A 69,719-nucleotide genomic window follows, 5' to 3' on the forward strand; every position below is an offset into this window, starting at 1 on the left:
TTGACATTGAAGGTGTCTGCCACATCAGCATTGGATCCGGTCTTCAGCCTCTTGATGATCAACACTTTAGTCTCAGGGTGAATCTTAGGCATGTTTGCAGAGGTCTAGTTGCAGTTGATGTGAAGGTCTAGTGTAGTGGGGTTCTTTTTATACACACCTGAGACCTAACTGATCCATTATTAGTCACAGGTGAAGCTCATATGACAAGGCGACAACACTTATGTCTTTGAAAAAATTGACTCAGTGGGCTTTACCAAGCTTTGAATATTAGAATACTTTTTGACAGTTTCGTTTTGCACTGAAACATTACTACAAAAGCTGTTGGGAATAAAATGAGCCATTTCTTGTAAAAAAATCTTGATTAGAAATATATTTCAGCGGCACTTGAGGTCAATTTGTACACAAGCGACAAGACTTTTGTCAGGGAATGTAAATGAGGTTCATTTGACATTCCCTGGGGACCCTCCATCTGGTATGGAGTTACAGATAAGTTCATTAGTTGGGGTACAACTTCTGATTACACTGCGCATATTACTAAGGCACTGGAGGATGTGAGTGATACTTATGCTGCTTTTCATGAAAGAAAAAATCTAGACATCCAAAAGGAAGTTAAATCCAAGCTGAAGAACACAATTTCTGACCGGGTGGCTGTTAATCACTGTGTCAGGACACAACTGGAGCAGGATTTTGATATTCAGTTATTAGAACTCAAATGTAATGTCCACCCCTTGGACGGTATTGTTCATGCAGTGAATGGGCTCAAAGGCCAGTTTCGTGGCTATGAGTCTTGTGCTGTCATTTTGATTCACAATCTGTCAAAAATGCGCTTCAAACAGGGGAAGGGTGACCCTACATCCTTCAAGGCATTTCTTAAAAGGGTGGAGATTCCATCAAAAATGATAGTTCGTTATGTTTGAAATAGAATTCACGTTCTGTTTCACTTGAGTGGTGTTTTCTTCACATATAAAGGGAAACTGTTGATTTAACTGGAGGACTACTGCAACAAAAAAAAAAAAAATATCGTATGGCAATTATCAAGGATTATTCTAACCTGGTTATCAGTGAGCAGCTGAGGGCCTTGGGTTTACTGGGAAAAACTGTCACTGGTCCATGGATGACCATGTTATACGGACATAAATCTATCAATCGATATATAAATATATCCAATTTTTACAATATATTCCGATATGGCCGCCAGTAAATCCAATATGGCCGCCAAAATGCTAAGGTGAGCACTTGATTTTGACATTGGATTACTTAATATTTCCCTATGACAGCAACCTCTAACACATGGTGTTAAATTACCTTACTCAATGAGTACACGACTTAAATGAAGTCTTGGTTACTTCATTTGGTTACTTTTCAGTTATAATTTGTTAAATTTTGACCTTGACCTGAAGGTCAAGGTCATGCCAGCTAATGTAGGTACCCCCAATAAATTTTCGTTTCAACATTCAACAACACGTTGCAAAAAAATCATTAAGATTGGTTAGATATTGGCAAAGTTATGGTTGTTTACGTGCACCATGCGCTATTTACAATTTTATATTTTTAGTCTCAGTTTTTTCTACAGCTCTAACTGAAATTACATTAGAACAAAAAACCGATTTTGGGCATATTAAATCTTCAATATCTCTGGTTCTATTAAAGCTATATTGACAAATGAGGAATAATTGTTTATGGTTTTTCAATCTCTTTCCATTAAAGTAGGTGTGAAGTTAATCAAGACACCTTAGTGAAAAATTTCCAAGTCCCTAATGAGAGTGCACAAGAAACAGTTGTAGTCATCAGGGCAATGCAGCAAGATGCCTTTCTGAAGGAGAACAGTGTCTCGCCAAACAGGATCAAATCCTAAGACAAAGTCCGCTTGTGAAGTTCTCTCTATTTCTGGATGGGGACGTATTATTGAGAGTTAGTGGTCGCACGTCCTCAGCAAAAATCCTCTAATTGTTCCAAAGACACACCCTGCTACACTGTTGGTTAGGCATTATCATGAACAAGTTGCACATCAAGGATTTTTTTTCACCATTGCCACAGGTTTCCCAGCAGTGATGAGTATGCGTGTATACAAGGCACTGATTTTGAAGTACTCTTTCAGGACAGAGAGGGCAATGGTTATGCGAGTTTTGCTTTGGTAACTTATTTTGACAAAAGGATTGTACTAAAATTACAATGTTAAATATAAATTCTGGTCCCTGCATAATATTTTGGTTGCCCACTGCATATTTATCTACTAAGACATTCTGTCACTTGGTGTCTGAAATAGTGCTTAAATTATATCCGAGTATTACGTCTTACTTTTTTGCAGCATACGTGGCACATGTCACTCAGACGAAAGTTTAAATATGAACGCAAACCACTAATTCATGCGGAAGAGTTACAAAAAATGAAGAGGAAGTTTGGACATGCCAAGTCCCAGCAACATGAAGAAAATGCTTGCAAGCAAAGAAAGAAATCGGTGATAAGGAGAAGACAGTTCTTAGACAATGGTTTAGATGGATTTTTCCCCTAATCTTAACAGTAGAGCATAAATTTAAGCTTTTTGCAATCTGTTGACAATGTTTTACTTAGCAACGGCACCAGACTTCTGCATAATATTTCTTGCCCTCTGCATGACAGGAGATATTATTGGGGAGGATGCTACCTCAGTAGAGAAACATGTAAAGGTCCTGCAGGATCAATATTGAAAGACGCATCCAGATGTACACATTGTGGAGGACCGTATGCATAGGACATTCACCTGGAGGAGGCAGGAGATTGCCAATGGGATGACGCTCAATGATACCATCAACAAATATCCATTCCTACAGAATCCATCTGGGGTTTGTATACCCTGCTTTCTTGAAATTTAACTTAAGGGTCAATCTATCATTTCTATACCAGTTTAAATTTATCATAGATTTTGTGTAAAATAAACTATTTGTGGTTGTCCTATTGCAGCTTTTTCAAAAAATGGGTTGGCTGCATAATGGCATGAATATCTGTTGCAGATTTCAAGATTCCATTAGAAGCCTCATACCTGCAGTGCGGAGAGTGGCTAAAAAGAAATCTTCCTTTGCAACTTTATTAAGTGAAGAGAGTGTTGGCCCTTGCTGAAGATGTACCTCGTAAGTGTACAAAGTTGCTAGTATGAATTACCACTGAAGAAACAAAACAACATGCCCTGCAGGTTTCCTTTTTATCTGTAACAGTGAATCAAATGTTTTGTTCCATCTGTTAATCATTCTGTTGACCTAAAGTGTCCTGAAACTAGCCATTGGCTCATATGGATATGTCTAGTTTTGTAATCAGTTTAACCCATACTATTTTGGGTGGTTTCGGTTTGTTAATCCAACCCAATCAAAGCACACTATAAATACACTTAAGTTATTCTTTCTTCTGTTTTACATGAACTTTCAGTGATTGATTTAAATTCTGCTATCCTACTGTTGCCGATCCTGTTCAGGGAGAAACTTGAGAATTACGTCATTCTTGGGGAGATAAGCATGTATCTTATTTTCTGTAATTTATTTGTTTAATGTCACAGTTTCACAGTACATGTGTTATTGCTGTAAAACTGATTTATTACCTTTTTAGGCTGAGCTAACATCACCATATCCAACTATCCAGGTGGAGGATGTCACAGTCTGGAGGTCTCTGTTCACAGGAAGTCTCTGCAGTTATCAAGGTGGATGGGTTGTCAGTTTGCAGAGCACAAAGTCTTGAGGAGGGTGTCCTCGCAGCATTGTGTTCCTACTTTGTCTTTAATTTAGCCTATCCAACCCAACTAAAGAATACATTGGTCTTCCTTCAGCGCCTTGTCCTCAAAATATCATTGGACAGTGACAAGGCTTTATCAACAACAGTGATCAGAATTATTAACCTTTTAAATTTAAGGAACTTAATGCCTCGTACATTTTCTTGTCCAAAATGATCTCGAAGGGCCTTCACTCTTGTAAAGTTACTGCAGCATATCGGGCTTATACATGCACATGAGCCAAATTTTACTATAACTTGTGGTCTCAACTCCTGTCAGTGTACATTTTCAAAATATAAGTCTTTAAAACGTCATATATACAGGAAGCATCGAGACATTATATTGCCTGTGGACACTTAACACACTCAAGGAACAGAGTTGGAAGAGGAGCAGTGGCCTTGTGGTATTGCTGAATCTTTTTTCCACCCCTACTCCTCTTATGAAAGATGAACTCTTGCTGCAATTAAGAGAAAACAACCACCTTCTACAAACTGTGCAACAAGAAATACTTGTCACTTTTCTGTTTGACTTTTTCAAGGAGAACTATGATGCACTTCTAACATACCATCTGGAAAGAACCGGTTTAAGTGTTGACAATTGTCCGGAACTTCAGTCAGTTTTAAAGTCTCCTGACTTTTTTTTAAGAGGCTGCAAAACTTATAAGAGCGCCTCAAATGTTCAAACAGCATTGTAAATCTAAACTTAAAATGACTGAGCCAGTAGATTATGCACTGAGACACAAGTGGACGCAAGGTAGGCAGCTACTCTTATGTCCCTATTTGTGATGTGCTTAAAAATTACTGCTCTCATGAGGAGGTATGGGATTGTATGCAGGCTGAGCAAAATTGCAAGAGAGATTCACATGTACTTACTGATTTTAAAGATGGCTGTTAGGAATGGCTGAGAGGCCAGAGGCTTCAGGAACCAGAGAAGGCCATGTAGTTCCAAAAGGTGCAAAAATTTATTATCCTCTCGCACAAGAGGGCAAAAAAAAAAACAAAAAAAATTACCCCAAACAGGCTATATCCTGGCAGCCTCTGGATCCATAACAACTTCTTCCCTCTAGCACCTTCTGCGGGGTTTATATAGATTCCAACCCCTCCCCTTGGGACAATTAATCTAACAATTATCTTTCTCGATACCATACATCCCACATACACAGTTCTAAAACATACCATCCAAAACCACAATTTTATTCAGATTTATTCATAATACCAAATAGGACTAAAATATCAGTTTTATTGTAATATGTAAAAATTCTCTCCCCCACTCCCCACTTGGTTTTACCCAACAAATTGTGAACACCCTTCCCCTCCCAAATCACACAATCCATGCACAATCTTGGTCCAAATCATTAGTGGAAGGGAAATACCCAAGATATCCGCATCCTCACCATCACTATACTTAACGTTATAAAATGTTGGCCAATTAATATTAACAAACAGTAACATAACATAATATTGTCAGGTTCCAATCCGTGACAATGGCCTTAATTTCCGGAACCACGCATTTTTTGCAGACCATTCAGATGCGTTAAGGCTACACTTACATCGGGACAAATTTGAAGTCTGCAATGCTTTGGCTTCAAAGCGTAACAAGCACAAGCACAAATTGTTTGCACTTTACTACACTGTTGGAAATGTAGGAGCAAAACATTTCAAACATATAGATCTAGCGTTGCTTGTACAATACTGTTTTGTTAAACAGTTTGGTTTAGAAGTGATTTTGAAATGGTTACTAGAAGACCTTGAGAAATTATCCACAGAAGGAGTTTTATTGTAAATGGAATTCAAGAAAATGTTCATGGAGCTGTAGCTGTCATATCAGCAGATAACTTGGCATCTCACATGACTGGTGGATTTAATATGTCCTTTAATATTGGTAGAATCTGACGATATTGCATGGCTACTCATTCTGACATGAAAAAACAATTCAGTGAATCAGATTTTGTTTTAAGAACAACTGATATGAATAAATATCACTTGGAATGTGTACAGCAGAACCCAGAAAATAAAGGACAGTATGGAGTTTGTGATAGATGTGTGTTTGATTAGTTATCGTACTTTGATGTCACTACACCTTTGCCTCCAGATGTTATGCATGATTTTTTAAAGGGTGTAGTACCACTTGTATTGCGGCTTTTCATAAGTAGAGCTGACATAGGAAAAACATATAACTATACAAGACCTAAATGATGAACTGGAAAATATGCCTTTCGGACAAAATGATAAAACAAATAGCCCTGTGCCTCTGACAGAAAAACTTTTACAAGACTTTGGTTTTGCAAGATCAGCCTCACAAAAGTAGTATTTATTCCACCTGCTTCCAATTTTAATGTCTCATAGGGTACCTGAAGGTTGTGGCTACTGGCAAATTTATTTATAATGCGAGAAATTGGTGATACAATAACTGCACCAGTTGTTAAAAAGGAGTCTCTCTTACATCTTAATTAAATAATATTTGTGTTTTGAGTGCTATGGAAAAAGAGTTTGGGAATGTCATTAAGCCTAAATGCCACTACTTAATCCATTATGCATGTTTGATGTTGCACTATGGGGCCTTTCTGAAGCCAGGTACAGAAAACACAGGGCTGCCATTAGAAGGAATGCAGATTTTGACAGTGTAACACCCTACCATAGTTCACTAAAAAGTATCGGCTCAAAGAGCCGTCTCGTTCGCCAACGACATCACTAGTAATGAGGCGCGAACTCTTGTGTCAGTGAGCTCTTTGCACGTCAGCTTCTGCGTTCATGGAAATGCGGCTCGCTCATTTCCGGTCTGTGAAAAATGGCATTGGTTTATACATGCCGTTTACAGGACTTGCCCAAACTTACAGCATTCTCCACAATTATTGGCACACCTTGTAAAGATTTGTAAAAAAAAAAACAAAAAAAGGGCTAAAAAAAATCTACTTTTCAGTGAAGTAGTTTCATCTCACACTGAAAAAGAGAAATTCCACCTTTCTTTGAAATAAATTTATTCAAAGAAAAACAAATCCTTCGTCAAGTAATTATTTTCAATAAAAACACATGTATTTATTGAAAAAATTACTGGCACTTGTGCATTTAATATTCTGTACAACATCCCTTTGCCAATATTAGAGCACTGAGTCTTCTCCTATAACATTTTATAAGGTTGAAGAATACCTAGCAGGGCATCTGAGACCATTCCTCCATACAGAATCTCTAAAGATCATCCAGGTCCTAGGCTCTCTCTCGTGCACTCTTCTCTTTAGCTCCGCCCAGAGGTTTTCAGTGGGGTTCAGGTGAGGGGACTGAGTTGGCCATGGCAGAAGCTTGGTTCTGTGATCACCTAACCATTGTTTTTTATTTGGACATGTTCTTAGGATAATTGTCCTGCTGGAAGATCCAGTGAAGGCCCAGTTTTAGTTTCCTGGCGCAGGCAGCAAAACTGATTTCAAATATCCTGGCATTTCATGGAGCCCATAATGCTATGTACCATAAGGTTTCCAGGGTTTTTGGAGGAAAAACAGCTTCACATCATCACAGAACCTCCACCATATTTTAGTAGGGATAAGGTTCTTTTTACTACAGCCATCCTTCTTTTTACACCAAACCCACCCTGAATGTTTATTACCAAAAAACTCCATTTTTGTTTCATCAGACCATTGAATTTTGGTTCCAGTCAAAGTTGTGAAAGTCTTTCACAAACTCCAGGTGTTTACGTTTGTGGTTAACTGACAAAAAAGCTTTTTTTTCTGGCATGCCATCCAAATAATACGTTAAAATGAATGTAGTGTCTGATGGTTTTTTCGGAGATGTGGAAACCCCAAGATTTTACATTGTCTTGTAATTCACCACCAGTGATCCTTGGGGCATTTTTGCCTCTGTTACAATCTTCCTTACTGTATGTAGAGGAAAAATAAACTTGGGTCCCCGTCCAGGCAGGTTTGTAACAGTTCCAGTTGTTGTCCACGTTTTCATTTCCCTAACAGTAGAAATGGGCATTTTCAGGTGAGTAGCTATTTTTCATACCCATTCCCTGACTTACGAAAGTCAACACACTTCTCCCTCATTAGTTTCGTATGATCTCTTTTCTTTGTCATGTTGAAGGATGACTAAAGGAATTTGGGATATATGTCACCTCATGTTTATACCCCAGTTAATCAGGAAGTCATGGATGACAGCTTGAAGGTTCCTTGTCACTCCAATCAACTCAAAGATGTCAAATTAACGGGGGAAACTTGCTTCAGTTTCATTGTGTTCACTATAATTCCCAGGGGTGCCAATAATTGTGGCAAATGAATTTTTGTTAAAAATAATAATTTCTTGATGAATTTGTTTCTCTTTGTCGTGGGGTTTCCTCTGGGTACTCCGGTTTCCCCTCACAGTCCAAAAACATGCCGAGGCTAATTGGAGTTACTAAATTGCCCATAGGTGTGTATGTGTGAGTGAATGGTGTGTGAGTGTGCCCTGCAATGGGCTGGCGTCCCATCCTGGGTTGTTCCCTGCCTCATGCACATTGCTTCGGGGATAGGCTCCAGACCCCCCGCAACACAGTAGGATAAGCGGTTTGGAAAATGGATGGATGGATTATATGCAATAAAATTTATTTCTTGCTTGGAATTTGCCAGACTAAAGTAGCTACAGATTTGCATAGGGCCTGTTGAGGCACCTGCTTTCATTCATATGGAGTGTTTTGTTAGCACTTTTTGTTTGCAAAGTTCCTAACTGGCAGTTTTGCCCGTTTTCCCTGTCTGAGCCTAATGTTTAACATTTTAAGGGCGATTTTGTGTACAGAGAATTCATAATCTATTTTATTTGTTTTTGGTTGTGTTTAGTTTTTATTCAAGTGCATTTTTTGTTAAAGTCTGAGAGTCCATTTCATTTATTGTTTTTGGTTGATTTGTTTATTTTGGATATAAAAAATGTCTTTCAGTCCCAGTGTTAAACTTTAATTTCTAAAGAACGTTTATTAATAGTCGAAAGGGTTTTCTTGCATTAATATGCCATTATCATTACATCAGTTGAAAATGGTCTCGCAACGACAATATTATTGTTTATCGCAATAATTCCTGGGACAATTCATCGGCCAGCAAAATTTGTTATGGTGACAGGCCTAAGTCTGTCTGACTTAAATACTTTGCTGTCAGGTCTTCAGAAGCATGTGGCACTTTATATATTGAACCTCCAAGAGAAACACCTTCTCTCCAAAGTTACATCTTCAATTTCTACAACAATTTTTTTCAACAGCATTATGCTGACATCATTAAGTATCACTTGGATCAGTCAGGATTCAGACTGAGAGACCATGAGGAATTGGATAGGATCTCCTTTCAAATGAAATTCTTTTTGACTGTGCATTTGAGTATGTTAAATCTGAATACAGATTAATACAATTTAGAAGGGAGAATCGATATGTTCTTGGTGTTAATAGCAAGGGGAAGGAAGACACTTTGCCGTATGTGCCACTGAATGATGTTTCTTTGAATGAAGGTTTTTTTTTTTGGAGAAACAGGCTGTGAGAAGGTTGCAAATGATCTTTTGGAAGACAGATGGCAGTATTTTCCAAGCTCCGCCAATTTTTGGTGATCCAAGTAATCTTCGCTTCCACTTGTACACAGACGAATTTGAAATTGTGAATCTATTAAGCGCCAAAAAAGCATTTCCACCAGACCTAATGCATGATTTCTTAGAGGGTATCATACCAATTGTTGTTTGTAAAGTTCACACTTCACTTCATCAGCTGAAAATTGTGACACTGAATGACAAAACTCAGAGCTGGAAGCATTCACGATCGGAAAAAAATGATCGAAGAAATATCCCACAAGCACTAGTGAAAGAAAACAAGTCACCTGGATCAGCAGCACAAAACTTGCGCTTATTTAGGATTACACCACTCCTTATTGGATATTACATTCCAGAAGGTGAGATACACCAGGATATTTATCTCAGGTGCAGAGAAATAGGTGATATGACGGTGCGTTCGTTTTTCTCTCGGAACTCGGAAATTCCGAGCTGAGTGACATCACGTCCGACAATCTCCCATTCGAGCTACCGCAACTCGGAACTAACATGGCTGCCTCCATGAACACGCTGCTGTGTTGTTGCTTTATATTTTAGCAGTTTTGGAGTAAGATTATTTTTCCGAGAGACAAACAAACAAGAGAAACAAACTAGTCAAAGCACATTAAAAGCTTTATAAATATTTTAGTAGATTCATAACGACATTCTTTTTTTTCCGAGAGGCAAACTACAAACAAACCAAAGACACTAACAAGTCTGGTAAATATCTGATATTGCATGCTAGAATACCGTTTACGGTTACAATATGGTATTCTCTAAATCGAACATGTGCAATTACATTTATAACAATTAATACATTTGACAAAATAAACATGGTTAAAGATTTATAAAATAGAATTACTGCTGAGTGTGTAAGCCGCCATGTTGAAATTACGTCACAGGGGCAACTCGGACAAGAAAATTCTGTCCGACATCAATGTCATAAGAGGCATGTTTCTGACGGGAAGTGACATTTTTCGTGACGTTTTCGTCCGAGTTCCGAGTCGGAGAGAAATAATCGAACGCGCCATGATCCTCGCTCCCTGCATCAGGAAGAGCATCATTCCTGTCCTCAGCTTCCAAAGTGGTGAATTTCTCGCCTCTTTCAAGACTGTGTTCCCAGAGACCTTCACACCCATATTGCACTCTCATTCACTGTCCTCGTCTGATGTTAGACTTTGGCTCCCCCTGTGGTGCATGCGATTTGAGGGTAAACACCAGGGGCCTCATGTATAAACGGTGCGTACGTACGAAAATGTTGCGTACATCCGTTTCCACGCTCACGTCGAGATGTATAAACACGAAACTTGGCGTACCGCTACGCACACTCTCACGGCAGCTCCGCACATGGCGTACGCACGTTTCTCCTTGGTTTTGTACACAGATGGCTCCCAGTGGTAAATCATTGCTACTGTGGTTTCCCTTTTTTAACTCACAATCATGACGCTGACTTTATCCAATACATCAACATTAATTGTATGTTGTTTACAAATGGACGGAACCTGATTTTTATCCAATTTGTAACAAAATACGGTGCAGAAAATGACCAAATTATTACAACTGCCATAGCAGCTCTTGCGTTATTGGAAGACGTAGCTTATGGAAGAATTGGAAGAGAGCGTGTATTCAGCGATCATAGTCAGGTGATTTACTCAACACCAAGTCGCGCCATGCCTGCTGTATGGGACGGCACAATCCGCTTGTCACTCAGATATATATAAAAATTTCTTACACTGCGGTCGAACAGGCAAACATTAAAATGTAATTTGCAGCGATGTCCGGTTTTCCCAGTGTAAATCGGAGCCATCGACTGCACTCACATTGCTATGAAAGAACCTTCAGAGAACGAACTTGCTTATGTAAATAGAAAGCACTTTCACCCTATTAATTGCAAATTATGTGCGATTCGAACATGCGTCTCAATGTAATAGCAAGAATGTAAAACGGGTAATCAAACACCGCATTTATTTTTTAACCAATTCTTTTGATGTGTTGTTAATATCACACAGCGTATCATTTAGATGTTTTAATTCATTGGCAACATCTCTTACAGCATGTGCTATTGCATTCTGTGCCTGCAGCACAGCTTCAGTCAGCACACAGCCGGACGGTCGCTCCCCGGTTTCCGAGGCACGGGAATGTGTGCAGCCAGCACCCAAAGATGTGCTCGGCACAGCAGCACCATCGACGCCTGTGTCATCCTCGGCACTGGGGGCACCTCTTATACTATTGTCTGTAAGAATAAACAAACAGAATAAACAAAAGTAACACTGCATCTGCGCCCTACTTGTTATTCATAAACATGCAAGTAATTCAAAAAAGTATGCTACGAGAAAAACTTACCCGCGCTGACATCGGCGTCCCCCTCACCCGATAAAGTGAGAGACCGGGGATTCCGCTCCCTCCGCCTGTGCTGTTAAGACTCTTACGGTGAGCAGCCACTCGTTTTGTCACATCGACTTTAATGTCGGACCACTTCTTTTTAATTTCGGCCACCGTGCGAATACATAAAAACACTTTAAAACTGACTCCACCACGTTCCGCCGCTCCGTCAACTTTAGTGCTGATGCCACTAATTAAACCACCAAATAATAGCACTCTCCTTTTCTCGATTTCTGTTACCATGACCTCCACTTCAAACTCACTAAAATACTTATTTTCCCCACGTGGTTTATCCATTGTTGTTTAAGAAAAACAGAACAAAAACGGGTATTTATACAGATTTACATATTCAAATATGCATAATCATGGGCGGGTCGGAGGGGTGGCTGTGGGCTCGTTCACGTACGTAAAATTTCGCGCTCATTGGGATTTATAAAGGGAATGTGCGTCGATCTGTGCTTACGCAGTTTTTTGCATCTGGATTTTTTCTTGCTTACGCACATTCCTAGTTTTGTCCGGACGTCATGTTTTAGTGCGAATTCTACGCACGTCGTTATACATGAGGCCCCTGAACTTTAAGACTGTCTCACAACACGAGCAACTTCAAAAATCTTTGTTACACCCACTCCAAAAGACACCAGTTGCGGCACTGTTGGAAATTAACATCCCTGGATATCCGCCGTCAGCGGTCATACACTGAAGGTGAATGCCAAATCCCCTTGACATTCAGGAAGGCATTGTGCTAAAGAGTGGGGTTGAAGACATACCAGAGGGCGAGAAAGCATGAGGAGTTAGCTCTCTACTGACCAATAACTGTACATATAAAAGAAGGTGACACCATCATAACGACTGTAATTCAACACAAGAGGTTTGCAATATATTATTGATTCATTTTCTGAAGTATTTCTGTCTTGGAACATTTATTGCTCATTGTTCACATGCTTAATTCCTGTATCATCTGTATATTTTTTTCTAGACTGTGCTGGACCTTGAAGGTGTGGAGGATGATGACCTGAGTTTGAGAGCACATAAATACCATGGATAATGAGCTGTGACGGCGACAGCCAGACTTCCCCGACACGATGGACAGAATGAAGTCCACACTCTATAAGAGGATGAAGGAGCTGCTGTCCAGCCTGCTAAGGACAGAGGCCAACACAGATAGTATGTCACCAGCTGACATCTTTTCTTTTTCCTTCGCACCCTTCAATTGTCTCTATAAAATTATGCTTTTACGAAAACATTGTTTCTTTTCAAATTTTAGACCTTCAAAAAGAGTGTTTCCATCCTTGTCCTGCCAGCGCTTTTCAAGGAGAACGCAAAGTTTCTTTATTGTTTAGATGAGGTATGTGCCGTCTCTATGATTGTAATTTACATGTTTTCGTTTTGTGAACTACATCATAAATTCAACCAGGAAGTCACTAAAACACTTCTCATTCACACAGGAACCACCCAGCCCATTTCCAACCATCATCCATCATGATAGAGACTTCCCTCCTTGCCAGCAGAGCATCTATAAAGATGGATGAAGTCAACATCACAAGTGGTGGTATGTCCATCTCTCATGCTCTCCAATGCCTGCTGGAAGTTTACGTCATCTTTGGTGTGCAGTACCCCAAGCCGATAAAGCACACCTTGAGTTTTGCAGAGCATTATTTGTTTCAAATGGCAAATGGACAAAAACCTGTGTCTATTCCTATAATAAAATTGCAAATCAGATTTGCTCATGATTGAAAGGTGAATTGTTCTCCTTTTCTAATGGATTTTATTTCTAATTTATTTGAATGCCATTTTTGAAACCACATCTCAGCTCATAGCTGATTGAGCTTATAGCTTGTAAACAAAGGTTTGCCTAGTTATTGCCTATTTTATTTAAAATACCTGCAGCTAATTAAATTATTAATGTACCATTAACATAATTAGTATAACTGCAAGTATTACTACTATTGCAGTATCACCCATTATTATTTATCATTATTAACGATTAAGTATTAAAAACAAATACAAGTACAAATTAACCTTTGATCCCTCTGGGGACGACGGCATTGTTGGGGATGCCGTGTATCTTTGTCACGTATTTCAGTTTATTTCTCGCTGAAATCTTTATGTAGAAACATGAAAAAAAGCAGACTAAATCCATAATCTGTCTTCTTTTCAAAACATCCATTGTCGGAAGTATTAAAGTTAGGTTAAATCGGCAAAAAAGCAAACCATGTCACCTTTCTTTGTTTTACCTGCATCGGGGGCGCGTAGTACTGCTTTCACCTGAAGATTGTTATTCGTTTTCTAAATAGCCGCATTTCCGCGTCTTCAAACCGCATTCGCATGGTAATTAGATGAACGGTGCAACGGTGAAATGCGATCCAGATACACCCCCATCAGCGCCATAAAAGGGGTGGGGGTGCCCAGGTTTGAATGGCTCGTGCATACACATGAAAGTTGCTAAATATTCAATGAAAGGAGCCCAAAAGTACTGACGTGAGTTTTTCTTCTTTATTTATCCAACTGAATGTTGCAACTACACCATTTAGTCATCTTCATGTAGCCATCAGATATCTGGGATCACAAAAAACTGCCACCTTTGCTAACTATGTACTTTTACAATGTTTCTGTAAGTGTGTTCCAAACTGCATTTTGCAATGTCTATACTTTGAAGTCAAATTACAAGCTTCACATAAATCTGACTTCAGCATGGCAGTGTGAACATAGCCTAAGTGACTCAAATCGGATTTTTTGCCTTAATGTGACACAGATATGATATTTTCAAATCGGATGCGTGTCACTTTCATATGAGGCACTAAATCGGATACGTATCCGATTCGCGGCCATGCGATCTGAATGTGAACCCTCAGATTGGAATTCATGTGGCTTTTTGCTTATACGCATGTGCTGACATCAGCCTGCACCGGCAGGCTCGTACCCATAGGTCTCTTGATGCGGCAGTTCCAGCAATAACTGCGAAAACCAGACTTATTTTCTCCTTTTCGACCTGCTCATGTACAGCTGATTCACTGTTTGTCGTCCTCCAGAGCAAAGTGCGATGCATGGGTGAGCTACTAACGCCTCCATTTTTAATGCCGCGAGTCATCCCACAAGACATGACATTTTTTGTTGTTGGTGACGCAGTTGACCCGTGTAAAAACGTATCAATGTGCGCATGCGTGACATTTGGGAGGACTGATGCGGTCGCATTGTAGTCAGATACAGGTCACTTGTAGTTATGAATGTGAACCGTCAAGACAGACAAATGCAATCTGAGCAAAAAATCAGAATTGAATGATGTGGCTGGCAGCGTGAACATAATCTTGAAAAGTGTACTTTGTAAAATATGGCTAAGATGAGTTTAATGCCAAAAGAAATAAATAATTTGCCATGAAATAGATATTGAAAGAAATGTATGACTATGCCCCAGTCAGTGAAAGTGCGTTCCCTACCCCCTAGTTGTCAGAGAATTAAAGGTGTCATTTAGAACCCTCTTTTCTCCCAGTCAAAGAAGCTATATGAGGGTGCCATACATGTACCAAGCTATAGAACCCTTAAAAGTGCAGAGGGCCCATATTGAAGAGAAAACTGGGTAAAACAGCACCCCCCCATGTTGTAATACCCCCTTATCTATCTTTGTACCAGTGATCAGGGGAGAGCGCGAACGCAGTCCCCCACTACCAGAAATTATGCAGTCGAGATTCCCACATTTGGGGAATTCGCAGGGGTCAGCACAACCGGAGTGCAATGGCTGAGCCTCACCCTGGGTGAACCACCTTCTTGATCATGGTATCTCCCCTGCCAGGTAAGTATGAGTTGCTCTCCGAGTCAGACGGCATGCCACTCCAGAGTAAGGGTGTTTAGTTCACGGTTTTCCATTCATATGGGCAAATCTCAGCCTACAGTGATTCTGAACAAGTATTCCCCAAAGTACTTTTGCTTTGCTGTATCTGCTGTCATGTGAGCTGTACTGTTTTCATTTTGCATGCCATCGCCCCCTTCAGGATATCCCATAATGCCTTGCGCTTCACCATTTGCAGAACCATGCAAGCAAACAGTAAGAGGACTGTACAACATTACCAGTAACAGAATGCTGAGGGACGTTAGGGCACAGAACATGAAAAAATCAAGTTCAACTCTGGGTTGAAAATGTATTAATATACTTTAAATCATACCTTTATCAAAATATCAGACTATTAAACGCTGAAGACAGTCATGCAAGATCCCCTCAGACAACACATCTGTGGTTAACTGTATACTGTAGTGCAAATGTAGTTTTTGAGATTATCAAGGGGTCAATTTGCTTCTTGAAGTACGCATTCAAACAGCAAATTACTGGAAGCTGCTCTCCAGGGGACTGGGTCTCATTCCCTCCCCTGGCAGTGTGTGCTCTTTGTTCCATCATGCTAGCTCTCCCTTTAAGAGGATGACAGTTTTCCTTTGTATGTGTAAGGTGATCCTTACTCTGGTGGGTGGTGCTGTGGGTAGCAGTGTTATTGCACCCCTCTGGGGTTGAAGGTTCCACTCCCACACTTAGTCTGTGTGTGAGTTAGCGCTAGGAAACTCCCTTTTAAAAAAAACATTGATTAATATTCAGATTTCTTTGAATAATTACACAACTGTACTGCAGATGCAGCCCATCATCACGCAGTAGCCCAAGTCCCTCGTGCACTGCTGACCATCAAAGGTGAAACCCACAGTGTTTGCCTGCTGCCATCTTAAGTGAGGAAAATGATGAGGCGGCAAAAATGTTTAACAATAACATTACTGACGGGACAAACACCGGCTGAAAAAACAAGAAGTTATTTAAATTCCCGCATGAAATTAATGTGTCAAATGATTGACATTAGACAGCTTACACAGCTTTATAGACAACACTTAAATGACATCATGCAATCAAATGTGGCCATTGGTTTGGACTACGTCTAACTAGGCTTGGACATTACTGAATTTCTCATACCATCATATACTGTGGGTACATGATACCGTGGAATACGGTATTTTAATGGAAATTTGAAATGCTGACATTGGGGGATGGGGTCCCCACAATAAAAATTGCTGTTGAAATCCAAGCAGTTTCCAAACTCTGCTTTTCAGGTTTTCCGGAGTTAGTGCATCACCACATTCTTATGATTCCGGTTATCTGTAATTTATGGAAGTCTGCCCCTAGTGGCAAATCCCCTTATCTACAGTGTGACAGAGGCCATTAGGGAAAACATGTTAGATGACATATGATTGTGTTATATTACTTTGTGATGTCACTGGTTATATTACCTCGTGACAGAAATGCCAGCTTGTGTGGCCACCAGTAATCAGCCTGATGATAGTAATGGTAATTAGGAAAGCACCTAGTCCTCACTCCCTATTGAGACCAAAAGGCGAGATGCTATCCTATACAAAATTACCTACCAAAGACTGAGCAGTCAGGCTGTCACAAGGTAGAATGATGAACGAAGAGTTATGGCGCATTCCATTTGCTCTCGGAACTCGGATTCCGAGTTTTGCAGCCGGAAGTGACGACATACGCACTCCCATTTCTCTGAGGTCTGAGAAATATCTCGGAGGATCCTGAGTCCAGAATCCAAGATGGCTATTCAGTGCAAAGACTGCAAGTGGTGCTGTGATATTTTACATTTCTTAAGCACTTTAGTGCTGTTTGAGTCAACTTCGTAAGCTGTGTACACCACACAGTGTTATTGTAGTCTACAGATGTGTTGCTGCGGTCATGTTCTCCGGGAAATACCACAGTATGTGTTGTTATCTACTGGCGATGCTGAAAAATTGTTTGGTCCAAGTTGCAAACAAATTACTAGTCGAACCATAGGTGCGCAGGATCTGCAATTCGAGCCAAAAATTCCGATAAGCGTAGATGCGTTAGGGTATGCCTAGCTTTAGTCTTTTATGCTTTAACGTTTTGTAATGTAACTTGTGTGTTTAACATTGTTTCTCGATGGCAACATAGATCTCTGATCTCCTTTGTACCAGAATGCAGCCAACGCGTTCACATATTTGGACGAGGACCTCACGATGATTGGAAGGCTACTTGAGGTGGCAAACAAAGGTTAGATATTTAGCAGCATTATATCTAAAATTAAACATCAAAGCAGTAAAAATTGCAATAATGATAATCCTGTAATCATGCTGACATGTTATTTTTTTGTGCTTTAGGCACCAATCTGGAGGACAAGAAGCCCAAGAATGAGGGCTTCACCAAGGACCAGACCCTCTACATAATACATATGAGGAGGTAACATATTGAGAGTGAAGGTGACAGTCCCCCGAAGTCCCTCAAGGACCTCAGTGCCCGCTTAAAAATGGGCAAGAATAATAAGAGACCACTGTGGCTGGACATGGCCACAAAGCTTCGAACAGGCTTTCTGCCCTGAGACAGGGTGCAGAAAATGGAACACTTTAGTGGAGGCCTACGAAAAGGCCAAGGACAATAACACCACCACCAGGAGAGAACTCATTTGTTTCATGTTTAATAGAGAAATGGATGAACTCCTTGGAGGCGAGCACGACGTGGGCCCGATATCACGGGGGCTGGTGGTACACAGGCCAGAGGTGCTTGGCCAGTGTAGAGGATTGCTGGAGGAAACACGATCCTGGAACCCCCTCCTCTCCAGCACCCAGTGATGCCTCCAGCAGCAGCACTATTTCCACTGCGACACCAGATTCACCATCACCAACCTCGGCTACCCCAAGAACACGCAAGAGGAACAGGGACTGTGACATATTGGCCTACCTGCGTTAATCGGACACAGCTCACCATCAGCGTCACCAAGACACACTTGCCCTGCTGAAAGCTGCCCAGCAGAGCCACAAGAAATTAATAGCTTGCCTGCTAGACACATTTTAAGTTCTCATTGGGGGTCATAAATAAGCTGCTAAAAATGTGAATACTATAATATGTATAAAAGTTCCACCTTTTTGAAAGGTAAAGTTTATTTAAACCATTTTAAACTTATTTTTAAAAAGTTTGTCTTATTGATATGTTTATATAGTTATACCTTTTAAATTAACGTTCTAGACTTCTACGGGTCACACATTGGTAATTGCATATGGTTCTTTTAAAGTTTTGGATCTGCACTTTTATAGCTGTTCCTTTGCACCTTTAGGTGTTTCCTTATTTAAATAGTTTTTGTTAAAAAATAAGACATGACGCACACCATTTTTTATTGATGATCAATATACGTTGCTGTATCACTCTTATCCTCACACACATATGTAGACAATACACACAAATCATTTACTACAAAATAAGCTCAAAGTAGGGCTGGGCGATATCATATGGATTTTATATGGCGCATACACAATAATCACCAGGGCTTCAGATCAAAGGCGAAGCATTTGGCCGGACGCCAGCTTTTTGATTCTATACGGCCATTTATTTATGCCCAATATTTGGTAAGCAGATTAGTAGTACAACTGAAATATCAATGAGATGTGTTTTGAGACACCTAAAACTTTTTTTCTATTAAATTTGGTTAGCGGATCACACCACATCATGTTGTTTTGGTATACTATTTTTGGTATACCTTAGTGCAATTTGCACTGAAGTGTTAGTGAAGAAACAAACAGCTCAGCAGCCTCCATATCTTTTAAAAGAGGAGATCTTGCGGATAAACAAGGTAAAAAGACGCCGGAGGTGTGGCGGTACTTTTCGCAGTTTTTAGTCTGACACGTTTATTAACCCTCTGGAGTCGACCCCATCGTCCGCGGCGCATCTTCCTGGTGTATTTCAGTTCATGACTCGCTGAAATCTTTATAGAAATGTAGGGGGGAAAAAACGCTGACTAAATCCGTAATTTCTCTTCTTTTCAAAACGTCCATTGTCGGAAGTATTAAAGTTTTTTAAATTTAGTATAAAAAAAAAAATAATAATAAAAAAAAAAAGTAGACCATGTCACCTTTCTTTGTTTTACCGGCATCGTGGGCGTGTAGTGAATGGCTCATGCATACATGTTCAATGAAAGGAGCCCAGAAATAGTGACATGAGTTTCTTGTATATTTATCCAACTGAATGTTGCTACTACACCATTTAGTCATCTTCATGTAGCCAAGACTTCGGTGATCAGATATCTGGGATCAAAACAAACTGCCACCATTGCGTACTATGTACTTTTATAATGTTTCTGTCAGTGTTTCAAACTACATTTTGCAATGTCTATACTCTGTCAAATTACAATCTTCACATAAATCTGAAATATTTACAAAGTACACTAAGATTAAGATGAGTTTAATCTCTTGTGAGGAAATTTAGTGGGTGAATTACACATTCTTTCCATCTTTTCCCCCTTTGAGAGGATCTTTTCTATACCATGGGTACCAAAAAAAGTATGGTCCCTTCTGAGACGCAACTTTCTTTTTCCTATAACAAGAACTCAAAGAATACTTTTATGGTATGGGAAAGAGTACTTTCTTCCCAATGAAGTGAATATATGCCTGTAAGGAGGCTAAAAAAAAACAATGTCTTTAATGCGCTTTTGAGGTGCTAATAAAATAACTTACTACTTATAAACAGTGTGATATATGAATTAAAGGGAAAAAGTAATAAATGAACAGCATATCTGAGTTATGGAAATTAGGTAATTGACATGCCAAATTATATCAAAATTTGAAATGGAGAGGCAAAGAGCATTTGCTGAAATAAAATGGGATAATTTGACATGCAGGAGCGCATTCACAATAATGAAATATGAGTGAGCTTTTTCGGCTTAACAGCATCAATGTATACTCTATTTTATGTGCATTTGCACTGTTACATGTTGCAATTTTTTTGATGTACCCTTTTGAAGGGTGAATGCCTGGCAGTCAAGTCAATACCTTGGAATAATCCACTCGGCAGAGATGGTGTAACTAGTGCCGAGTACAAGACTGTCACATAGCGCCCCCTGTCGTAATACCCCCTTATCTATCTTTGTACCAGTGATCAGGGGAGAGCGCGAACGCAGTCCCCCACTACCAGAAATTATGCAGTCGAGATTCCCACATTTGGGGAATTCGCAGGGGTCAGCACAACCGGAGTGCAATGGCTGAGCCTCGCCCTGGGTGAACCACCTTCTTGATCATGGTATCTCCCCTGCCAGGTAAGTATGAGTTGCTCTCCGAGTCAGACGGCATGTCTCTCCAGAGCAAGTGTGTTTAGTTCATGGTTTTCCATTCATATGGGCAAATCTCAGCCTACAGCGATTCTGAACAAGTATTCCCCAAAGTACTTTTGCTTTGCTGTATCTGCTTTCATGTGAGCTGTACTGTTTTCATTTTGCGTGCCATCGCCCCCTTCAGGATATCCCAGAATGCCTTGCACGTCACCATTTGCAGAACCACCCAACCAGACAGGAAGAGGACTGTACATTACCAGTAACAGAATGCTGAGGGATGTTAGCACACAGAACAAGAGAAAAACACATTCAACTCTGGCTTGAAAATTTGTACGTGAAACAAACCAGTGCATACAACTGGATACCTTTACCATAATATCAAACTGACTATTAAACACTGAGCACAGGGATGCAAGATAGTTTAGAAAATACCTCAGTGGTTAATTGTATACTGCAGTGCAGATTTAGTTTTGACCCCTTGATAATCTCACTTTGCTTCTTGAAGTATGCAAAATTACTGGAAGCTGCTCTCCAGGGGTGTGGGTCCAATTCCCTCCCCTGGATGTGTGAGCCTTTTTAAGCACCATGCTCTTTGTTGCATCTAACAAAATGTTAGATGATGTAGAATTTCACTATATTATTTTGTGATATTACTGGTAATATTACTTCGTGACACAAATCCCAGCTTGTGCGGCCGCCAGTAATGAAGCTGATGATAGTAATGGTAATTAGTGAAAGCACCCAAAATGCACAGGAGCAGCACCTCGGGATCCGATCACACAAACCACATCCGGAGGTGGTCTGAGATGCATATGGGCACATTCTTATAGCAGCGCGAACGCGATTGTGTCCCGGGCCACACTAAAGGGCTGCCTACTCAGCTGATGTCCTAATGGGGGCACAAGTACGTACTCAGACATGTGAATGGTATTTGACATATGATTTATGTCGGAATGTATATCTATGCAGAATGGGCCACTGTGTAGTAAACTGCATTGTGTATAAAAGAAAACATCTTTCTTACTACTGGGAAGTTGGTTTAATAGCAGACTGTCACAGCGCATTTACATGGAAACATTGTCCGTGTGCATCTTTAATGTTCTTTGCAAGCGATTTTGAAATTTGCACAGATCATATATTTTATACATACTTCCTTATTTCTGTCAAAGCTGCGCCACGCTTTAACACTATGTTACTTATATCTGAATAGAAACATAAACAATAGTGTGATTGTTTAGATACTTTATTGGGCTGTCCGGGGGCTCGAACTCCCGATCAGAAATTCAGTCCCACTCGGGTCCTGACTACTTCGTATCTTTAACTTGCCCCAAGTCAGACGCACAACTTGGCGTACAAGACAAAACTATGACTCTGTTGAAATTTTCACAAATTTTGATCTTCATTGATTATATGATTAAAAGCCAAAATATTATCATATGGCAACCACCTTAACGCATTACAGACTGAACCCTTTGCCCTTGAACAGAAAAGTATTACAAAAAACCTTTCAATAATTGGGTTAACACAAACATTTATATTGTGACGCAGTATAAAAATGCATGATTTAATCATGATTAAATTGCATATGTAATATACTTTGTGTTAGGGCTGCATGACACCTCCTTCATGGAGCGTAGTACAGAAAACAGCTTTTTAAAATACCCACCTCCTCTGAAATCACCTTTCAGTTGTCACCTCCCCTTGATTGCCTTAATGGCTGCCTAGCACATCAATGAACTAGTCGGATGGACACCAAGAAAGGGCTGCTGGTTCACCAAATCCTGCATGAACACTGCTGCAATAATCAAGGCACACAACTGTTCCCCAATAGCATTTCCATTAACCCTTCATATCACATCCACCACATTCTTAAACTCCTCCTTCGTGCATACAATGTAAAAAGCAAAAATAAATGTTACCGGGGGAAAAAAAAATAAAATCATACCATTAGGCCTGAACAAGATACCTGATGAACTTACGAGTAAATGAGAATCCCCCCTCCCCCCACATCAGTCCCATTAAGAATCAATTCAGAACCATAAGTTAAACCATTTATTCCCAGTATTACTTCTCTATTGTAAATCCCACATGTCACTAAAAGCAAACTTAAAAAATTCCCAATAAAACAAACGTACACAAATGACTTGTCACTCACTATGGTGGTGGCGAATGACCTCACCCACACCTAGTGTAGGGTCTCGGACGGCTCTTTTCCACTGCACCGGGTACCGTAATTTTGGTACTGTAGTAATGTACTCGAAGGTGTTGGTTTTCCACTGGCGCTAAGAGACATTACAACACGACACCTCAATCTGTTCCTCAGACCAAATCACAATTAAAGTTGGGACCTCTTAATTTATAGTATTAATACATTAATATGTTTCACTTAATTTATCACCATTTTCAGAGTCTGTAACTCATCTTTCAAGACAGCAGTTGTATTGTGTCAGAGGCAGTATATTGGCATAACCAAATCGACAAGGAAAGAATTTGCAAGTCCTGCCTCAAAGCACCCCAGTTGGTTTAGCATTTTAGGCACTGGTACTTGACCAGAAGTAATTGTAAAAGGGAAATTACCAAAAATATGGTATCTGCTGTGATGGAAGAGCACCCCAATATCTGCACTCTGTCCAAAATAGCACAGGTCACAACCCTTAGGGTGCCTCAGGCAGGATACTAGTCCATTACAAGACACACAGACAGCAAGGGAAGAAAACAATACCATTCGCAGGACATGAGGTTCTCGCCCGTAGCTTGGAGACCACTGCTGGATTCCAGCAGTGCTAACTGGCCCTGATGCTTATTTTGCTACACCAGACTATTTCTGTTGCAGGCCCCTGCACACGCTTTTCCGACAACGAGGTCATGCATGCGCATTACACGTCTTTGTTTTCACGAAGATCATGCTGCCATCTTGTGGCTGAATTGTGGAATTGCGTGTAATGTTTGAACAAACCAGCAAACTAACCCTCTCACAGAACTTAAAGACGCAAGTGATACTGTTAAGTAATTACATTAGACATCAGAAAAGGAACAGCACTTTACAAATCTGTTTTATGTGCCTCACAAAACTAAGTAACACTTAAGGAAATTCACACAAATTCTGCAAGATTTTGCAGAAACAAAATCAGAAGAAAACAGAAGTAACAAGAACAATGTAAAAGGTTATACCTTATAAAACATAAAACACTAACAGATACAAAACTCAATGAAAACTCCCAGCCAATTTAAGTATAATATATGTATATATTATAATATATAACGTATATATGTACACGTTCACAATAAACACAAACACAATCAAAACACCAACAGAATTAAACGATGTCCTGCACAAACAAGCAGCACGGCAAACACCCTCTGCTCCATCCACAATCTACTTTTCAACCACAACTTTCCCCGGTAGGGGGTGCACCGTTCCTGGAGATACTGCAATACCAGGTCGATGCGTGGAGTGGACGGAGCAAGCCCCTATTCCATCTCCCTGTTCCAAAAATCAATTTAATATATGGTCCCCAGATAGGGGACGTATCAGATATTAAACTGATAAGAACAGATACTACACTTGATCTTAGCCAAAAGGCCGAGAAGCGATAAAAAAACAGCCCATGCCCAGACTCGGATGAACGTCCGACAAAATAAGCCCCTTGACGGGAGTCTGTGTACCAGCATTACGGAGTGACAGAAACACCAAACCCAGCTTCAAACGCGCTCGTTTACGCACAACTCAAATATTCAAATAGAAAAGCCGGTCTCATCGAGAAGGCACCCCGATCCGGAGCACGCGTATCCCAGAATGCAACGCGGTTTCATAACCACGCTCTCGCTCAAGCCACCAAACGTCATCAGTGAGAATATATTTTGGCAGCTAACTCCGAATACTCCGCAACCTTAGACGTTTGCCCTGACTACGACAAAGACTGGCTGAACACAAGCAACCGGGGCTCTTTTAATAAAGCTTTCATGCGGCGATCCTTGTCCGATGGCTGCCTTCTACGTATACACTATACGGAAGTATCCCTCGGCGTTTTCGTAATACATACAGTTAGCGCCAAGATACTCATACCGGTCAATTTTATGCAGGGTTGCCAACTCTCGCATACGGCAAATCTACCAAGGCTGACAACCCTGTTTATGGGATAGAAAGCTGGCCGCTACCTTGCCTTACACTATTCATACTGCGTCTCTTTGGCGTACAGGGGAACGAGGCTGTGGCTGCAATGTGGCAGATCTCACCGAGGGTGAGGATCAAAGCCTATTCTGCGCGCCGCGAAAGCAATTCTATGACCTTCAGTTCCAGCTGACCCTTCCTATGCCGTTCACTGCAGAGAAAAATACACGCGTGTGCACATCTCCTCCCACAGCGTGGGGATTTCTCCACAGTGCCGGAGGTGGCCGACCTCCGCAGCCAAACTCTCACTACATGCACGCGCAAGACCGCCGACACTTGTGCCTGCGCCGGCACGCGGGCTGCACGAGCGAACCGCGGTGTCACGCTCTCCATGCAGACCCACGTGTCGTAATGCTGATCGATCACGTGAGCCGTTGCACATTTATCATCTCACAGTTCATCTGCTTAGGCAAGGGCGAAGATTTGCTATCAACGTTGGTCGGGACCAAATCAGCCCAGAAACCCCCTGCCTCCCCAAACACACACGATGTTACAACCGTCCATACCTAAATCTACGCACTTCTACTTTGGATAACTACCCGTAAAACAGAGTGAAATGTTCGCTGGTACTTCTTGAAAACACCCATAAAACGTTACACACTTCCACATGTTAACCCACTGACTGAAAACTCACCACAGCCCATTAAGTTACACCCGGGATACCTAACGCGGACCAAGCTTTTGTTTGACCACGCTACAGGTCGGTAGCTGGTTCGGTATATCACCGTCGCTATACCAGCCCCTGCAACCAAACACACCTTAGACGAAGTAGATTCGGTCAATAAACCGCTGTCTGCCCAAATGCATGCGTTTATTTATTTTTTTGCTAGATTACAAATAAACACGCAGCTAGTTGACAGACATATAACCGCTCTAACAATATGGACGAGGGACGGCACGTTTCACTCTCCCGGTATCTAATCGCCACGGGGCCAACGGAAAGATGCCTGCTGTGAAACTCGTATTTTTATTGTTAAAATGCACACTGTGACCAAACAAGTTTAAAACATTTAAAATAAACACAACACCAGCCCAAATGCTCACCTAAGATCTTTGTCAGGAATGTGCATATTTATTGCGAGTCACTTTCGCGGTCGGCGTCGCACGAGGCCCAGAGGCTGCGCTTCGCCGACAAGGCCGCTATCGTTTGTCCGCACGAATTCGGCCCCAATTTAATTCCCAAGCTAAAAGTAAAAAAAAAAAAACTTGCTAATTTTACTTCTTCCAGACAGCTACCATTTCCAGACAAACTTATCTGGCTACCAAACCGTTTCCTTTGAGAAGTTTGTCGTTCTGTGGATCTGAAGTTTGCACCCTATCAACGAACGCAACAATAAACAGTTCGACAGGTCAATTTTATCGCTTCAGAAAAAAAATCCAAAAATCCCAAAAAAAGGCACCTTAACCAGCAAAAAGACTCCAAAAATCCTACCTCTCTCGAAGTGGCCAGACACTGGCGCGCACTCGACAGCGTCCGCGGTCTAGCGTAACCTTCTGGCCCCTGCGGGCGTTTCGCATTTCATCGTGATTGACTGAGGCGATCAGAAGACATGGACTCGTCCACCTGCTGTTCGCCAAATTATTCGAGCTTACAAAAGACACAAACGAGTCTAAAGTAATATATAAAGTAGTATAGCTGTTAAAATTAAGATATGGTGCGGGGCGGGGGGGAGATAAAGGACACCATTGACCAGGCCTTCTGTATCTGTGTTTGGCTTTGTACCGATACGTTTGCCATTGAACTTAGTGTTTCCAACTGCATTTCATTTTGTCTTTCCGTCATTGTTGTTCATCAACATTTTGCGCAATTTTTAAATTACAGATTCCATCTAGATGGCAGGGTACACTATGGGTGTACCACCAAATTATTATCCATTAAAAATATCACTAACGTGCGTATAATATACTATTATACATTTTCCACCCCTTCCCACTTTTTAACCATTTATTTTCATTAGTCTTTATTTAACTGTCTAATGAGTAATCAGATTTACATTTCACTGCCACTTGTATCTCTGTAACTGTACAGGTAACGTAATAATCTTGGGAGGGGTTCCAGTACATTTGGTTTGCGCAGTTTGTCAATCTGTGGGTTTAAAGTTCGCATCCTATCAACGAACGCAACAAGAAACAGCTCGACGGCATAATTATTTTCGCTTGAAGAAAACAGCATCTTAACAAACAAAAAGACTAAAACCTACCTCTCTCGAAGTGGCCAGACACCTGCGCGCACTCGACAGCGTCCGCGGTCCAGCGTAACCTTCCGGCGCCTGTGGGCGTTTCGCATTTCATCGTGATTGACTGAGGCGATCGGAAGACATGGACTCGTCCACCTGCTGTTCGCCAAATTATTCGAGACACAAACGAGTCTGAGGCAACATAAAATGGTGTTAAAAAACGATGAAAAAATATTTGACATAAAGAATTTGGAAACACTGACCAAGCAGTAAACAAGAGAGGTGTAGTCCGGGGGGGGGGGGGGGCGATACAGAAGGTCCTGGTCACTGTTGCCTCTTTTTCAGTTCTATTTTTTGTATCAATACGTTTGCTATTAAACAGAGTTATTCCAACTGCAGCACCTTTAGTCTTTCCATTATTGTTGTTATTCAACATTTTGCGGGATTTTTTAAAGCATGGATTCTATCCAGATGCAGGGGGACACTATGAGTGACATTCCAGTCCATTACAGGGCACAGACTATGGGCAGTTTGGAGATGCCAGTTCCCCTGTCTGCATGTCGGGACTGTAGGAGGAAGCCTGAGTATGCATACAGTACAAACACAGTAGGATTCAAACCCCCAGTCCTAGAGGTATGATGGGACAGTGCTATGCCATCATGTCACTCTGACACACACCATGAAAGTAAAAGAGGCAAAATGGAGGGGTGGGGGGGCACTTGAGATATGACCAAATAATTAGTGTGGTGATGTTTTGCATTCTGCTGGGGAGTCCACAGACAGGCCCCTAACAGTGGACTTCTTCGACGCAACCCAGCACCGTGAAACCATTTTTTGCTAAATATCTTACAGAGCTGATGAATTTCGAGATGAATTTCTCGAGTGATATAACATGTTATTTGACCGATATTATTTTGTTTGCCCAAACCCAGTACTGTCAGACAGCTCTTATGCTAAATAGCCTCAACCCCTTAACAGGGTAGCTAGAAGGCTTGTCACACTGCCTGTGAAAGGTCAAAATCCCCAACACTTATGTTTGCCCCTGTCCTCATTCCCAGAATGATTCTAGAGCAATTTCAACATAACACATTTTAACATGTACGAAACGGGTTGATGGGGCGGCATGGTGGTGCAGTGGTTAGCACTGTTGCTTCACACCTCTGGGAACCCGGGGTTCGAGTCTCCGCCTGGGTTACATGTGTGTAGAGTTTGCATGTTCTCCCCATGTCGTCGTGGGGTTTCCTCCGGGTACTCCGGTTTCCCCCCACAGTCCAAAAAACATGCTGAGGCTAATTGGAGTTGCCAAAATTGCCCCTAGGTGTGCATGTGTGAGTGAATGGTGTATGAGTGTGCCCTGCGATGGGCTGGCCCCCCGTCCTAAAATGTATGAAACCAACATTTAAATCATTTAAAACAAATGAGGCCATTAAAACATTTAAGATGTCGCCTTAAATGCAAGTCATTAAAAATCAAAACCTTTAAAAGTGAAACGCATTATAACCTGCTGGCTCTACACAAGGGTTTCGGCTAAAGCAGGGCTAAGCCAACAGTTACACATAAAATACTACATGAAAACGTTTCTGGAGAAGCCATTTTATGTTCTGTTTAGGGTTCAAAGAGACGAGATGTTTTGCCGTTGGAGGTGCAGAACTAGTAAGTAATTGTTTTTTATTATATCTTATTTTATAATCCAGTCAGTTAATTCAGATATTATCACTCTGCTGAATGCAGCATTTAAGCCAGCAATAATAAATGCGTAATAATGCTGAAAGTGAGTAGTGTGAGTCTGATTTTATACAACTGGAGTGATTTCATTCTGATTGTCAAAAATGAGAAAACAATTGATTTGGAGTTTAATGTCTGATGTCATAATGTGACGTTTCATTAGCCAGTTGAACAGGCTCTTCAGTTTGCCTCATCTCCCTATGAGACACACAGGCACAGGTGAGAGCAAAGTCTGGGGTCAGACTGCAGGGTCAGCCATCTCTCTGGTAGCCCTGGAGCAATGTTCAGGGTTAAGGACCTGCTATATACATTTTAGAGCCCTTTTTGGCTTTTTTGCTTGGCAATTCAATTGAAAGAAAATGCTCAGTGCAAGTCAGGATGCTGTTCAACCAAATAGTTACTTCAGCATTAGTTTAAATACACGAACTCGTGGCCATAGGTGGAAATTTCAAGCTGGATTTAAGGAAGCACTTCTTTACACAGCGTGTAGTCAGAGTATGGAATAGCCTTCCTGATAATGTAGTGCAAGCTGAATCCTTAGGTTCCTTTAAATCAGAGCTAGATAAGATTTTAACGACTCTGAGCTATTAGTTTAGTTCTCCCCAAGCGAGCTTGATGGGCCGAATGGCCTCCTCTCGTTTGTATAGTTCTTATGTTCTAAGTACAGCTGAAAAAAATCAATGTGCATTTCTTACTACAGCACCTGTCACGATCGGGGTGTAGCAGACGGGCGATCGTGCGGGCAAGGAGCAGGCCAGGCAAACAGAGTACGGGGTATACGGGGATTTAATAAAGGCAAGGCAGGACAGGACATGGGCATCGACAACATCAATGACGGACAATGCTAACAGGTAAGACCAGGACTTAAAACCAGACAAGACTAATCAAAGTAATCAGATACAGCAGGGTACAATCAGGGAAATACACGTGGGAAGGCAGGGGGCGTGGCACACACGAGGAGCGGACGAGCCGGGCATGACAGCACCCTTAAAAGGGATCCACTGAAAAGGCACGTATCAGGCATGGCACTCCTAAGTCTATCCAGAGAACCATAAAGCAAGACAAAGAGTCTAACGGTAAGGAGAAGTGGCTTGGAAAAGTTATTTCTGTGCACGTCAGGACTAGCATTTTATGTCATTTGGCATTTTATGCATTCAGTGTTCAGTACTACAGTGTATAATTGATATAATATTGATAGGGGTGTCGTGAGCTCACTCTGTGTCTCAACAGATGAGCTTGCTGGTCAGAGAGGAGCAAAGCCTTTCAACCTCTCAAAGCCTGTGGATGTGCTGGCTGACGGGGGAGGGGCACGAGGGCAGGGGCCAATGCAAAGCTGTGGTTTTAACCTTTCACAGGCAGTTTATCAAGCTTATTCACACCCCACCTGCCCCCCCCCACCAAAGGCCACACAAAAGCAGAGTTCAGTGAACACAGTAAAGGAAGCAAGGGAAAGAATTCATTTTTAGAGAAACATTCATAGCAAAAATTGCTAATTATGTAAATCCAAAGTACAAGTGTGGTAACGGGCTTCTATTTACATTTAAAGAGCACAATCTACATGCCAGGTTTCAAAATAGTATCTTTGTAACGATCAGGGAAGCACACGTGGGTAATCAGGGGGCGTGGCACACACGAGGAGCGGACGACCCGGGCATGACACCACCAAGTGTGGCAGAATTCCTTAATCTCAACTGCCCCCCCAAATTACTGTTTAAAATATACAGGACACTTTCTAAAATGGATGAATCAATATCCCTCCCTATTGCAAAATGGGAGGCAGATCTATCAGTCAGCTGGGACCACAATTTCTGGTCTAAGATATGTTTAAAAACCTTTGAACTGATTAGAAATCCCAATTTACAATTAATACAATACAAAAACCTGCATAGAGTGCACTATACTAGACATCGGATGTTCAGGATGGGTGTTACGTCTTCTAACAACTGCTCACACTGTCAAGGCGATACACCTGACAGTTACATCCATGTTTTTTTGATTCTGTCCACCTGCTCAGAGTTCAGGCGCTTGATTTGTGAGGACTTATCAAAGTGTCTGAAATGTACCATTCCAGCCATTCCTTCAGTCTGCTTGTTGGGCGACCTAGATAGTGTCACTACAGAGATTAACACAACCCACATGGCTTTCACTGCCCTATGCATTGCTAAGAAGACTGTCCTCATGAACTGGAAAAATAAAAATCTTTATATCAACCAATATAGAGACAGTTTGTTGGACCATATTAGTCTTGATACAGCTTCTGTCGCCACATTAGATCAATCTCTCTGGGTTCCTTTGATCAGCTCCATCACCTAGTGGGGGTGGGGGTCACAGTTTTGTCCAGTTTGGTCATTGTCTTTGGCGAGGGGGTGTCTGGGGGATCCCTGGAGATGGGTTTCTGGGGGGGTTCGGTGCTGGGACTGCGGCCCTGGCCTGGATGGGGCTTTGGTGGCTCTTGGGTGGGGTCTTTCTGGCGGCTGCAGGCGGCGCTGCTGGGGGAGCCTGTGCCGGCGGATGTAGGTTACCGGCCTGGTGGGCGCACTGCTCCTGATCTGGGGTGGGCTCGGGATTCTGGGGGTGCTCTGCCTCTGGGCTGGGGTTCCGGCTGGGCCGGGGGGGCTTGAGTCCTGGTGGGTGTGTTGCTGAGGTGTGGGTTGGTGCATGCGCTGGGGCTCGGCCCCAGTGCGGGGGCCTTCAGTGCATCGGTGGAGCTGGGGGCCTCTTTAGCTGGCGGGGAGGTTGTTACCATCTGTCTGCAGGGGGTCCCTGCTTTAGGGGTATCCACTCTGCGGGGGGGGGGGTCCAATAAAGGAGGAGGATGGACTCAATCTGGGTGTCTTTTGTCTTATGTAGTCTGAGAGTTGACTGAATGTTGGGGTGGATGTAGTTTTTCCTCTGTGGTGGGGTCCGGTGGGCCGCTGCCGTGGGCCCCGGTCTTAATGGGCCTGGGCCCCCCCGCCCTGGGTGGATTTCGGGGAACAGGGGTGTCTATGGGGCTCCAGAGGGGGGGTACTTTGACCCCCCCAATCCTTTCCTCCCCATCCCTAAATGCTTCCCTCCTCCCGCTCCATCACACCAACACACGTGTAGGGCTTTGAGATGCAGGTGCGTTGCTGGGATACAGGGGAGGTATTCCTCCGCAACCACCTATATCTCAATCATACATCACAGCTTAGACACTCTCATTACTTACTATCTCATGACACATACATTTAGGGCCTTGGGGGTGGGCACAGGGAATGGTGTCCAGAGGGTGGTCTGTCCATTCAGCCTTACCTTTTAGTGCCAGTGCTCACTTCTCAATTTTAAATCACACATAGACATTGAGGATTCTGGGGAGGGGCCGAGCTAACACCAGCTGTTGGTTGGCATGGGGTAGTTAGCTCCATGCCCTTCCCCTGTTTTAAAAGCACTTTCGAACAACACGCACCAACACCACATCTGAGCGGGCGAAGGGGGGCATGGGGTCTTTTAACACCCCCGTTCTCTGTTCGCAACCTGGAGCTGGGGGCTGAGAGGAAGAGCTGGCCGTCCGGTCGGGGTCTGGGCTGGTGGGCTTCTTGGTTGCTGTGGGTTCCGGGGGTGTCTTCTCGTCTCCACACCAGAGGAAAAATAGGGGTCCATATAGCGTATATATGGGGAGTGAGAGTGTGTGTACGGCGTTCATTTCTGTGTGTCTCTATGTTGGGTGAACGTGTGAATATTTGTTTATGTGTGCATGAGGGTGGGAACGTATGCTTGTGTATGTATGCGGCTGTTTGTCTATATGTATATGTCAGGTTGGGTCCTAGACTCCACCTGAAATAACATCTCGGGTTCTATTCCCCCCCACCGCCGTGGATGAGGCCCCCGGCTGCTGGTGCGTTGGTGGTTCTCGATGTCCGGGGCTGGATGCTCGGGTGGGTACTGGCTCACCCTCAGCGGTTGCCTGGCGGGGTCTGGCCCTCCTGGCTCTGTTGGGCCCCTGCGGGGGGTGGGGGGGCCCTTGGATCTCTGGGCCTGGGGACCGGTCTGCCCTGGTGTGGCCGGCCGCCGGCGGAACTGCGGGCTTGCCGCCACGGCCCCCTGGGGCTCCTGCACTGTGGCTGCCAGATGACCCCCCTCCGGAGCTCTCCTCTGCCCTTTTCTGGGTGGGGGCTGCAATACTCCCTGCGGTGATCCTCTGGGGGCTCCCGTGCCCTGGGGGGCCTCTGGATGTCTGGGGCCCGGGTCTCCTCCGTGTCTGCTTCATGTCCTGGGGGGTGGGGCTGTGGCTTCCCACATACACTTCTAGACATTTACATGGAGAAACCTTATGAACACCAGCACTCTCTCACACACAGGTGTGTACACAGGTACTCACAGACACACACTGTCTTGATCGGCTGTTGCTTCTAAACATATAATGTAATACTAGTTATTTGTACTGTTCAACAACATTTAACATTTAATGTTCATTGTGACTCGTACAGATGTCGGTTATTGTTTTCTCTTTTCAGCAGCTCTCTTTTCTCTCCCCCTCTCTCTATCCCCCTTCTTCTCAGTTTTTTCCTTCTTTCCCTCTCGCCCCCTGTCCTTCTCTTGAAGAAATAAATAAATAAATAGAAATAAAGCAGTCCTCCGCAGAGGGGGGTGGTGGAGGGAAAAAAAAAGAAATAAGTGCAATAATGATTAAATGGACATAAGTGGAACCAATCATCATTATGAAAACTATTAAAATGTCACTGTTAACTAATGAAACATCTTGTGTTACACTGATAATAGTCCACTGCAGTTCAAGCCTCCAAAGTATAATCATTGTCGTGGCCTTCACATTATTTAACACATGCTTATATGGGCCTAATAATTTTTGCTATGAATGTTTCTCTAAAAATGAATTCTTTCCCTTGCTTCCTTTACTGTGTTCACTGAACTCTGCTTTTGTGTGGCCTTTGGTGGGGGGGGGGCAGGTGGGGTGTGAATAAGCTTGATAAACTGCCTGTGAAAGGTTAAAACCACAGCTTTGCATTGGCCCCTGCCCTCGTGCCCCTCCCCCGTCAGCCAGCACATCCACAGGCTTTGAGAGGTTGAAAGGCTTTGCTCCTCTCTGACCAGCAAGCTCATCTGTTGAGACACAGAGTGAGCTCACGACACCCCTATCAATATTATATCAATTATACACTGTAGTACTGAACACTGAATGCATAAAATGCCAAATGACATAAAATGCTAGTCCTGACGTGCACAGAAATAACTTTTCCAAGCCACTTCTCCTTACCGTTAGACTCTTTGTCTTGCTTTATGGTTCTCTGGATAGACTTAGGAGTGCCATGCCTGATACGTGCCTTTTCAGTGGATCCCTTTTAAGGGTGCTGTCATGCCCGGCTCGTCCGCTCCTCGTGTGTGCCACGCCCCCTGCCTTCCCACGTGTATTTCCCTGATTGTACCCTGCTGTATCTGATTACTTTGATTAGTCTTGTCTGGTTTTAAGTCCTGGTCTTACCTGTTAGCATTGTCCGTCATTGATGTTGTCGATGCCCATGTCCTGTCCTGCCTTGCCTTTATTAAATCCCCGTATACCCCGTACTCTGTTTGCCTGGCCTGCTCCTTGCCCGCACGATCGCCCGTCTGCTACACCCCGATCGTGACAGGTGCTGTAGTAAGAAATGCACATTGATTTTTTTCAGCTGTACTTAGAACATAAGAACTATACAAACGAGAGGAGGCCATTCGGCCCATCAAGCTCGCTTGGGGAGAACTAAACTAATAGCTCAGAGTCGTTAAAATCTTATCTAGCTCTGATTTAAAGGAACCTAAGGATTCAGCTTGCACTACATTATCAGGAAGGCTATTCCATACTCTGACTACACGCTGTGTAAAGAAGTGCTTCCTTAAATCCAGCTTGAAATTTCCACCTATGGCCACGAGTTCGTGTATTTAAACTAATGCTGAAGTAACTATTTGGTTGAACAGCATCCTGACTTGCACTGAGCATTTTCTTTCAATTGAATTGCCAAGCAAAAAAGCCAAAAAGGGCTCTAAAATGTATATAGCAGGTCCTTAACCCTGAACATTGCTCCAGGGCTACCAGAGAGATGGCTGACCCTGCAGTCTGACCCCAGACTTTGCTCTCACCTGTGCCTGTGTGTCTCATAGGGAGATGAGGCAAACTGAAGAGCCTGTTCAACTGGCTAATGAAACGTCACATTATGACATCAGACATTAAACTCCAAATCAATTGTTTTCTCATTTTTGACAATCAGAATGAAATCACTCCAGTTGTATAAAATCAGACTCACACTACTCACTTTCAGCATTATTACGCATTTATTATTGCTGGCTTAAATGCTGCATTCAGCAGAGTGATAATATCTGAATTAACTGACTGGATTATAAAATAAGATATAATAAAAAACAATTACTTACTAGTTCTGCACCTCCAACGGCAAAACATCTCGTCTCTTTGAACCCTAAACAGAACATAAAATGGCTTCTCCAGAAACGTTTTCATGTAGTATTTTATGTGTAACTGTTGGCTTAGCCCTGCTTTAGCCGAAACCCTTGTGTAGAGCCAGCAGGTTATAATGCGTTTCACTTTTAAAGGTTTTGATTTTTAATGACTTGCATTTAAGGCGACATCTTAAATGTTTTAATGGCCTCATTTGTTTTAAATGATTTAAATGTTGGTTTCATACATTTTAGGACGGGGGGCCAGCCCATCGCAGGGCACACTCATACACCATTCACTCACACATGCACACCTAGGGGCAATTTGGCAACTCCAATTAGCCTCAGCATGTTTTTGGACTGTGGGGGGAAACCGGAGTACCCGGAGGAAACCCCACGACGACATGGGGAGAACATGCAAACTCTACACACATGTAACCCAGGCGGAGACTCGAACCCGGGTCCCAGAGGTGTGAAGCAACAGTGCTAACCACTGCACCACCATGCCGCCCCATCATACCCGTTTCGTACATGTTAAAATGTGTATGTTGAAATTGCTCTAGAATCATTCTGGGAATGAGGACAGGGGCTAACATAAGTGTTGGGGATTTTGACCTTTCACAGGCAGTGTGACAAGCCTTCTAGCTACCCTGTTAAGGGGTTGAGGCTATTTAGCATAAGAGCTGTCTGACAGTACTGGGTTTGGGCAAACAAAATAATATCGGTCAAATAACATGTTATATCACTCGAGAAATTCATCTCGAAATTCATCAGCTCGTAAGATATTTAGCAAAAAATGGTTTCACGGTGCTGGGTTGCGTCGAAGAAGTCCACTGTTAGGGGCCTGTCTGTGGACTCCCCAGCAGAATGCAAAACATCACCACACTAATTATTTGGTCATATCTCAAGTGCCCCCCCACCCCTCCATTTTGCCTCTTTTACTTTCATGGTGTGTGTCAGAGTGACATGATGGCATAGCACTGTCCCATCATACCTCTAGGACTGGGGGTTTGAATCCTACTGTGTTTGTACTGTATGCATACTCAGGCTTCCTCCTACAGTCCCGACATGCAGACAGGGGAACTGGCATCTCCAAACTGCCCATAGTCTGTGCCCTGTAATGGACTGGAATGTCACTCATAGTGTCCCCCTGCCATCTGGATAGAATCCATGCTTTAAAAAAATCCCGCAAAATGTTGATTAACAACAATAATGGAAAGACTAAAGGTGCTGCAGTTGGAATAACTCTGTTTAATAGCAAACGTATTGATACAAAAATAGAACTGAAAAAGAGGCAACAGTGACCAGACCTTCTGTATCGCCCCCCCCCCCCCCCCGGACTACACCTCTCTTGTTTCTGCTTGGTCAGTGTTTCCAAATTCTTTATGTCAAATATTTTTTCATCGTTTTTTAACACCATTTTATGTTGCCTCAGACTCGTTTGTGTCTCGAATAATTTGGCGAACAGCAGGTGGACGAGTCCATGTCTTCCGATCGCCTCAGTCAATCACGATGAAATGCGAAACGCCCACAGGCGCCGGAAGGTTACGCTGGACCGCGGACGCTGTCGAGTGCGCGCAGGTGTCTGGCCACTTCGAGAGAGGTAAGGTTTTAGTCTTTTTGTTTGTTAAGATGCTGTTTTCTTCAAGCGAAAATAATTATGCCGTCGAGCTGTTTCTTGTTGCGTTCGTTGATAGGATGCGAACTTTAAACCCACAGAATGACAAACTGCGCAAACCAAATGTACTGGAACCCCTCCCAAGATTATTACGTTACCTGTACAGTTACAGAGATACAAGTGGCAGTGAAATGTAAATCTGATTACTCATTAGACAGTTAAATAAAGACTAATGAAAATAAATGGTTAAAAAGTGGGAAGGGGTGGAAAATGTATAATAGTATATTATACGCACGTTAGTGATATTTTTAATGGATAATAATTTGGTGGTACACCCATAGTGTACCCTGCCATCTAGATGGAATCTGTAATTTAAAAATTGCGCAAAATGTTGATGAACAACAATGACGGAAAGACAAAATGAAATGCAGTTGGAAACACTAAGTTCAATGGCAAACGTATCGGTACAAAGCCAAACACAGATACAGAAGGCCTGGTCAATGGTGTCCTTTATCTCCCCCCCGCCCCGCACCATATCTTAATTTTAACAGCTATACTACTTTATATATTACTTTAGACTCGTTTGTGTCTTTTGTAAGCTCGAATAATTTGGCGAACAGCAGGTGGACGAGTCCATGTCTTCTGATCGCCTCAGTCAATCACGATGAAATGCGAAACGCCCGCAGGGGCCAGAAGGTTACGCTAGACCGCGGACGCTGTCGAGTGCGCGCCAGTGTCTGGCCACTTCGAGAGAGGTAGGATTTTTGGAGTCTTTTTGCTGGTTAAGGTGCCTTTTTTTGGGATTTTTGGATTTTTTTTCTGAAGCGATAAAATTGACCTGTCGAACTGTTTATTGTTGCGTTCGTTGATAGGGTGCAAACTTCAGATCCACAGAACGACAAACTTCTCAAAGGAAACGGTTTGGTAGCCAGATAAGTTTGTCTGGAAATGGTAGCTGTCTGGAAGAAGTAAAATTAGCAAGTTTTTTTTTTTTTACTTTTAGCTTGGGAATTAAATTGGGGCCGAATTCGTGCGGACAAACGATAGCGGCCTTGTCGGCGAAGCGCAGCCTCTGGGCCTCGTGCGACGCCGACCGCGAAAGTGACTCGCAATAAATATGCACATTCCTGACAAAGATCTTAGGTGAGCATTTGGGCTGGTGTTGTGTTTATTTTAAATGTTTTAAACTTGTTTGGTCACAGTGTGCATTTTAACAATAAAAATACGAGTTTCACAGCAGGCATCTTTCCGTTGGCCCCGTGGCGATTAGATACCGGGAGAGTGAAACGTGCCGTCCCTCGTCCATATTGTTAGAGCGGTTATATGTCTGTCAACTAGCTGCGTGTTTATTTGTAATCTAGCAAAAAAATAAATAAACGCATGCATTTGGGCAGACAGCGGTTTATTGACCGAATCTACTTCGTCTAAGGTGTGTTTGGTTGCAGGGGCTGGTATAGCGACGGTGATATACCGAACCAGCTACCGACCTGTAGCGTGGTCAAACAAAAGCTTGGTCCGCGTTAGGTATCCCGGGTGTAACTTAATGGGCTGTGGTGAGTTTTCAGTCAGTGGGTTAACATGTGGAAGTGTGTAACGTTTTATGGGTGTTTTCAAGAAGTACCAGCGAACATTTCACTCTGTTTTACGGGTAGTTATCCAAAGTAGAAGTGCGTAGATTTAGGTATGGACGGTTGTAACATCGTGTGTGTTTGGGGAGGCAGGGGGTTTCTGGGCTGATTTGGTCCCGACCAACGTTGATAGCAAATCTTCGCCCTTGCCTAAGCAGATGAACTGTGAGATGATAAATGTGCAACGGCTCACGTGATCGATCAGCATTACGACACGTGGGTCTGCATGGAGAGCGTGACACCGCGGTTCGCTCGTGCAGCCCGCGTGCCGGCGCAGGCACAAGTGTCGGCGGTCTTGCGCGTGCATGTAGTGAGAGTTTGGCTGCGGAGGTCGGCCACCTCCGGCACTGTGGAGAAATCCCCACGCTGTGGGAGGAGATGTGCACACGCGTGTATTTTTCTCTGCAGTGAACGGCATAGGAAGGGTCAGCTGGAACTGAAGGTCATAGAATTGCTTTCGCGGCGCGCAGAATAGGCTTTGATCCTCACCCTCGGTGAGATCTGCCACATTGCAGCCACAGCCTCGTTCCCCTGTACGCCAAAGAGACGCAGTATGAATAGTGTAAGGCAAGGTAGCGGCCAGCTTTCTATCCCATAAACAGGGTTGTCAGCCTTGGTAGATTTGCCGTATGCGAGAGTTGGCAACCCTGCATAAAATTGACCGGTATGAGTATCTTGGCGCTAACTGTATGTATTACGAAAACGCCGAGGGATACTTCCGTATAGTGTATACGTAGAAGGCAGCCATCGGACAAGGATCGCCGCATGAAAGCTTTATTAAAAGAGCCCCGGTTGCTTGTGTTCAGCCAGTCTTTGTCGTAGTCAGGGCAAACGTCTAAGGTTGCGGAGTATTCGGAGTTAGCTGCCAAAATATATTCTCACTGATGACGTTTGGTGGCTTGAGCGAGAGCGTGGTTATGAAACCGCGTTGCATTCTGGGATACGCGTGCTCCGGATCGGGGTGCCTTCTCGATGAGACCGGCTTTTCTATTTGAATATTTGAGTTGTGCGTAAACGAGCGCGTTTGAAGCTGGGTTTGGTGTTTCTGTCACTCCGTAATGCTGGTACACAGACTCCCGTCAAGGGGCTTATTTTGTCGGACGTTCATCCGAGTCTGGGCATGGGCTGTTTTTTTATCGCTTCTCGGCCTTTTGGCTAAGATCAAGTGTAGTATCTGTTCTTATCAGTTTAATATCTGATACGTCCCCTATCTGGGGACCATATATTAAATTGATTTTTGGAACAGGGAGATGGAATAGGGGCTTGCTCCGTCCACTCCACGCATCGACCTGGTATTGCAGTATCTCCAGGAACGGTGCACCCCCTACCGGGGAAAGTTGTGGTTGAAAAGTAGATTGTGGATGGAGCAGAGGGTGTTTGCCGTGCTGCTTGTTTGTGCAGGACATCGTTTAATTCTGTTGGTGTTTTGATTGTGTTTGTGTTTATTGTGAACGTGTACATATATACGTTATATATTATAATATATACATATATTATACTTAAATTGGCTGGGAGTTTTCATTGAGTTTTGTATCTGTTAGTGTTTTATGTTTTATAAGGTATAACCTTTTACATTGTTCTTGTTACTTCTGTTTTCTTCTGATTTTGTTTCTGCAAAATCTTGCAGAATTTGTGTGAATTTCCTTAAGTGTTACTTAGTTTTGTGAGGCACATAAAACAGATTTGTAAAGTGCTGTTCCTTTTCTGATGTCTAATGTAATTACTTAACAGTATCACTTGCGTCTTTAAGTTCTGTGAGAGGGTTAGTTTGCTGGTTTGTTCAAACATTACACGCAATTCCACAATTCAGCCACAAGATGGCAGCATGATCTTCGTGAAAACAAAGACGTGTAATGCGCATGCATGACCTCGTTGTCGGAAAAGCGTGTGCAGGGGCCTGCAACAGAAATAGTCTGGTGTAGCAAAATAAGCATCAGGGCCAGTTAGCACTGCTGGAATCCAGCAGTGGTCTCCAAGCTACGGGCGAGAACCTCATGTCCTGCGAATGGTATTGTTTTCTTCCCTTGCTGTCTGTGTGTCTTGTAATGGACTAGTATCCTGCCTGAGGCACCCTAAGGGTTGTGACCTGTGCTATTTTGGACAGAGTGCAGATATTGGGGTGCTCTTCCATCACAGCAGATACCATATTTTTGGTAATTTCCCTTTTACAATTACTTCTGGTCAAGTACCAGTGCCTAAAATGCTAAACCAACTGGGGTGCTTTGAGGCAGGACTTGCAAATTCTTTCCTTGTCGATTTGGTTATGCCAATATACTGCCTCTGACACAATACAACTGCTGTCTTGAAAGATGAGTTACAGACTCTGAAAATGGTGATAAATTAAGTGAAACATATTAATGTATTAATACTATAAATTAAGAGGTCCCAACTTTAATTGTGATTTGGTCTGAGGAACAGATTGAGGTGTCGTGTTGTAATGTCTCTTAGCGCCAGTGGAAAACCAACACCTTCGAGTACATTACTACAGTACCAAAATTACGGTACCCGGTGCAGTGGAAAAGAGCCGTCCGAGACCCTACACTAGGTGTGGGTGAGGTCATTCGCCACCACCATAGTGAGTGACAAGTCATTTGTGTACGTTTGTTTTATTGGGAATTTTTTAAGTTTGCTTTTAGTGACATGTGGGATTTACAATAGAGAAGTAATACTGGGAATAAATGGTTTAACTTATGGTTCTGAATTGATTCTTAATGGGACTGATGTGGGGGGAGGGGGGATTCTCATTTACTCGTAAGTTCATCAGGTATCTTGTTCAGGCCTAATGGTATGATTTTATTTTTTTTTCCCCCGGTAACATTTATTTTTGCTTTTTACATTGTATGCACGAAGGAGGAGTTTAAGAATGTGGTGGATGTGATATGAAGGGTTAATGGAAATGCTATTGGGGAACAGTTGTGTGCCTTGATTATTGCAGCAGTGTTCATGCAGGATTTGGTGAACCAGCAGCCCTTTCTTGGTGTCCATCCGACTAGTTCATTGATGTGCTAGGCAGCCATTAAGGCAATCAAGGGGAGGTGACAACTGAAAGGTGATTTCAGAGGAGGTGGGTATTTTAAAAAGCTGTTTTCTGTACTACGCTCCATGAAGGAGGTGTCATGCAGCCCTAACACAAAGTATATTACATATGCAATTTAATCATGATTAAATCATGCATTTTTATACTGCGTCACAATATAAATGTTTGTGTTAACCCAATTATTGAAAGGTTTTTTGTAATACTTTTCTGTTCAAGGGCAAAGGGTTCAGTCTGTAATGCGTTAAGGTGGTTGCCATATGATAATATTTTGGCTTTTAATCATATAATCAATGAAGATCAAAATTTGTGAAAATTTCAACAGAGTCATAGTTTTGTCTTGTACGCCAAGTTGTGCGTCTGACTTGGGGCAAGTTAAAGATACGAAGTAGTCAGGACCCGAGTGGGACTGAATTTCTGATCGGGAGTTCGAGCCCCCGGACAGCCCAATAAAGTATCTAAACAATCACACTATTGTTTATGTTTCTATTCAGATATAAGTAACATAGTGTTAAAGCGTGGCGCAGCTTTGACAGAAATAAGGAAGTATGTATAAAATATATGATCTGTGCAAATTTCAAAATCGCTTGCAAAGAACATTAAAGATGCACACGGACAATGTTTCCATGTAAATGCGCTGTGACAGTCTGCTATTAAACCAACTTCCCAGTAGTAAGAAAGATGTTTTCTTTTATACACAATGCAGTTTACTACACAGTGGCCCATTCTGCATAGATATACATTCCGACATAAATCATATGTCAAATACCATTCACATGTCTGAGTACGTACTTGTGCCCCCATTAGGACATCAGCTGAGTAGGCAGCCCTTTAGTGTGGCCCGGGACACAATCGCGTTCGCGCTGCTATAAGAATGTGCCCATATGCATCTCAGACCACCTCCGGATGTGGTTTGTGTGATCGGATCCCGAGGTGCTGCTCCTGTGCATTTTGGGTGCTTTCACTAATTACCATTACTATCATCAGCTTCATTACTGGCGGCCGCACAAGCTGGGATTTGTGTCACGAAGTAATATTACCAGTAATATCACAAAATAATATAGTGAAATTCTACATCATCTAACATTTTGTTAGATGCAACAAAGAGCATGGTGCTTAAAAAGGCTCACACATCCAGGGGAGGGAATTGGACCCACACCCCTGGAGAGCAGCTTCCAGTAATTTTGCATACTTCAAGAAGCAAAGTGAGATTATCAAGGGGTCAAAACTAAATCTGCACTGCAGTATACAATTAACCACTGAGGTATTTTCTAAACTATCTTGCATCCCTGTGCTCAGTGTTTAATAGTCAGTTTGATATTATGGTAAAGGTATCCAGTTGTATGCACTGGTTTGTTTCACGTACAAATTTTCAAGCCAGAGTTGAATGTGTTTTTCTCTTGTTCTGTGTGCTAACATCCCTCAGCATTCTGTTACTGGTAATGTACAGTCCTCTTCCTGTCTGGTTGGGTGGTTCTGCAAATGGTGACGTGCAAGGCATTCTGGGATATCCTGAAGGGGGCGATGGCACGCAAAATGAAAACAGTACAGCTCACATGAAAGCAGATACAGCAAAGCAAAAGTACTTTGGGGAATACTTGTTCAGAATCGCTGTAGGCTGAGATTTGCCCATATGAATGGAAAACCATGAACTAAACACACTTGCTCTGGAGAGACATGCCGTCTGACTCGGAGAGCAACTCATACTTACCTGGCAGGGGAGATACCATGATCAAGAAGGTGGTTCACCCAGGGCGAGGCTCAGCCATTGCACTCCGGTTGTGCTGACCCCTGCGAATTCCCCAAATGTGGGAATCTCGACTGCATAATTTCTGGTAGTGGGGGACTGCGTTCGCGCTCTCCCCTGATCACTGGTACAAAGATAGATAAGGGGGTATTACGACAGGGGGCGCTATGTGACAGTCTTGTACTCGGCACTAGTTACACCATCTCTGCCGAGTGGATTATTCCAAGGTATTGACTTGACTGCCAGGCATTCACCCTTCAAAAGGGTACATCAAAAAAATTGCAACATGTAACAGTGCAAATGCACATAAAATAGAGTATACATTGATGCTGTTAAGCCGAAAAAGCTCACTCATATTTCATTATTGTGAATGCGCTCCTGCATGTCAAATTATCCCATTTTATTTCAGCAAATGCTCTTTGCCTCTCCATTTCAAATTTTGATATAATTTGGCATGTCAATTACCTAATTTCCATAACTCAGATATGCTGTTCATTTATTACTTTTTCCCTTTAATTCATATATCACACTGTTTATAAGTAGTAAGTTATTTTATTAGCACCTCAAAAGCGCATTAAAGACATTGTTTTTTTTTAGCCTCCTTACAGGCATATATTCACTTCATTGGGAAGAAAGTACTCTTTCCCATACCATAAAAGTATTCTTTGAGTTCTTGTTATAGGAAAAAGAAAGTTGCGTCTCAGAAGGGACCATACTTTTTTTGGTACCCATGGTATAGAAAAGATCCTCTCAAAGGGGGAAAAGATGGAAAGAATGTGTAATTCACCCACTAAATTTCCTCACAAGAGATTAAACTCATCTTAATCTTAGTGTACTTTGTAAATATTTCAGATTTATGTGAAGATTGTAATTTGACAGAGTATAGACATTGCAAAATGTAGTTTGAAACACTGACAGAAACATTATAAAAGTACATAGTACGCAATGGTGGCAGTTTGTTTTGATCCCAGATATCTGATCACCGAAGTCTTGGCTACATGAAGATGACTAAATGGTGTAGTAGCAACATTCAGTTGGATAAATATACAAGAAACTCATGTCACTATTTCTGGGCTCCTTTCATTGAACATGTATGCATGAGCCATTCACTACACGCCCACGATGCCGGTAAAACAAAGAAAGGTGACATGGTCTACTTTTTTTTTTTATTATTATTTTTTTTTTTATACTAAATTTAAAAAACTTTAATACTTCCGACAATGGACGTTTTGAAAAGAAGAGAAATTACGGATTTAGTCAGCGTTTTTTCCCCCCTACATTTCTATAAAGATTTCAGCGAGTCATGAACTGAAATACACCAGGAAGATGCGCCGCGGACGATGGGGTCGACTCCAGAGGGTTAATAAACGTGTCAGACTAAAAACTGCGAAAAGTACCGCCACACCTCCGGCGTCTTTTTACCTTGTTTATCCGCAAGATCTCCTCTTTTAAAAGATATGGAGGCTGCTGAGCTGTTTGTTTCTTCACTAACACTTCAGTGCAAATTGCACTAAGGTATACCAAAAATAGTATACCAAAACAACATGATGTGGTGTGATCCGCTAACCAAATTTAATAGAAAAAAAAAGTTTTAGGTGTCTCAAAACACATCTCATTGATATTTCAGTTGTACTACTAATCTGCTTACCAAATATTGGGCATAAATAAATGGCCGTATAGAATCAAAAAGCTGGCGTCCGGCCAAATGCTTCGCCTTTGATCTGAAGCCCTGGTGATTATTGTGTATGCGCCATATAAAATCCATATGATATCGCCCAGCCCTACTTTGAGCTTATTTTGTAGTAAATGATTTGTGTGTATTGTCTACATATGTGTGTGAGGATAAGAGTGATACAGCAACGTATATTGATCATCAATAAAAAATGGTGTGCGTCATGTCTTATTTTTTAACAAAAACTATTTAAATAAGGAAACACCTAAAGGTGCAAAGGAACAGCTATAAAAGTGCAGATCCAAAACTTTAAAAGAACCATATGCAATTACCAATGTGTGACCCGTAGAAGTCTAGAACGTTAATTTAAAAGGTATAACTATATAAACATATCAATAAGACAAACTTTTTAAAAATAAGTTTAAAATGGTTTAAATAAACTTTACCTTTCAAAAAGGTGGAACTTTTATACATATTATAGTATTCACATTTTTAGCAGCTTATTTATGACCCCCAATGAGAACTTAAAATGTGTCTAGCAGGCAAGCTATTAATTTCTTGTGGCTCTGCTGGGCAGCTTTCAGCAGGGCAAGTGTGTCTTGGTGACGCTGATGGTGAGCTGTGTCCGATTAACGCAGGTAGGCCAATATGTCACAGTCCCTGTTCCTCTTGCGTGTTCTTGGGGTAGCCGAGGTTGGTGATGGTGAATCTGGTGTCGCAGTGGAAATAGTGCTGCTGCTGGAGGCATCACTGGGTGCTGGAGAGGAGGGGGTTCCAGGATCGTGTTTCCTCCAGCAATCCTCTACACTGGCCAAGCACCTCTGGCCTGTGTACCACCAGCCCCCGTGATATCGGGCCCACGTCGTGCTCGCCTCCAAGGAGTTCATCCATTTCTCTATTAAACATGAAACAAATGAGTTCTCTCCTGGTGGTGGTGTTATTGTCCTTGGCCTTTTCGTAGGCCTCCACTAAAGTGTTCCATTTTCTGCACCCTGTCTCAGGGCAGAAAGCCTGTTCGAAGCTTTGTGGCCATGTCCAGCCACAGTGGTCTCTTATTATTCTTGCCCATTTTTAAGCGGGCACTGAGGTCCTTGAGGGACTTCGGGGGACTGTCACCTTCACTCTCAATATGTTACCTCCTCATATGTATTATGTAGAGGGTCTGGTCCTTGGTGAAGCCCTCATTCTTGGGCTTCTTGTCCTCCAGATTGGTGCCTAAAGCACAAAAAAATAACATGTCAGCATGATTACAGGATTATCATTATTGCAATTTTTACTGCTTTGATGTTTAATTTTAGATATAATGCTGCTAAATATCTAACCTTTGTTTGCCACCTCAAGTAGCCTTCCAATCATCGTGAGGTCCTCGTCCAAATATGTGAACGCGTTGGCTGCATTCTGGTACAAAGGAGATCAGAGATCTATGTTGCCATCGAGAAACAATGTTAAACACACAAGTTACATTACAAAACGTTAAAGCATAAAAGACTAAAGCTAGGCATACCCTAACGCATCTACGCTTATCGGAATTTTTGGCTCGAATTGCAGATCCTGCGCACCTATGGTTCGACTAGTAATTTGTTTGCAACTTGGACCAAACAATTTTTCAGCATCGCCAGTAGATAACAACACATACTGTGGTATTTCCCGGAGAACATGACCGCAGCAACACATCTGTAGACTACAATAACACTGTGTGGTGTACACAGCTTACGAAGTTGACTCAAACAGCACTAAAGTGCTTAAGAAATGTAAAATATCACAGCACCACTTGCAGTCTTTGCACTGAATAGCCATCTTGGATTCTGGACTCAGGATCCTCCGAGATATTTCTCAGACCTCAGAGAAATGGGAGTGCGTATGTCGTCACTTCCGGCTGCAAAACTCGGAATCCGAGTTCCGAGAGCAAATGGAATGCGCCATAACTCTTCGTTCATCATTCTACCTTGTGACAGCCTGACTGCTCAGTCTTTGGTAGGTAATTTTGTATAGGATAGCATCTCGCCTTTTGGTCTCAATAGGGAGTGAGGACTAGGTGCTTTCCTAATTACCATTACTATCATCAGGCTGATTACTGGTGGCCACACAAGCTGGCATTTCTGTCACGAGGTAATATAACCAGTGACATCACAAAGTAATATAACACAATCATATGTCATCTAACATGTTTTCCCTAATGGCCTCTGTCACACTGTAGATAAGGGGATTTGCCACTAGGGGCAGACTTCCATAAATTACAGATAACCGGAATCATAAGAATGTGGTGATGCACTAACTCCGGAAAACCTGAAAAGCAGAGTTTGGAAACTGCTTGGATTTCAACAGCAATTTTTATTGTGGGGACCCCATCCCCCAATGTCAGCATTTCAAATTTCCATTAAAATACCGTATTCCACGGTATCATGTACCCACAGTATATGATGGTATGAGAAATTCAGTAATGTCCAAGCCTAGTTAGACGTAGTCCAAACCAATGGCCACATTTGATTGCATGATGTCATTTAAGTGTTGTCTATAAAGCTGTGTAAGCTGTCTAATGTCAATCATTTGACACATTAATTTCATGCGGGAATTTAAATAACTTCTTGTTTTTTCAGCCGGTGTTTGTCCCGTCAGTAATGTTATTGTTAAACATTTTTGCCGCCTCATCATTTTCCTCACTTAAGATGGCAGCAGGCAAACACTGTGGGTTTCACCTTTGATGGTCAGCAGTGCACGAGGGACTTGGGCTACTGCGTGATGATGGGCTGCATCTGCAGTACAGTTGTGTAATTATTCAAAGAAATCTGAATATTAATCAATGTTTTTTTTAAAAGGGAGTTTCCTAGCGCTAACTCACACACAGACTAAGTGTGGGAGTGGAACCTTCAACCCCAGAGGGGTGCAATAACACTGCTACCCACAGCACCACCCACCAGAGTAAGGATCACCTTACACATACAAAGGAAAACTGTCATCCTCTTAAAGGGAGAGCTAGCATGATGGAACAAAGAGCACACACTGCCAGGGGAGGGAATGAGACCCAGTCCCCTGGAGAGCAGCTTCCAGTAATTTGCTGTTTGAATGCGTACTTCAAGAAGCAAATTGACCCCTTGATAATCTCAAAAACTACATTTGCACTACAGTATACAGTTAACCACAGATGTGTTGTCTGAGGGGATCTTGCATGACTGTCTTCAGCGTTTAATAGTCTGATATTTTGATAAAGGTATGATTTAAAGTATATTAATACATTTTCAACCCAGAGTTGAACTTGATTTTTTCATGTTCTGTGCCCTAACGTCCCTCAGCATTCTGTTACTGGTAATGTTGTACAGTCCTCTTACTGTTTGCTTGCATGGTTCTGCAAATGGTGAAGCGCAAGGCATTATGGGATATCCTGAAGGGGGCGATGGCATGCAAAATGAAAACAGTACAGCTCACATGACAGCAGATACAGCAAAGCAAAAGTACTTTGGGGAATACTTGTTCAGAATCACTGTAGGCTGAGATTTGCCCATATGAATGGAAAACCGTGAACTAAACACCCTTACTCTGGAGTGGCATGCCGTCTGACTCGGAGAGCAACTCATACTTACCTGGCAGGGGAGATACCATGATCAAGAAGGTGGTTCACCCAGGGTGAGGCTCAGCCATTGCACTCCGGTTGTGCTGACCCCTGCGAATTCCCCAAATGTGGGAATCTCGACTGCATAATTTCTGGTAGTGGGGGACTGCGTTCGCGCTCTCCCCTGATCACTGGTACAAAGATAGATAAGGGGGTATTACAACATGGGGGGGTGCTGTTTTACCCAGTTTTCTCTTCAATATGGGCCCTCTGCACTTTTAAGGGTTCTATAGCTTGGTACATGTATGGCACCCTCATATAGCTTCTTTGACTGGGAGAAAAGAGGGTTCTAAATGACACCTTTAATTCTCTGACAACTAGGGGGTAGGGAACGCACTTTCACTGACTGGGGCATAGTCATACATTTCTTTCAATATCTATTTCATGGCAAATTATTTATTTCTTTTGGCATTAAACTCATCTTAGCCATATTTTACAAAGTACACTTTTCAAGATTATGTTCACGCTGCCAGCCACATCATTCAATTCTGATTTTTTGCTCAGATTGCATTTGTCTGTCTTGACGGTTCACATTCATAACTACAAGTGACCTGTATCTGACTACAATGCGACCGCATCAGTCCTCCCAAATGTCACGCATGCGCACATTGATACGTTTTTACACGGGTCAACTGCGTCACCAACAACAAAAAATGTCATGTCTTGTGGGATGACTCGCGGCATTAAAAATGGAGGCGTTAGTAGCTCACCCATGCATCGCACTTTGCTCTGGAGGACGACAAACAGTGAATCAGCTGTACATGAGCAGGTCGAAAAGGAGAAAATAAGTCTGGTTTTCGCAGTTATTGCTGGAACTGCCGCATCAAGAGACCTATGGGTACGAGCCTGCCGGTGCAGGCTGATGTCAGCACATGCGTATAAGCAAAAAGCCACATGAATTCCAATCTGAGGGTTCACATTCAGATCGCATGGCCGCGAATCGGATACGTATCCGATTTAGTGCCTCATATGAAAGTGACACGCATCCGATTTGAAAATATCATATCTGTGTCACATTAAGGCAAAAAATCCGATTTGAGTCACTTAGGCTATGTTCACACTGCCATGCTGAAGTCAGATTTATGTGAAGCTTGTAATTTGACTTCAAAGTATAGACATTGCAAAATGCAGTTTGGAACACACTTACAGAAACATTGTAAAAGTACATAGTTAGCAAAGGTGGCAGTTTTTTGTGATCCCAGATATCTGATGGCTACATGAAGATGACTAAATGGTGTAGTTGCAACATTCAGTTGGATAAATAAAGAAGAAAAACTCACGTCAGTACTTTTGGGCTCCTTTCATTGAATATTTAGCAACTTTCATGTGTATGCACGAGCCATTCAAACCTGGGCACCCCCACCCCTTTTATGGCGCTGATGGGGGTGTATCTGGATCGCATTTCACCGTTGCACCGTTCATCTAATTACCATGCGAATGCGGTTTGAAGACGCGGAAATGCGGCTATTTAGAAAACGAATAACAATCTTCAGGTGAAAGCAGTACTACGCGCCCCCGATGCAGGTAAAACAAAGAAAGGTGACATGGTTTGCTTTTTTGCCGATTTAACCTAACTTTAATACTTCCGACAATGGATGTTTTGAAAAGAAGACAGATTATGGATTTAGTCTGCTTTTTTTCATGTTTCTACATAAAGATTTCAGCGAGAAATAAACTGAAATACGTGACAAAGATACACGGCATCCCCGACAATGCCGTCGTCCCCAGAGGGATCAAAGGTTAATTTGTACTTGTATTTGTTTTTAATACTTAATCGTTAATAATGATAAATAATAATGGGTGATACTGCAATAGTAGTAATACTTGCAGTTATACTAATTATGTTAATGGTACATTAATAATTTAATTAGCTGCAGGTATTTTAAATAAAATAGGCAATAACTAGGCAAACCTTTGTTTACAAGCTATAAGCTCAATCAGCTATGAGCTGAGATGTGGTTTCAAAAATGGCATTCAAATAAATTAGAAATAAAATCCATTAGAAAAGGAGAACAATTCACCTTTCAATCATGAGCAAATCTGATTTGCAATTTTATTATAGGAATAGACACAGGTTTTTGTCCATTTGCCATTTGAAACAAATAATGCTCTGCAAAACTCAAGGTGTGCTTTATCGGCTTGGGGTACTGCACACCAAAGATGACGTAAACTTCCAGCAGGCATTGGAGAGCATGAGAGATGGACATACCACCACTTGTGATGTTGACTTCATCCATCTTTATAGATGCTCTGCTGGCAAGGAGGGAAGTCTCTATCATGATGGATGATGGTTGGAAATGGGCTGGGTGGTTCCTGTGTGAATGAGAAGTGTTTTAGTGACTTCCTGGTTGAATTTATGATGTAGTTCACAAAACGAAAACATGTAAATTACAATCATAGAGACGGCACATACCTCATCTAAACAATAAAGAAACTTTGCGTTCTCCTTGAAAAGCGCTGGCAGGACAAGGATGGAAACACTCTTTTTGAAGGTCTAAAATTTGAAAAGAAACAATGTTTTCGTAAAAGCATAATTTTATAGAGACAATTGAAGGGTGCGAAGGAAAAAGAAAAGATGTCAGCTGGTGACATACTATCTGTGTTGGCCTCTGTCCTTAGCAGGCTGGACAGCAGCTCCTTCATCCTCTTATAGAGTGTGGACTTCATTCTGTCCATCGTGTCGGGGAAGTCTGGCTGTCGCCGTCACAGCTCATTATCCATGGTATTTATGTGCTCTCAAACTCAGGTCATCATCCTCCACACCTTCAAGGTCCAGCACAGTCTAGAAAAAAATATACAGATGATACAGGAATTAAGCATGTGAACAATGAGCAATAAATGTTCCAAGACAGAAATACTTCAGAAAATGAATCAATAATATATTGCAAACCTCTTGTGTTGAATTACAGTCGTTATGATGGTGTCACCTTCTTTTATATGTACAGTTATTGGTCAGTAGAGAGCTAACTCCTCATGCTTTCTCGCCCTCTGGTATGTCTTCAACCCCACTCTTTAGCACAATGCCTTCCTGAATGTCAAGGGGATTTGGCATTCACCTTCAGTGTATGACCGCTGACGGCGGATATCCAGGGATGTTAATTTCCAACAGTGCCGCAACTGGTGTCTTTTGGAGTGGGTGTAACAAAGATTTTTGAAGTTGCTCGTGTTGTGAGACAGTCTTAAAGTTCAGGGGCCTCATGTATAACGACGTGCGTAGAATTCGCACTAAAACATGACGTCCGGACAAAACTAGGAATGTGCGTAAGCAAGAAAAAATCCAGATGCAAAAAACTGCGTAAGCACAGATCGACGCACATTCCCTTTATAAATCCCAATGAGCGCGAAATTTTACGTACGTGAACGAGCCCACAGCCACCCCTCCGACCCGCCCATGATTATGCATATTTGAATATGTAAATCTGTATAAATACCCGTTTTTGTTCTGTTTTTCTTAAACAACAATGGATAAACCACGTGGGGAAAATAAGTATTTTAGTGAGTTTGAAGTGGAGGTCATGGTAACAGAAATCGAGAAAAGGAGAGTGCTATTATTTGGTGGTTTAATTAGTGGCATCAGCACTAAAGTTGACGGAGCGGCGGAACGTGGTGGAGTCAGTTTTAAAGTGTTTTTATGTATTCGCACGGTGGCCGAAATTAAAAAGAAGTGGTCCGACATTAAAGTCGATGTGACAAAACGAGTGGCTGCTCACCGTAAGAGTCTTAACAGCACAGGCGGAGGGAGCGGAATCCCCGGTCTCTCACTTTATCGGGTGAGGGGGACGCCGATGTCAGCGCGGGTAAGTTTTTCTCGTAGCATACTTTTTTGAATTACTTGCATGTTTATGAATAACAAGTAGGGCGCAGATGCAGTGTTACTTTTGTTTATTCTGTTTGTTTATTCTTACAGACAATAGTATAAGAGGTGCCCCCAGTGCCGAGGATGACACAGGCGTCGATGGTGCTGCTGTGCCGAGCACATCTTTGGGTGCTGGCTGCACACATTCCCGTGCCTCGGAAACCGGGGAGCGACCGTCCGGCTGTGTGCTGACTGAAGCTGTGCTGCAGGCACAGAATGCAATAGCACATGCTGTAAGAGATGTTGCCAATGAATTAAAACATCTAAATGATACGCTGTGTGATATTAACAACACATCAAAAGAATTGGTTAAAAAATAAATGCGGTGTTTGATTACCCGTTTTACATTCTTGCTATTACATTGAGACGCATGTTCGAATCGCACATAATTTGCAATTAATAGGGTGAAAGTGCTTTCTATTTACATAAGCAAGTTCGTTCTCTGAAGGTTCTTTCATAGCAATGTGAGTGCAGTCGATGGCTCCGATTTACACTGGGAAAACCGGACATCGCTGCAAATTACATTTTAATGTTTGCCTGTTCGACCGCAGTGTAAGAAATTTTTATATATATCTGAGTGACAAGCGGATTGTGCCGTCCCATACAGCAGGCATGGCGCGACTTGGTGTTGAGTAAATCACCTGACTATGATCGCTGAATACACGCTCTCTTCCAATTCTTCCATAAGCTACGTCTTCCAATAACGCAAGAGCTGCTATGGCAGTTGTAATAATTTGGTCATTTTCTGCACCGTATTTTGTTACAAATTGGATAAAAATCAGGTTCCGTCCATTTGTAAACAACATACAATTAATGTCGATGTATTGGATAAAGTCAGCGTCATGATTGTGAGTTAAAAAAGGGAAACCACAGTAGCAATGATTTACCACTGGGAGCCATCTGTGTACAAAACCAAGGAGAAACGTGCGTACGCCATGTGCGGAGCTGCCGTGAGAGTGTGCGTAGCGGTACGCCAAGTTTCGTGTTTATACATCTCGACGTGAGCGTGGAAACGGATGTACGCAACATTTTCGTACGTACGCACCGTTTATACATGAGGCCCCTGGTGTTTACCCTCAAATCGCATGCACCACAGGGGGAGCCAAAGTCTAACATCAGACGAGGACAGTGAATGAGAGTGCAATATGGGTGTGAAGGTCTCTGGGAACACAGTCTTGAAAGAGGCGAGAAATTCACCACTTTGGAAGCTGAGGACAGGAATGATGCTCTTCCTGATGCAGGGAGCGAGGATCATGGCGCGTTCGATTATTTCTCTCCGACTCGGAACTCGGACGAAAACGTCACGAAAAATGTCACTTCCCGTCAGAAACATGCCTCTTATGACATTGATGTCGGACAGAATTTTCTTGTCCGAGTTGCCCCTGTGACGTAATTTCAACATGGCGGCTTACACACTCAGCAGTAATTCTATTTTATAAATCTTTAACCATGTTTATTTTGTCAAATGTATTAATTGTTATAAATGTAATTGCACATGTTCGATTTAGAGAATACCATATTGTAACCGTAAACGGTATTCTAGCATGCAATATCAGATATTTACCAGACTTGTTAGTGTCTTTGGTTTGTTTGTAGTTTGCCTCTCGGAAAAAAAAGAATGTCGTTATGAATCTACTAAAATATTTATAAAGCTTTTAATGTGCTTTGACTAGTTTGTTTCTCTTGTTTGTTTGTCTCTCGGAAAAATAATCTTACTCCAAAACTGCTAAAATATAAAGCAACAACACAGCAGCGTGTTCATGGAGGCAGCCATGTTAGTTCCGAGTTGCGGTAGCTCGAATGGGAGATTGTCGGACGTGATGTCACTCAGCTCGGAATTTCCGAGTTCCGAGAGAAAAACGAACGCACCGTCATATCACCTATTTCTCTGCACCTGAGATAAATATCCTGGTGTATCTCACCTTCTGGAATGTAATATCCAATAAGGAGTGGTGTAATCCTAAATAAGCGCAAGTTTTGTGCTGCTGATCCAGGTGACTTGTTTTCTTTCACTAGTGCTTGTGGGATATTTCTTCGATCATTTTTTTCCGATCGTGAATGCTTCCAGCTCTGAGTTTTGTCATTCAGTGTCACAATTTTCAGCTGATGAAGTGAAGTGTGAACTTTACAAACAACAATTGGTATGATACCCTCTAAGAAATCATGCATTAGGTCTGGTGGAAATGCTTTTTTGGCGCTTAATAGATTCACAATTTCAAATTCGTCTGTGTACAAGTGGAAGCGAAGATTACTTGGATCACCAAAAATTGGCGGAGCTTGGAAAATACTGCCATCTGTCTTCCAAAAGATCATTTGCAACCTTCTCACAGCCTGTTTCTCCAAAAAAAAAAACCTTCATTCAAAGAAACATCATTCAGTGGCACATACGGCAAAGTGTCTTCCTTCCCCTTGCTATTAACACCAAGAACATATCGATTCTCCCTTCTAAATTGTATTAATCTGTATTCAGATTTAACATACTCAAATGCACAGTCAAAAAGAATTTCATTTGAAAGGAGATCCTATCCAATTCCTCATGGTCTCTCAGTCTGAATCCTGACTGATCCAAGTGATACTTAATGATGTCAGCATAATGCTGTTGAAAAAAATTGTTGTAGAAATTGAAGATGTAACTTTGGAGAGAAGGTGTTTCTCTTGGAGGTTCAATATATAAAGTGCCACATGCTTCTGAAGACCTGACAGCAAAGTATTTAAGTCAGACAGACTTAGGCCTGTCACCATAACAAATTTTGCTGGCCGATGAATTGTCCCAGGAATTATTGCGATAAACAATAATATTGTCGTTGCGAGACCATTTTCAACTGATGTAATGATAATGGCATATTAATGCAAGAAAACCCTTTCGACTATTAATAAACGTTCTTTAGAAATTAAAGTTTAACACTGGGACTGAAAGACATTTTTTATATCCAAAATAAACAAATCAACCAAAAACAATAAATGAAATGGACTCTCAGACTTTAACAAAAAATGCACTTGAATAAAAACTAAACACAACCAAAAACAAATAAAATAGATTATGAATTCTCTGTACACAAAATCGCCCTTAAAATGTTAAACATTAGGCTCAGACAGGGAAAACGGGCAAAACTGCCAGTTAGGAACTTTGCAAACAAAAAGTGCTAACAAAACACTCCATATGAATGAAAGCAGGTGCCTCAACAGGCCCTATGCAAATCTGTAGCTACTTTAGTCTGGCAAATTCCAAGCAAGAAATAAATTTTATTGCATATAATCCATCCATCCATTTTCCAAACCGCTTATCCTACTGTGTTGCGGGGGGTCTGGAGCCTATCCCCGAAGCAATGTGCATGAGGCAGGGAACAACCCAGGATGGGACGCCTGCCCATTGCAGGGCACACTCACACACCATTCACTCACACATACACACCTATGGGCAATTTAGTAACTCCAATTAGCCTCGGCATGTTTTTGGACTGTGAGGGGAAACCGGAGTACCCAGAGGAAACCCCACGACGACATGGGGAGAACATGCAAACTCCACACACGTGTGACCCAGGCGGAGACTCGAACCCGGGTCCTAGAGGTGTGAGGCAACACTGCTAACCACTGCACCACCATGCTGCCCCTTGCATATAATCATATTCATATAATTTATTGCCTCATTTTACTTTACCGCTTATAGTGAACACATCTGCCTGGGCGAAATTGATAATTATAATCGGATGATCATCCGATAACCGATTTTTTTTTTCTTCTTCATGTCTCAGTCTAACACCACCCACAAAGTTGAACGAATAAGACTCCCCTTTGTAAGACAAGGCAAACATCTTAAAGCCCTTCTCGTTTGTACTGTGGAGAAAGATTTACAAAAGCGATGTACGTCATTGATCATACAGCTCCCTCCACAATTATTGTAAAAATTTGTAAAAAGGGTTAGAAAAAAATCTACCTTTCAGTGAAGTAGCTTCATCTCACACCAAAAAAAAAAATAGAAAAATCCAACCTTTCTTTGAAATAAATTTATTTAAAGAAAAACAAATTCATCAAGAAATTATTATTTTTAACAAAAATTCATGTGCCACAATTATTGGCACCCCTGGGAATTCTTGTGAACACAATGTAACTGAAGCAAGTTTCCCCTGTTAATTTGACATCTTTGAGTTGATTGGAGTGACAAGGAACCTTCAAGCTGTCATCCATGACTTCCTGATTAACTGGGGTATAAACATGAGGTGACATATATCCCAAATTCCCTTAGTCATCCTTCAACATGACAAAGAAGAGATCATATGAAACTAATGAGGGAGAAGTGTGTTGACTTTCGTAAGTCAGGGAATGGATATGAATAATAGCTACTCGCCTGAAAATGCCCATTTCTACTGTTAGGGAAATGAAAACGTGGACAACAACTGGAACTGTTACAAACCTGCCTGGATGGGGACCCAAGTTTATTTTTCCTCTACATACAGTAAGGAAGATTGTAACAGAGGCAAAAAAGCCCCAAGGATCACTGGTGGTGAATTACAAGACAAAGTGAAATCTTGGGGTTTCCACGTCTCCGAAAAAACCATCAGACACTACATTCGTTTTAACGTATTATTTGGATGGCATGCCAGAAAAAAAAGCTTTTTTGTCAGTTAACCACAAACGTAAACACCTGGAGTTTGTGAAAGACTTTCACAACTTTGACTGGAACCAAAATTCAATGGTCTGATGAAAAAAAAAAAGTGGAGTTTTTTGGTAATAAACATTCAGGGTGGGTTTGGTGTAAAAAGAAGGATGGCTGTAGTAAAAATAACCTTATCCCTACTAAAATATGGTGGAGGTTCTGTGATGATGTGAAGCTGATGATCTTTAGAGATTCTGTATGGAGGAATGGTCTCAGATGCCCTGCTAGGTATTCTTCAACCTTATAAAATGTTATAGGAGAAGACTCAGTGCTCTAATATTGGCAAAGGGATGTTGTACAGAATATTAAATGCACAAGTGCCAGTAATTTTTTCAATAAATACATGTGTTTTTATTGAAAATAATTACTTGACGAAGGATTTGTTTTTCTTTGAATAAATTTATTTCAAAGAAAGGTGGAATTTCTCTTTTTCAGTGTGAGATGAAACTACTTCACTGAAAGGTAGATTTTTTTTTAGCCCTTTTTTTTTTTTTTTTTTTTACAAATCTTTACAAGGGGTGCCAATAATTGTGGAGAGTGCTGTAAGTTTGGGCAAGTCCTGTAAACGGCATGTATAAACCAATGCCATTTTTCACAGACCGGAAATGAGCGAGCCGCATTTCCATGAACGCAGAAGCTGACGTGCAAAGAGCTCACCGACACGAGAGTTCACGCCTCATTACTAGTGATGTCATTCGCAACGAGACGGCTCTTTGAGCCGATACTTTTTATTGAACTATGGGAGGGTGTTACACTGTCAATCTGCATTCCTTCTAATGGCAGCCCTGTGTTTTCTGTACCTGGCTTCAGAACACATATTTATAGTTGTGTAACTTCTTGTGCATCCCTCTATGTTGCAAACAATGCAGAAATCAGATACATGGTGATGCTGTAGCTGTAGTCGCAAATATTTTGTTAGGTGAAACATGATGGACATCTGGAGGTTGTTTCCATTACCTCTGAAGATTTCTTTTGCATCAGTTAAGTTTATGGATTGAAGCCATTTGCAGAAATCTTCAACAGTCCAGTACTCTGTCTCCTAAAATGAAATGAAAGGTAAAAGTATTAGGCCTACAGGAAAAATATTTGATATCAAGTAATGCATTTTCCCTATTGATTGCGCTCTATAGAATGGGAAACGGTATTTTCTGATCAATTGAAAATGAAGGAATACTAAAGTCTTGAATAATTTTGAGATGATTTATCCTCACATTGGCCTATAAAAGGAGCTGCTTTTGACCTATCTGGGAGGGAACGACATTTCCCAAATTCCCCTGTGCGAGACACAGCGTCACGTCACAATAATACGATAAATGAGATTCTAGAATAAATACTAGTATCTTCAAGTAAATAGATGTATTGTGAGTAAAACGCTGGTTGTTTTTGTTATTTGTCAGCTAAAATATGAGTTTTGTCTGTCGTAAAGTGTAAGATTTGACTGAACTCTTCCCAGATGAGCTGCGAGTGTTAAAACTCAACGCACGTGTGTTTACACGGCTGATCGGAGAACCCGCATAATCAGCAATCTAATAAGAAGGTTATAGATGTGGGCTATACAAAATTTCGCAACTGTTTCCCCAGTGGTCCTGAAGCCATAATTTTACAGAATGGTAGTGAGAGGATCTGGCTTACCACTTTACATTACCGAACAGTAATTTATTTAACTGCCAGACTGACAAGGAAGTAGAAAACGTATCTTAATGAAAAATCCAATAAGGTGACTGGCAAGGATAGCTGCGAACATGATAGCCAGAAGTAACAACGAACTTCCAGCACAAACGATTGTGTCAGCTGTCCTAATTATTGGTAACACCCATTGACATTTATGGGGAATGCCCCTTTTATTCCTTAATTCACATTTTGGTCTCCAGGCAACACAGGTAATGATTATGAATGAAAAAGAAGAGGACAGTTTTGTGCAGAATGCAGAATGATGCAAAATGAGTGTCTTTAGAAAGGTTCCATAAACAGCAGTTGAAATTCAAACACATCCTCACGGGCGTGAAATAACACCTTTTTGAAGGCAATGATTCTATTTCTTAGGGTTAGAACCCCTATGGTTCTATATAGCACCCCCAAGAACCCTTTTTTCTAAGAGTGTGGCAACAATTGAAAACCAAAGAAAATTTCTCATGTCGTGTCTGAAGGACTAAGCACCACGAAATATGTAGAACAGCGTTTAAATAACATCAAGCAGTAAAATGCAGCCTTTGATTTGGGCTATGTCTATGCCTCAAACCCAGACGTCCAGAATTTATACACAAAAAGTAAGGAAATATGTGTTTTTGCTAAACTAACAAATGCCATACTGTTCTTATTCTTAAACTATCCAAAAAAAGTCTGTCTGATACAATTTAAGTCAATTTAAAGGTTTTTGGATACGGAATCAACACGCAGCTTTGCACGTGCAGCTAACAAACATGTCGATCACAGAACGAACCACCAACCACAAACATGCTTGATCAGCTTGCTCCCTCTAGTCGTCATTTCACTACAGTGTAAAAATGAGTGAGGAACAGGATAAAAACACTGAAAAAATTAAGATTTTGTTGCAAAAAGAAATGCAGTGTCAGCTGTGTGGAATTGTTTCAGCTACAGAAAGCATGACGTCGCCCAAAAACAGGTCATTTGTCGACAGTGCCTTTGAATTGCTGTCACAACATGGGGAGACAACTGATTTGTTTGATCATTTACATTGGCACCACAAATCAGTGCAAAGTAAAATTTGATTGTCGTCCAAAGCAAAAAACCATTTCAGATGCCTTTGCCAGTATTACGCCATGTAAGAGGTTCCAAACTACAGAAAGAAATATCCAATATGATAAGTTTCCATCTTGCAAAAGACATGATACCGAATAACAGTCAGAAAAGAGGGTTATAAAAACATGATCCAGTCACTTGACAAGTGGCATATAATACTGTCAAGGACCTGTTTTTCACAAATTGTCATCCCAGAGCTGTACAAGAAATGCAAGGGAGAAGCTGAAACAAAACTTTTAGCAGTACAATATTATACAGCTACAGTGGATTTGTGATCCAGCAGGACAATGGAGCCCTACGTAAGCCTGACTGTCTACTTTATTAATGATGACTTCCACTAATTAGACGACTTGAACTACAGACGCTCCTCTACTCATGAACGAGATACGATCCAAATGGCCGTTCGTAACTTGAAATGTTCGTAAAGCATTATCTAACATCATTTTAAGGGTATACGCTAGTACAAAGAACTAGGATGCCGGGAGTACGCACGCTATGCTGCTGCGTGGCAGGATTGACGTCTTTTGACAGAAAAGATTGACGTTGCGGACAGAAAACGGGAGCCCAAGGAACACAGTTTGTCTGGAAGTTCATAAGTTGAACGTTCATAAGTAGAGGAGCATCTGTAATTAGATTTTTTAAAAATCTTAACATCGCAATATATATCGCAGAAAGAATCAATATTGCAATGTTTTTTTTTTCCCCCCAATATCGTGCAGCTATAGTCCCAAATGTGGGAATCTTGACTGTAGAGCTAGGTGACATGGCAAAACAAATTATCACGATAATTTTTCCTGTATTGACCAATATCAATAATCATCAATATTATAGTTTCACAATGGTGTTCCATGTAATAATCAAAATAATAAAAATAATCCTATCCTGACAAATAGAATGAATACATTAAAATAAACAATATTAGTAGACAAATTTATTTTCCAACAAATTTTACTATTTAAATACAAAATTCCCTTAAAATGATAAAATGTTATTGATTTTCAAGTATTCAAAGAAACATATACCATAGGGCAAATTAACAAAACCACATAATAACATAACAATGTGCAAAACAGTATAATATTACAAATATGTTAAAGGGCAAACATACAATAAAGCAGGACAGAACTGACTGCAACAAGTATCTGCCTCTATTCTTGGTCTCTTTAAAACTTTAGAGTTCTGAGATAGAAAAGTATCTAAACCAAAAAAAAGCACTCATTCAAAAAAATGTCAAACTATATCCAAATACTCTTCACTTAAAATTGGATTTTTTATGTATTCAGAATGTTGACATGTATTGCCTCAAAAAAGAAACTAAACTATATATAGTTTAACAGTGCAAGTATGTTAAAGTCGCTAATTTTAGGTATATTAGACACCAATCATCACTTCCTGCTGCTAAATCGTTTTTGCATTCCATGATTTTTTTTGGCTCCGCTGGTGGGGGAGGAAGCCGGCCAGGACTGGTAGGTCCAAGCGCATAGTGAGGGTCTGCTGGGAACGTCTGGCAGATCCCCCTGTCAGGGAGAGTTTCAACTCCAACCTCCGGCAGAACTTCTCCCATATCCTGGGGGAGGCGGGGGACATCGAGTCCGAATGGGCCATGTTCCGTGCCTCCATTGTGGAGGCGGCTGACCGGAGCTGCGGCCGTAAGGTGGTCGGTGCCTGTCGCGGCGGCAATCCCCGAACCCGCTGGTGGACAGCGATGGTAAGGGATGCCGTCAAGCTGAAGAAGGAGTCCTATCGGGCCTTTTTGGCCTGTGGGACTCCAGATGCAGCTGACAGCTACCGGCAGGCCAAGCGGGATGCGGCCTTGGTGGTTGCTGAGGCAAAAACTCTGGTGTGGGAGGAGTTTGGCGAGGCCATGGAGAACGACTTCCGGACGGCTTCGAGGAGATTCTGGTCCACCATCCGGCGGTTCCGGGCGGGAAAGCGGTGCAGCATCAACACTATTTATGGTGCGGATGGTGCGCTGCTGACCTCAGCTCGGGACGTCTTGGGTCGGTGGAAGGAATACTTCGAAGACCTCCTCAATCCCACCGACACACCTTCCGATATGGAAGCAGAGTGTGGGGACTTGGTGGTGGACTCGCCTATTTCTGGGGCGGAGGTCACTGAGGTGGTCAAAAAGCTCCTCGGTGGCCGGGCCCCGGGGGTGGATGAGATTCGCCCGGAGTTCCTCAAGGCTCTGGATGCTGTGGGGCTGTCCTGGCTGACACGCATCTGCGGCATCGCGTGGACATCGGGGGCAGTGCCTCTGGACTGGCAGACCGGGGTGGTGGTCCCCCTCTTTAAGAAAGGGGACCGGAGGGTGTGCTCCAACTATAGGGGGATCACACTCCTCAGCCTCTCTGGTAAGGTCTATTCGGGGATCCTGGAGAGGAGGGTCCGTTGGATTGTCGAACCTCGGATTCAGGAGGAGCAGTGTGGTTTTCGCCCTGGCCGTGGAACAGTGGACCAGCTCTATACTCTCAGCAGGGTTTTGGAGGGTTCATGGGAGTTTGCCCAACCAGTCTACATGTGTTTTGTGGACTTGGAGAGGGCATTCGACCGTGTCCCTCAGGGAGTCCTGTGGGGTGTGTTATTGGGAGTAGGAGTGGGGAGTATTGGGTTCCGGGCCCCCTTTTAAGGGCGGTTCGGTACCTGTATGACCGGTGCCAGAGCCTGGTCCGCATGGGCGGCAATAAGTCGGACTTGTTTCCGGTGAGGGTTGGACTCCGTCAGGGCTGCCCTTTGTCACCGATTCTGTTCATAGCTTTAATGGACAGAATTTCTAGGCGCAGCCAGGGCGTTGAGGGTGTCCGGTTCGGTGACCTCAGAATTAGGTCTCTGCTTTTTGCCGATGATGTGGTTCTGTTGGCCTCATCGGACCGTGACCTTCAGCTCTCACTGGGGCAGTTCGCAGCCGAGTGTGAAGCGGCTGGGATGAGAATCAGCACCTCCAAATCCGAGACCATGGTTCTCAGCCGGAAAAGGGTAGAATGCTCTCTCCGGGTTGGGGATGGGGTCCTCCCCCAAGTGGAGGAGTTTAAGTATCTCGGGATCTTGTTCACGAGTGGGGGAACGATGGAACGGGAGGTCGACAGGCAGATCGGTGCGGCGTCAGCAGTCATGCGGGCGCTGCATCGGTCTGTCATGGTGAAGAGAGAGCTGAGCCAAAAGGCGAAGCTCTCGATTTACCAGTCGATCTACGTTCCTACCCTCACCTATGGTCATGAGCTATCGGTAGTGACCGAAAGAACGAGATCGCGGGTGCAAGCGGCTGAAATGAGTTTCCTCCGCAGAGTGGCTGGGCTCTCCCTTAGAGATAGGGTGAGGAGTTCAGTCATTTGGGAGGAACTCAGAGTAGAGCCGCTGCTTCTCTGCATCAAGAGGAGCCAGATGAGGTGGCTCGGGCATCTGATTCGGATGCCTCCGGGACGCCTCCCTGGGGAGGTGTTCCGAGCATGTCCCACTGGGAGGAGGCCCCTGGGAAGACCCAGGACACGCTGGAGAGACTATGTCTCCCGGCTGGCCTGGGAACGCCTTGGGATCCCCCCAGAGGAGCTGGATGAAGTGGCCGGGGAGAGGGAAGTCTGGGCTTCCCTGCTGAGACTGCTGCCCCCGCGACCCGACCCCGGATATGCGGAGGATAATGGGTGGATGGATGGATGGATGATTTTTTCACACCTATCCTATTGCTCTACAAGTTGGGCATAGACAGGTGCAACTATCTTACAACCCTTAGGCACACTCCATAAACAGGCTATAAAAATTCTGGATAAAAAAAAAAAAAAACAAGAAATTACCATCATTGTACCATCATAACAAAATAAAACTTATTGATTTTATTGATATGTGCTTGATGTATAAACTTGTTCATGATCTTGCACCACCACCTCTCAAACAATACAGTACAGTACAGCACAAACACTCTAAAGCAGAGGTCACTAACAGGCAGATCGCAGTCCGGGTCCGGACCCAGACCGATAGCCAAAACAGAAAGTTATTTAAAACCTGACGGGGCGCTTCTGTTTTAGCGGACGCAGCTCTGTTGTGTTTTCGGTAGTGGTTTAGCACTAGAACCGCCGTTTCCCATGTCAATGAACGTCAAATGCCTTTGACCGCCAAGCAAGACATCGTTCGGCTTATGCTGCTGTTTGTTTCCGCTAATGTACCATTAGTGTTAATAGCAGCAGCGAAACTAACACCCGCAATCAAAAGCTGTAATGTTTGTAACAGAGTGGTTGATCTGTCCTGAAATTGTAAAGCTGAAAAGTTGTGAAACACAGGGTGTATTATATAACATGTTGGATAAATAGACGTAGTTTATTGGTGATTTCATGTTCGTTGAATCTTCCGCTTTTTAACAACTCTATAAAGGTATGTTATTTGTTATATTAATCAATCAATGTACGTTTTCAGGGTTGGCAAATCTCATATCTGGCATGACACTCATGCTTTCAGACTCACGCAGGAAATCTTACGGCAAATCTATATTATTCCATTATAAACCTAAAATTACCTACATCAAAAGTATATTTACAGGGTTAAATACCTGAAACAGTCAGGTATTGTTTACATGCAATGTTTATACAACTAGTAGGCTACTTAAATATTTATCACACTAAGTAGTTAGACATTATGATCTTCCGTACCATTACTTCAAGAAATTTTCTCTAACTGGACCCCTCTAAATTACATGCTCTAAAGTGTCATCTAAATTTGTGGAGAGAAAAATATTTTAACTAGGCCTATAACTTCATTGGCCCCTTTATTTTCCATAGTCATAGTGAAATCTGAGGAGCACATCAACTCTCATCAGAGAGCAGTAGAACTGGGATATTATCATTTTATAGCTACCAGACAAGAAGTTTATACAAATCTGTTATAAGACTTATTTACATTTCATTTGACCCTTCGGAGAGGTACTTTTAAGCAGTTGGGGATCTAGGTAGCTACCTATTGGAGACCTCTGACCTAGGCCTACTCAGTTTAGTGTTTCTGGGTAGGTCTGATTAACTTACCAAGGGAAATATAACCCTAGTCCTTACCTTATCACAGCCACGCACTCAAAAAAAAATAATCATGAATCAGTCATTTATTTTCTAGAGGGTCCACCCAACTAAAATGGCATGCATGGACAAGGAGCATGAACGGACCAAGAGTAGATGTCTACTTCTGGATGATGAAGACCATGCTATACAAACCAGTGTGTCGCAGTATTTTCGGGGGGAGCACACACATCATAAACTGTTTCGATAAACTAATTCTTGACTTCATAGTTCAAGGAATGCACCCACACCACACTGTGGACAGACCTGAATACAGACAATTATTTGGTGAAATTCTGCCCTCAAGGCATTTGATGTCAAAGCGGATACTCGGGCGACTGCTTGACAAGGAATACTCTTCCATGAAGAGTACTTTGGCTGATTTATTGTCCGAACAGTCTCTCATATGCACCACCACAGATGCCTGGTCATCAGATAACAGGAGGTTCCTTGGTGTCAGTCTCCACTGGGTAGATGAGGACTCCTTGTACATCCATTCAAGGGCAATAGTCTGTCGTAGAATTGTAGGGAGGCACACTTTTGATGTTTCAGCCGAGACGCATGATGATGTTCACAGAGAATTCAACATAAAAGACAAGGTGACACTGACAACTACAGATAATGGTTCTAACTTTATAAAGGCATTTAGTATGTTTGCGGAAGTTCAGAGAAGTATCCAGGACTACAGAGAGGAGGCGGATGATGATGAAGATCATCCCATCTTCATCAATCTCACAGACATCCTGGATGAAACACAGGAAGATTACAGCCTCCCTCCTCATCAGCGCTGTGCCTGCCACACCCTCAATCTTATTGCCACCAGAGACAATGAGCACGCGCTGTCCCAGTCAGAGCCATTTAAGAAAGTACCGAGATCAACATTGGAGAACCAAGAAACATGGTAATAAGAGGAGTGGGCAGAAATCATCGTCGAAGGGAAAGCGCTGAGGTCGATTGCCAGGGGATCCGTCCTACACTGAGAGACGAGACAGGCACACATGGGGATGAGGGAACGGGACGTGCCGGTCTCGGCGAGGAAGGCAGGTCAGGTACAGGAGCGGGTCTGGAGAGGGAAAGGAACGCAGGTAAGGCAAACACACAAGGTAAACGGAGCTAGGATATCGGGAAGACGAGAGACAAGAAGTTGCTCGGTATGGCTTGGAAACATTCGGCTCAATACTTCGCACTGGGCTGTGGCAAGTTGGATTCTTTTGAACCCTCCCTAATTGGTGGCAACGTATTACACCCGGCAGCTCCCGCCTGTGTGGGCATGACGGGCAACACCGTTCGTCCGGTGTCCTCTGCCTGTGTGGGTGTGACAATAATAATAATAGCCTGAATTTCTTATGGGATAAATAAAGTATGCAGTAGTAATAATAATAAACTCAATTGTATGAATTACAAGGAACATAAGAAATTTTAAAACGAGAGGAGGCCATTTGGCCCATCAAGCTCGTTTGGGGAAAACTTAACTAATAGCTCAGAGTTGTTAAAACCTTATATAGCTTGCGTTACACTAGCAGGAAGACTATTCCATACTCTAATTACACGCTGTGTAAAGAAGTGTGTCCTCAAATTCGTTTTAATATGTTCTGTTAATTTCCACTTATGGCCACGAGTTCTAGTATTTAAACTAATATTGAAATAGCCATTTGGCTGAACAGCATCCAGACCTGTTAGAATCTTACATAGTTGGATCATGTCCCCCCTTAGTCTCCTTTGCTACAAGGCTAAACAGATTCAGCTCAGCTAACCTCTCCTCATAAGACATTCCTCTAAGACCAGGGATCATTCTCGTAGCCCTACATTGCACCCTTTCCAGGGCAGCAATGTCTTTTTTAAGGTATGGTGACCAAACCTGGGTATCAGCCCAGTCACTAATTAAATCCAGATCCCGTTGTAGCCTCTCCGCTGCTAGATCAGTATCTGCTACACCACCCACCTTGGTGTTGTCTGCAAATTTACCCAGTTGTCTGTATGTATTGGTGTCAATATCATTAATGTAAATTAGGAACAATAGTGGTCCTAAAATTGAAACCTGCGGTACCCCACTATGAACGCAGGCCCAGTATGACATTGTGCCTCTAATAACTACTCACTGCTTCCCGTCTGTTAACCAGTTTTTGATCCAAGCTGCTACAGTTCCTAAAATCCCTGCAGCCTTAAGCTTAAGCAAGAGCCGTATGTGGGGGACAACATGAAAGGCCTTCTGGAAATCTAAGTAGATCACATCGCAGGCCTTTTTGTGATCAATTTCTCTTGTTGTTTCCTCAAATAACTCAAGTAAATTTGTTAAACAGGATCTACTTCTCCTAAATCCATGTTGGTTATCCCTCAGAATGTTATTTGCATCCAGGTAATCTACCAGTTTCACTTGGATTATACCTTCCATTATTTTTCCAGTAATGCAAGTTAAACTGATTGGCCTGTAGTTTGCTGGGTTACTTCTATCCCCTTTTTTAAATATGGCCGTTATATTAGCATGCTTCCAATCAGAAGGTACCACACCCACAGATAATGATTTCTGGAATATTAAAGTTAAAGGCTGGATAACAATATCCCTCATCTCTTTTAAAACTATAGGTAAGATGCCATCAGGGCCCTGCGATTTATTTATTTTGAGCTTAGCTAGACTTAGTACCACATCAGCCTCAGTTATACATATATTGGTCAAAGACGACGCTGTATTCGTATTAAAAGTTGGTAAGTTACTCATTCTCTCTACTGTGAACACCCGTGTAAATTAATCTTTAAGCTGATTTATTATATAAATTTTCAATTATAAGGCCCTTACTATCCTGCATATTTCAGCTTTTAGAGTTCTTTTCGAGTTAAAATATTGGAAGAAACTTTTATTGTCATCCTTAGCCTCCAATGGTATTTTTCTTTTGACATTCCTCTTAGAGTGTAATGTTGTTTTTTTTTAACTCAACCTGCAGGCTCATATACTCCTGCTTAGTTTTTAAATCATTAGTTAATTGCCATTTTTGGAAATTTGGAGCCCTTTTCCTCCTGACTTTATTCTTAATTTCCTTAGTAAACCACCTTGGTTGCAGTTTCCTAGATTTAGTTTTGCTGGAAACAGGTATGAAGTCCTCTTGCACTTGCAACAATGTGCTTTTAATTAATTCCCATGCCTCTTCAACCGTTTTGTTATTTAACTCCATCCAGTTTACAGTTTCTAGTTTCAGTCTCATACCATTAAAGTTAGCCTTCCTAACATTGTATACTTTTGTTTTGGACTTTTCAGACACTAAAATTAACCTTGAATTTAACCATGCCATGATCACTACCGTCCAATGGTTCTAAAACCTCTAATTTTCCAATCTTATCCTGGTTATTAGAGAAAACAAGATCAAGAAGGGCTTCTCCCCTGGTAGGGGTATTAACAAACTGAGTAAAAAAACAATCCTGTACTAATTCCACCATCTCAAATTAATTTACTGAAGAGCCAGAGACTGTGTCCCACTGTATCCCAGGTAAATTAAAATCACCCATAACCACCACATCATTTTTATTACTCATAATCCTGATATCATCATATAACATTCTGCTTTCCTCTGCAGCTACATTAAGTGCTCTATAACAAACACCGACAATTAGGCCATTTGAGTTTTTAGGATCTAGTTTAATCCATACAGCTTCTGTACTTTTATTTTTATCAGTGAGCTCCCTTGCCCGCAGGTTCACTTTTACATATACTGCAACACCACCTCCCTTCTTGCCTATCCAGTTTCTACGGAACAATATGCAACCATCCATATTATATTCTTCTCCATCGTTGTCACTCATCCATGTTTCAGTTATTCCTATAATGTCGTAAGAGTCAGATGATATTAAAACCTCTAAATCATGAATTTTGCTTCTAATACTCCTAGCGTTTTAATACAGACCACAAAGGGTAGACCTTTTACAGAGCCCACTTTTAATATTTATTGGGGCTTTCCATCTCTCCCCGCCTATATTGTTATTAACCTCCCTGCCCTCCCAGTCCCTAGTTTAAACATTCCTCAACACATCCATCTCCCCAATACACTGGTTCAAATGCAACCTGTCTGGCTTGAACAGGTCCCACCTGTTCCAGAAGGTCTTCCAGTGCCCCACATAATTATCTACACCTCTAATAATTGAATTCTCTACTACCACAACCTCCCTCCTCCTGGGGGTAGGTGGCTCCTCAGTGCCCAAGGGCCCACCTGCCTCCCCAGTCTCTTCTGGCTCTAAAGCTGGAAGCACCTGAAAGCGGTTAGACACTGTCACTTCAGAGTCAGAGAGTTTTATTGTCAATTCCTTTACATGTACTAGCCATATAAGGTATTGAGATTACGTTTCTCACTATCCCTTGCGTACGATAGACAAACAATACAGGACGGGACAAACCATAAAGTGCACAGAACAACAACATAAGAACAACGTATCCTGTGTGTATAACAATTTTTTGCAGTATGTAATCAGGGAACAACATGTAAAGTGCATGTGAATTGAACTTGAGGAGACTTAAAGTCAGGGTCTGGCAGCAATGAGTTGTCAGTGCAAAGTCAATAGCAGCCTTGATAGATAAAAAATAAATATAATAAATAAAAAATAGCAGCAGGTTGTGCCATTTCCATATATGAGGATAGTCTTGCTATTTTTGTGACTCAGAGGATACAGGGTCCGAATTGTTTACTCTGGGGCTGGAAGAAGAGGAGTTCAACATCCTGACGGCTTGGTGGACAAAGCTGTTAGTGAGTCTGGTGGTACAGGAGCGGAGACTCCTGTACCTCCTTCCAGAGGGCAGGAGGTTGAACAGTCTGTGTGCAGGGTGACTGGCAGGCGAATGGTGTATATGTCTTTCAGGGAGGGGAGTGATGTGCCAATGACCTTCTCCGCTGTGTTCACTATGCGCTGTAGGGTGCATCACTTC

The 69,719-nt window shown here is 42.2% G+C and overlaps 1 long non-coding RNA gene and 6 other non-coding genes across 7 annotated transcripts; 3 read left to right on the plus strand and 4 right to left on the minus strand.

Moving 5' to 3' along the window:
* Positions 1–15,274: 15,274 nt before the first annotated feature.
* On the minus strand, positions 15,275–15,438 carry LOC125716120 (U1 spliceosomal RNA). Its single transcript, XR_007384278.1, has one exon. It is a non-coding gene; the product is annotated as a U1 spliceosomal RNA (small nuclear RNA).
* A 5,119-nt stretch (positions 15,439–20,557) lies between these two features.
* LOC125715620 (uncharacterized) lies at positions 20,558–27,206 on the minus strand. Its single transcript, XR_007384132.1, has 2 exons — positions 27,102–27,206; positions 20,558–22,524 (listed from the first exon to the last, which is right to left on the minus strand). It is a non-coding gene; the product is annotated as an uncharacterized LOC125715620 (long non-coding RNA).
* On the minus strand, positions 20,559–20,722 carry LOC125716100 (U1 spliceosomal RNA). The gene has a single exon (XR_007384259.1). It is a non-coding gene; the product is annotated as a U1 spliceosomal RNA (small nuclear RNA).
* LOC125716111 (U2 spliceosomal RNA) lies at positions 24,134–24,324 on the minus strand. The gene has a single exon (XR_007384269.1). It is a non-coding gene; the product is annotated as a U2 spliceosomal RNA (small nuclear RNA).
* Positions 27,207–39,585: 12,379 nt separating the features above from the next.
* On the plus strand, positions 39,586–39,776 carry LOC125716112 (U2 spliceosomal RNA). The gene has a single exon (XR_007384270.1). It is a non-coding gene; the product is annotated as a U2 spliceosomal RNA (small nuclear RNA).
* Positions 39,777–43,187: 3,411 nt separating this feature from the next.
* Positions 43,188–43,351, plus strand: LOC125716101 (U1 spliceosomal RNA). Its single transcript, XR_007384260.1, has one exon. It is a non-coding gene; the product is annotated as a U1 spliceosomal RNA (small nuclear RNA).
* Positions 43,352–48,473: 5,122 nt separating this feature from the next.
* LOC125716121 (U1 spliceosomal RNA) lies at positions 48,474–48,637 on the plus strand. The gene has a single exon (XR_007384279.1). It is a non-coding gene; the product is annotated as a U1 spliceosomal RNA (small nuclear RNA).
* Positions 48,638–69,719: the final 21,082 nt, after the last annotated feature.

Source organism: Brienomyrus brachyistius, chromosome 20 (assembly GCF_023856365.1).
Source record: "Brienomyrus brachyistius isolate T26 chromosome 20, BBRACH_0.4, whole genome shotgun sequence".
Taxonomy (NCBI): domain Eukaryota; kingdom Metazoa; phylum Chordata; class Actinopteri; order Osteoglossiformes; family Mormyridae; genus Brienomyrus; species Brienomyrus brachyistius.